Raw genomic sequence first — 72,089 nt, forward strand, 5'->3', positions numbered from 1 at the left:
AATCTGCGTTAGATTTAACTTTAGTATGAGAAAAACTTGCTGGAATTAGCAATTGGAAAATATTAAGAGCATCAACTATAGGAAGTGACCATTATCCTATACCTATTGAAATTGGTTTAGAAGTGGGAAAAAGTGATAATGAAAGCATAGAAAGATGGATATTTGGAAATGTTGATTGGGAAAAATATAAAATATTAAGTGATAAAGAAATGCAAAAGGTTAATTTAAATATGGATATTGATAAGGTAAATTTTTCTATTTGTGAAGCCATTGTAGGTGCTGCACGTGAAACTATACAAAGGAAAAGAGGAAAATATAAGAAGAAAATAGTGCCATGGTGGACAAAGGAATGTGATGTTGCGATTAAATCTAGAAATAAAGCTTTTAGGTTGTTAAAGAGAAATCAGAATTTTCAGAACTTTATCGAATATAAAAGGTTACAAGCTCTTGTTAAAAGAACTGTGAAAAATGCAAAAAAGGTTTATTGGGGAAATTTTTGTAATTCAGTAGGTAGGGAAACAAAAATTTCCAAAGTTTGGGGAATGATAAAGCGAATGAATGGAATTAGACATGAATATGGATATCCAGTTCTGAAAGATGGAAATATCATTGCTGTGACTGAGGAGGAGAAGGCAAATATGTTGGTTAAAATTTTTTTTAAAGTTCATAGTTGTAATAATTTAAGTACAGAAGAGAAACGTAGAAGAGTTTGTACAATTAATGAGAATGTTAATTTATTAGAAGAAAATATAAGATATAATGATTTATTAAATGGCCCTTTTTCTTTATTTGAATTAAATAATGCTTTAAGGAAATCAAAAAAATCATCTCCAGGGAAAGATAATATTACTTATATTATAATTAGTAAGCTTAGTGAAGAATCTAAAAAGGTGTTGTTGGAATTTTATAATAAGATATGGGAAGTGGGCTTTTTACCTAAGGTATGGAAAGAAGCAATTGTAGTTCCAGTCTTAAAGCCAGGTAAAGAAAGATCAAATCCAGCTAGTTACAGACCTATTGCTTTAACTTCACATATATGTAAAATAATGGAGAGAATGATAAATGAAAGATTGAGTTATTTCATTGAGAAGAGGGGATACTTATCAACATTTCAAAGTGGATTTAGAAAAGGTAGAAGTGCTATGGATCCTATTCTATGTTTAGAACATGAAATCAGAAAAGGGCAAGTTAATAAGGAGAGTGTGGTGGCTGTTTTCTTTGATATAAAGAAAGGCTATGACATGATGTGGAAAGAGGGTTTTTTAATTAAATTGAAAAAAATGGGAATTAGTGGATCAATGTTTTATTGGATAAAAGATTTTTTACAAAATAAATCAATACAAGTAAGAATAGGACAACATTTGTCAGAAAAGTTTTTTGTTGAAAATGGTACACCGCAGGGAAGTATAGTGAGTCCATTGTTTTTTTCTATTATGATCAATGATATGTTTGACAATTTGGAGAGTGGAATGGGGTTTTCTTTATTTGCTGATGATGGAGCAATTTTGGAAGAGGGGAAAAAAAATTAAATTTCATTGTTTAAAAGATACAAGAAGCAATTAATAATATAGAAGATTGGTCTTTTAAATGGGGATTTAAAATTTCTATAGATAAAACAAAGACTTTATTTTTTACGAGGAAGAAAGTATCTGAAAATTAAAAATTACAAATATATAATTATGAATTAGAGAGAGTTAAGGAATTTAAGTTTTTGGGTTTATGGTTAGATGAAAAGCTTAGTTGGAAAATTCATATTCAAAAAGTAGTGGATAAGTGTAAGAGAGTTTTAAATGTAATGAGGTGTTTGGTGGGGAGTGAGTGGGGTGCTGAGAGAAAAGCATTGAAAGCAATATATACTGGTTTAATAAGGTCAGTATTTGATTATGGATGTATAGCTTTTGGATCTGCATCAGAAACACTACTCAAAAAATTAGATAATATTCAGTATCAAGCCTTGAGGTTATGTCATGATTTTAGGTTCTTTTGGATTTGGATTATGGAATAGTTTGGGTTTGATTTTGGTCTTTGTTTTATATTATTCTGTCAGGGTTCTGCAAGCTTTCAGTTTAGTTCTGTCCTGTTCCCTGCCACTATTCCTGTCAGTCTTTCAGCCACTCCTTCTTCTGATTACTTCCACCTGGTCCCTTTAATTGGCTCTCCCTCTCTCCTTTGTTCTCCTGCCTTTTTAAGTCTGTCTCTTTTGCTGCTTCCCTGCCAGAACATCACATCTCTTGTCCCCATTTCTCATGCCGCACATGTTTACTCACCCGTTCTCCAGCCACTGGGTAAGAGCTCTTCAGCATTCTGTATTTTTGTATCTGACCTGTTTGCTTTTTTGACTCTGCCCAGTTCTTGTTAGTTTTTTGCTTGGATGTTCTGCTCTGTACCCAGCCTGGATTGTTTTTTGCCTGCCAGATCCACCCCGTCATCACTTTGAATAAATCCTGTTAATCTCTACCTAATTGTCTGGCTGAATACTGGGTCCTTAGTCTAAATCATTACAGGTTATGTACAGGAGCTATAAGAACAACTCCAACGTCAGCTTTACTGGTAGAAATGGGAGAGTTACCACTTCATCTTAGAAGATTACAGTTAAAGATTTCTTATTGGTGTCATTTAAAGGGTCATAGGGAAAATCATCCATGTCAAGATACTTTAAAACCTAGTTGGGAAAAGGGAAAAAAGAATATAAAATCTTTTGGTTGGGATATAGAAAATATTATAAAAGAATTTGATTTAGATTATGTAAATATTAGCCAAACAGTCCCTCTTTCACCAGTTCATCCGTCTTTATTTTCTAATAGTGTTGTTGATTTAACTTTGTTGGAGAAAAGGAAAAAAGGAAACTATTTAGATTCTAATTCAGTACAATCATATTTAGACCATAACTATTATGGATATATTAATGTTTTTACAAATGCTTCAAAAAACTCAAATGGCAATAATGGGGTGTCATTTATTGTTCCAGAATTCAATATCAAGAAAGGTAAAAGAATTTCTGATGGAGTGTCAGTTTATACAGGAGAAATGATGGGAATCATTTTAGCCTTAGAATGGATTGAGAAGGTTCGTCCTCTGAGAAGTATAATTTGTTCTGATTCAAGTTCATCATTATATTCATTAAAATATAATCACTAGTAGATTAGACCTTTTATTAGAGATTCAGTTATTAAGGTATAGAATTCAGGCAATGGATTTATTAGTTATTTTTACATGGATACCATCTCATATAGGAGTAAAGGGAAATGAGTTAGCAGATAAATATGCAAAACAAGCTATAAAAAATATTATTATTGATATAGTGGTACCATTCAGTAAGGAAGAAATTAAATCTATTATTAAACAAAAGGTTAAGGGAAGATGGCAGAAGCTGTGGGAAGAGTATAGAACTGGAAGGTGGCTTTATAGTATTCAAAGGAAAGTTGGTGAATTGAGGAGAACAGGAAGGAATAGAAAAGAGGAAACAATTATATCCAGATTACGTTTCGGACACACAGGGCTAAATGGAAATCTATTTAAAATGAGAAAACATCCCACAGGAGGTTGTGATTTTTGTTATCAAGAGGAGACGGTGGAGCATGTTTTGTTGGTTTGTTATAGATATTCTATGGAGAGAAGGTAATTATTACGTCAATTACAAGAAAATAAATTACAGTTGAATTTACAAGATATTTTGGGAAAAATTTCTACTTCTGAGTATGTTTGTTGTTTGATAAGATACCTTAAGAAAACGAAATTGATAGAAAGGATATAAGTTTATTTATGTAATTATTACTATTGTAACCGAGCGTTCTGGGTTTGTGAATACGGTGCGGCTAGCTGTATGTATTTATAGATATATCTGGATCATGTAAACAACAGACGGAATAGTGTGTTCAGCGGTAACCCCGCTTCTCCTCACTTTATTCTTGTCTCCAGCAAAACAAAACAACAACACTCACGTGCTCCCCCTGTCGTACAACCCAGCGAACTCTCGCTCTCCGGCAACTGGAAGGGACACACCTTCTTTTCCATTCAAACATATAACAGTCTGTTACACACGTCCCCCCCTCAACAACAGATGTCCCCATCTCACCTAAAAAAAAAACAAAACAAAAAAAAACAGGGACCCAGCAAACTACATCCCCAAAACACAGGGGAAGAGAAAAAAAAAAAAAAAAAAAAAACAATTCAAATATACACATTCATATAAACATCACCCGGAATCCAACCCTTCCAGACAGTGGTAACACAAAATTCTAACCTTACCAAACATTCAGATAACACCTTTGAAATCACAAAAATGAGAAAAACAGCCTGAAACAGACTTTTTTTTTTTTTTTAACAAAAACTAGACCTTCAAAACCTGACAAAGTCCTGCAAATAGGACGGAGGTCGCACCACTCGCCCTCTGCGAGACTGCCCTACCTGGAACTCTGGTAAGTTCCCCCACGGTCCATTGTCCATCTCACCAGTCTGAGGATGATCCCCGTGCTGGGGAAGCGAAGACTCGACCCCAAGAGGAGACATCACAGCAGCCGGAGTCGGAACGGTCTGTGCTGGCAATGGCAGAGTGTACGGCTTCAGTCTATCATGATGACCACCTGGGCTCGCTCCATCGGGTCTAGGGCATTGACGATGCGATACGTTAGTGCAGACTCTCCACCAGAAACCAGCACTTGCACGACCCGATATGGACCCTTCCAGTGCGGTGCCAGCTTCATACGGCTTTCTGGGGGGTTGTTAATCCACACCAGCGCCCCTACCATATAGGGACGATGGCAGCTACCCTGATCATAGTACAGCTTCTGTCTTTCATGAGCTTCAGCAGAGTTAAGCCTGGCTGTGCTGAATGCTGACTCCAGCCGCTCTGCAATGATGGAGGCATAATCCATCAGCAATCCAGTGCCCCAGGAGTCAGGAGCACTAGCAGGCACTAGCACATCTGCAGGAACTCGAGCCTCACGTACATGCATGAGGTAAAATGGGGTAAACCGGGTGCTGGCATGCATAGAGGTGTTATATGCAAAAGCAACATGCTTCACATAGGTGTCCCACTCACCGCCATGAGAAAGCAACAGCTTGGCCAGCTGATCAATCAAAGTCCGGTTATGGCGCTCCACCATGCCATCCGATTTGGGGTTATAGGCAGTGGTACAGGTTTTCTTAATCCCCAGCCGCTGGCAGAGCATCTGGATCACTTCTGCATCGAACTGATGGCCCTGATCACTATGCAGGATTTCGGGGACCCCATGCACCAATACATAATCCTCAAAAAGGCATTGTGCAACAGAATGGGCTGTCTGGTTAGGCAAAGCATACAGGGAAACAAACTTAGTGAAATAGTCCTCTACCACTAAAATATACCTGTTCCCTCGAGATGTCATGGGCAGCTCCAGGATATCTGCGGCCACTCGCTGCAGAGGACGGCATACTTGGGCCCCTCCCATAGGAGCCTTTGGCCCAGGGACTGGGCTCCTGCGAGTCTGACAGGCCCTACATTGTTCACACCAATGCCTTATGTCCCTCAACATGAAGGGCCAGTAGCAGGACTGTCTGGCCTTTTCCCACACACGTTCTGCAGAAAAGTGTGCAGCAGCTGGCCCCCCATGCAACTGTTGAAGGAGCTCCGGCACCATAGATGCAGGGACAACAGTCTGAATTCGCTTCTGTCCCGTGGTGTCAGTGACCGCTGTGCGGCACAACGGCCCCTCAATAACAAACAGACGATGAAACTCAGTCCACAACTTCCTCAAGCCAGCAGAGGAATCCCGGGGGAGTTTACGAGGCCGTCGCACCCTGCCCTGCTCCAACCATGTTAACACAGTACTAATGTCTGGGTCCTCACGCTGCAGTGACTGCAATTCAGCTCTACTATCACAAAGTGAATAGACCAGAACTGACTCTGTTTCCACATCTGCAGCTGGAGAGTGTTCAGAGGCCACAGTAACAGATCCCGTTACAGGAGCATTTGACCCAACAGGGTCAGGAGACACGGGCCGACGGGACAGAGCATCCGCGTTCTTGTGACGTGCTCCGTCCCTGTGTACCATGACCCAATCAAATGGATCCAACTCCAGCACCCACCTACTCCTGCGTCCAGTAGGGTCACTATCAATCGCCATGCGCCTAAGGCCCAGCAGAGGGCGGTGGTTCGTGATGATGGAGAACGCAGACGCCCCCACATAGTGTTTGAACTCACGCACAGCCCACACCACGGCCCATAACTCTCTATCGAAGGTGGACCATCTTTTCTGTGTGTGTGTGAGAGCCTGGCTGGCATAGGCTATCACCTTCTCACAACCCTCTTCGTCCTGCGCCAGCACTGCCCCAACAGAGTCTTTAGAGGCGTCTGTGTACACCTTGAAAGGGAGTGCAAAGTTGGGCAGCGTCACCACCGGAGAGGATGTGAGCACCTGTTTGAGGTAGGTGAACACAGCCTCACACTCAGCCGACCACTCAAAGGGCACATTCTTCCCAGCCAGCCGATTCAGTGGTGCCGCGTGTTGGGAGAAATTACACACAAATCTCCTGTAATACGAGCATAGGCCCACAAAGGCCCTGACCTCTGAAGGGGTGCGTGGAGTTGGCCATGTCTTCACCTTGTCAGTGTTCCGTGGATCAGGTCGGAGACCATCCCTGGAAACTACGTGGCCCAGGAAAACGACATGGTCCCTGGCAAAGTAGCACTTTTTGGGATTCAGCCTCAGACCCGCTCGCTGGATCCTGGACAGGACTTCATCTAAATGAATGAGATGTTCAGTGAATGTACGGCTGTAAATCAGTATATCATCTAAATACACCATACAAATGTGCCATGGCAGGCCCCTGAGGATAAGCTCCATCATGCGTTGGAACGTGGCTGGCGAATTGGTCAGACCCATAGGCATAGCCCGCCACTGATACAGGCCCCGTCCGGTCGTGAAAGCTGTCTTCTCACGATCCTCTTCAGCCACTTCCACCTGCCAGTAGCCATTTGAAAAGTCAAGTGTGCTGAACCAGGCCGAGCCAGCTAGAGCGTCCAGGCTATCATCCACTCGTGGGAGGGGGTGTGAGTCTTTGATCGTCACTGCATTCAAGCGACGATAATCGATGCAGAACCTCCACTGCCCCCCTTTCTTTCTCACCAGCACCAATGGAGAAGCCCAGGGGCTACAACTCTCCTCCACAACGCCGTCCGCCAGTAGTTCAGCCACTTGGCGTTTGATTTCCGTCCGTTTCTCGGGTGATGCACGATAAGCACGCTGCTTCACCGGAGGCGAGTCCCCAGTCCGAATATGGTGTTTGATCAGCGTGCACTTGCCCGTGTTCCGGCCATCCAAGTTGAACACATCAGCGAACCTCCGGAGCAGTTCAGCCAGCCTGGCCCTTTGCTCAGCCGTAACAGGAGACTCCTCCAGGGAGACAGGGCTCACTGCGGCTGGCGGCACAGTTGGATGGTCGTCCGCAACATGAGGTGGCACAAAGATGTCTTCCTCTTTGACGGGATAAAACTCCCCCAAGTGTAGTCCCCGTTTGAGTTCGACTGCCTCCCCTGTAGGATTGAGGATGCGGGCTGAGGTCACACCGTTTGTCACACTGTTCACTGTACGAGTGACCACAAGTCCTGTCGTATCCGGAATGTTAGGCTCCAGGTATCCCTCGAAGTCTGCAGCAGGCCGACCGGTTCCAGCAGGAGTGAGAATATTCACCGGTACCAGGGTCTCACTCAATGGGGGAATGGTCCAGACATCAGCAAGGGACACGTTACAACAACTAGGGATTAACTCACCACCTTGAAGCAGGGGCACTGAAACATCCCATAATGGTAACACACCTCGCCCCAAGTCCAACAATGCACAGTTCGGAGCCAGGAAGTCCAGTCCTAGCAGGACACACTGGGTGGATTCCCTTAGTACATGGAAGGTGTGCTTCCAGTAGGTCGGACCCAGGCGAAAGGTGATCTCACAGGTACCGAGTGTATCCAACATTTGTCCATTGATTGCCTGAGAGTCAATATAGTTCCTTTTCAGGGGCCTGTTTCGCAAGGCAGGGACTGACATACGGAAGTCCGCACTGATCAGTGACACCGACGCCCCTGAGTCCACTAATATGGGAACCTCTGTGGCTTCGACCACACCCCTGACGAAGGAAGTTGGGTGGCCGGTACAGTCCAAATGAGCCATTACATCTAAGAAGTCATTGTTCAAGGGGCCCCTTATAGAACTGGCTGGCATTTGGGCCTCAATGCCAGCTATTGGCCGTTTCCCTGACGGTTGTTAACCGCGTCCCGCTGTCGAGGCAGGAAGTGCACACTACGCCGTCTGGGCTCATCTTCCTGTCGAGCACGCCAGCTCGGGCTAGGACTCCTGCCCCCCGGCGGCCTAGAGGGGGAGGACACCCCAGAGCCACGAGGCTGAAAACCCCTTTGGCGTGGGAACTGCCCAGATTCAGGGGAGTGACCACGTTGCTCCTCCCGAGAGCTCCTGGACCGGCAACCCCACTCACCACAGGTACAGTGACAGCGTTCTCCTGAGGGCGAGCGAACGCTTTGCCCCCTCATGTCTCTATTCCAAGCCCTCAGCCTCTGATTGTCCTCATAAAGTTCTCTCATTTCCACTCTCATGGAGTACATGTCCTCCGTTAGCTTCTCAACAGCCTTCTGGAGACCCCCCGGAACCGACACGGACTGGACAGATGTGCTCTCACCACCGTAGGCAGCAGTACTCACATAGTCTCTCTGTAGGGCAGCTCTGGCATTCTCACAGTGCTCAGCCACGTGTAACGCCTCCTCCAGGTCCGTGGCACCCATCTCCAAACACTTGGCCTTCAACGCTGGATCCAAACCAGCCAGAAACCGTCGAAACTTCTCTTCTCTCTGTGCAACATCACCATAATCCGGAAAGGCCTCAGCGACCAGCCGGCTCACGTCAGCAGCGTACACCTCCAGGCTTTCACCTGGAGCACGCGCCTGGGCTGTCAGGCTGGCTCTGAAGCGGTCCATCAACTGCCTCTGTCCAAAAGCCACCCCAAGTCTCTCCTTCACCATAGTATAATCCAACTTGGTCGCCCCAGGGAGGCTGTCCCACAGCAGGAACGCGGACTTGCCGAGACGAGTAGGCAGAATCCTCACTAACTCCTCCTCACAGTTGCCGCCGCTCCTGGCTGTGGCGCCGACGGCCACCTCTAGTTGTCTCGCCCAACTGAGGAAACTCTGGCTCCCGTCCCCGGTGAAAGGAGGGGGGAGATCAATCTTAACATCACCGCCCGGTGAGTTTCTGCCAAGCATGCTCGAACTGGGTTTAAAAGGGTCCTCGTCTGCAAACCACATGTCCACTTAGCGCTGTCTTCCCAGCACTGCACGAGATTAGCCAGCAAGCTATATCGGAGATGCTAAGCTATCCAACTGGCACGTAGCCGTCACGGACAAAAAAACAACAACGGGGATTCAGGAAACTCCCACCACCGCTGCCACCAATGTAACCGAGCGTTCTGGGTTCGTGAATACGGTGCGGCTAGCTGTATGTATTTATAGATATATCTGGATCATGTAAACAACAGACGGAATAGTGTGTTCAGCGATAACCCCGCTTCTCCTCACTTCATTCTTCTCTTCAGCAAAACAAAACAACAACACTCACGTGCTCCCCCTGCCGTACAACCCAGCGAACTCTCGCTCTCCGGCAACTGGAAGGGACACACCTTCTTTTCCATTCAAACATATAACAGTCTGTTACACTATTATCATTGTTATTATTTATTTATATTTATTTTTTGGTGGTAGAATATCTACATAGCATCCTGATCCACACTCCACTCTAGTTGATGGCGGTAATGCACATCATTAAGTTGCTTGCCAACAGCCATAAAACAAGAAGAAGAAGAAGGCTCTGGGATGTTGTGATTTTTGTGGGCAAGAAGAGACGGTAAAACATGTTTTGTTGTTCTGTACAAAATATTCTATTGAGAGAAGGAAATTAGTTAGTCGGTTACAAGAAAATAAATTACAGTTAAATATACAAGAAATTCTACTTCTAAAGATATAAGTTATTTAATTAATTATCTCAAGAAAACAAAATTGATAGAAAAGATATAAGTTGTTTTTTGTTTTGCTTTGAGGGGGGTGTTTAAAGTTAGCGTCCCGATCCACACTCCATTCCAGTAGATGGCGGAAATGCACATCTAAAAGTTGCTTGCCAACCACCATAAAAAAGAAGAAGAAGAAGAAGAAGAAGAAGGCGAAGAAGCATAGATATCCATAATAAAGGCTAGATGTCTTACGGCGGAGTCTCAAATGTCATCACCCGCGGCCATCTTGCCTCAGGCAAGCTTTCTGGCGTGCTCTGTGGTACCTAATGTAAGGTGAGTGATCAGCACGAACACAAATACTCTTATCTCATTGAATTCTTGACGGATTTACAAACAGTTTGGTTTCTTACAAACGTTATGAACGTGGCTATAATTCTTGATGCTTGAACATGTCAAAATTGCAGATTTTCTTGTCGAAAAATGACTTAATCATGCAGCATAGTTGTGCATCACAGCTACTTGCGCAAGTTATCAAGGCTGAGACCACTGATCAATTATATGATTTTACTGACACTAATAACGATTTTATGACAATTAATCTTTGGTGTAAATTTGAGGGAAATCAATCTCACAATGGTCCAAAAAGATAAATGTTCCCCTAATTTCCCCATGGTTATTATAAATTATTTTAATAAACCAACTCTTATTTCAGGATTTGTTGAGCGACAGGCTCTGAAAAAGCTGTCCTGTGATGTCTGCCGTGCCAGCTTGGTAACAGATGCTGCATCTGCCATCAAGGACCAGAGCTACCACCTGCTGAAGTTAAAAAACACCGGAGGTCTGGTGATTCCATCAGAAGGCACAGTGATGGTAGTCAGGGCAGCAGAGTGGGTCATTCGTCAGACCTCACGTACCAGACGATCACAGCCCATCAAAGTGCTAGAGGTCGTGTACATTGTACGGAAGAGGATGGGGTCAGAGGATGTGTTTGTGCTCAGAGAGCACATCGGAGAAACACAGTATGGCATAGACAGCCACCACCATACGCTGTTAACGTTGGTTGTGTCCTTGTTTTTTAAGTTAAGGCTGCACCACATTGCCAAAATAACTAACCTTAGCTTACAGAGCAACAACATGCGACAGAAGTTCAATAAAACCATCCTTTTCAAAGGGCATTAGCCAAGCTATGTTTTTTGGGTCATTTTTTAAATCTCTGTCTTCCATGTGTATACCATCACAGTAGTGTAGGTGGGGATTTCAACATGCTACATCTATATATACTTGTGAAGGGGACTATTGTACCAATTTTAATAGCAAATAAATGTCACTTTTATAATGGTTTAAAAATAGGAACTTTTGTGTAATTACTCCTGATATAGTCAGAATAGTCTACATGAAACTTCAAAGTGTTACCTTTAATTTGAAACCTGGATTATGCTTCTACACCAAGAGGTTGCCACACAATAAGCCTTTTTTTGTCAGTATTTCATATATTATTATAACAGTAATATTCATATTATAAAAGTATGTATGTAAATATAAATAAATTAGGACTGTGAAATAATTAGGACTGTGAAATAATAATCGCACCCAAATAAAAAAAAAAAAAAAAAATATATATATATATATATATATATATATATATATATATATATATATATATATATGTGTGTGTGTGTGTATATATATATGTATATGTATGTGTGTATATATATATATATATATATATATATATATATATGTGTGTGTATATGTGTGTGTCTATGTGTATATATATATATATATATATATATATATATATGTATATGTGTGTGTATATATATATATATATATATATATATATATATATAATATCATGTTGCCATTCTGTACACTGAGTTTTAATAGCATATATTTATTTAAAATAAATACCCTGTGCATGTGTATATTTATTGCACCTGTATGTTCTATTCAATGTTCTTTTCATATGAAATTCCATGGTTATAATTATTCATAAGTGTGCAGTGTCATAACTACATGTCTGACTTTTGTTTAACAAACCAAACAGTTTGAGAATCGTTAGACAATTGAGGAAGTTATGGTTATTTAAGTACGTGCGCCATTGAAACACAATGTTACGAATGAGCGAGCTGCCTGTGGCAAGATGGCCGCCACGTGCGGACGTCGACCCCCATTGGCCAGCAGCGCGGACGAGACATCTAGCCTTTATTATGGATATCTATGCGAAGAAGGCTCTGTTGCCATCTCCAACATGGCGGCCTATTGGCGTACGGGAGCTTGCCCTGTCAGCGCACAGAGATGACGCATTGTTCGTCTGCCACTTCCTGCTTCCTGACAGCAGACATTCAGCAGCAGTTGTCCTGATTTTCTGCCCGTTGCTGGACTTTTGGTCTCCGGCTTCACCTGTCCAGGTCCATGCGCGCTCCCGTGTGCGCGGCGCTGCTGCTGTGGGCGCTGAGCGACGCGGCGGCTCGGCAGTTCTCAGAGGAGCAGATGGCGGCTGTCAGGTAAGCAGGACAGGTGTTGGCCCAGGTGAGGCTGTCTGACGGCGGCTTGGTCCACAGCAGGAGGCTCCGGACCGGGTCAGAGAAGAACCGGAACAACCAGAGTGTTTTCCTCCTGCTGCCTGTCAGCAGCCAAGGTCGTGGGTTCGACTCCGAGCCCCTTCCCGTCTGCATTGGTTCTGTCGGGGTACCCCGGCTTCCTGTCAGTCCAGAAACCAGCAGTTGGGTGAACTGGGTTTCTATTCACCCTGAGGGGTCTTTCCCCCTGCGTGGGTTTGTCCCCCCTGGACTGACCAGTCCATCCAGAACCCTGAGCAGAAGACGGAGGGTAGAAGAAATGTAACAGCTGTGGAGCTCCAATAGCTTTATGCTGAATCTACATGTTATAAAAAGGGGATGATTCTTAGCCACTGAGCTAGATGGTAAACATGTTGTTCATTTAAAAAAGTTTTTATTGATTTATTTATTAACTGGAATAATTTCTGTTGGTTTTAAAGCAGGGATGTTTTTTTACATGTCACTCCATTTAAAGACCCAACACAGTTTGGTCCACAGCATGAAGCTTTGGAGCAAAAGCTGGATCTCCCACTCATCCTTAAATACTTTGGATCAGAACCATATAAAACGCACATGGTGCAGAACCTTTCTTGGGAAATCTACCTAATTACGTAGTGAATAGCTTGTCACATCTTACTGGTCTTTATGACCCAGAATCCAGATGTTGTTCCCAGAGTGAAAACAGAATCTGGAAAAAAAACTGATGTTTTCTCCTTTTTTTTTTTTTTTTTTTGCTTGGAGAAGACAGAGCAGAGACACAGAAAGCACAGAAGCTCACATTGACCCAGGAGTACTTTCTATGTTAGCTGGTAATAGAGGATGATCTGCCTCCCCTGATGATGTCACAGCTAACAGAACGCCAGACCAGGTGTACCTTCTATGAAGAGAAAAATGACAGAATAAAAAGTTAAAAGCTGAAATAACAACAAACAATGCAGATTGGAGAGCAGTAGGAGAACTCAGCAGAGAGAGAGAAATAGACCCTGATGTCCTCCAGCAGCCTAAGCCTATAGCAGCATAACTATAGAGGTAGCTCAGGGTAACATGAGCCACTCTAACTAGAAGCTTTGTCACAAAGGAAAGTTTTAAGATTAGTCTTAAAAGTAGACGGGGTGTCTGCCTCACGGACCAAAACTGGGAGATGGTTCCACAGGAGAGGAGCCTGATAGCTAAAGGATCTGCCTCCCATTCTACTTTTAGAGACTCTAGGAACCACCAGCAGACCTGCAGTCTGAGAGCGAAGTGCTCTGTTAGGAACTTACGGGGTAATCAGAGCTCTGATATATGATGGAGCTTGATTAATTAAGTGCTTTATACTATTTAAGCTTATAGTTAGAGTGGCTCATGTTACCCTGAGCTACCTTTTTAGTTATGCTGCTATAGGCTTAGGCTGCTGGAGGACATCAGGGCCTATTTTTCTCACTCTGCTGATTTCTACTGTTCTACAGTATTGCATTGCATTGCATTGAAATGACTGTTGTCATTTCAGCTTTTAACTTTTTGTACTCTCTTTTTTTTCTTCATAGTAGGTACACCTGGTCTGGCGTTCTGTTACCTGTGGCATCATCCAGGAAAGACAGATCACCCGCTATTACCATCTAATGTAGAACAGATTACTGGATCAATGTGTGCTTCTGTGCTTTTTTGTCTCTCTTGTTGTGTCTCTGCTCTGTCTTCTGTAACCCCCAGTGGGTCGAGGCAGATGACCGTTCATACTGAGACCGGTTCTGGTTCTGCCGGAGGTTTTCCTTCCCGTTAATGGGGAGTTTTTCTTTCCACTGTCGCTTCATGCTTGATCAGTTTGAGGGATTGCTGCAAAGCCATCAACAATGCAGACGACTCTCCCTGTGGCTCTACGGTTCCCCAGGAGTGAATGCTGCTTGTCGGGACTTTGATGCAATCAACTGGTTCTCTTATATAGGACATTTTTGACCAATCTGTATAATATGACTGATTTTGATTTTGTAAAGTGCCTTGAGATGACATGTTTCATGAATTGGCGCCATATAAAAAAAATTGAATTGAAAAAAATTTAATACGTTTGAAGGAGAATTTAAAATTCTATTCTTGATTTAGCAGGAACAGGTTTTATGTGAAACTGTCCTCATTTTGGGTCTGGCCACCATCTTGGCCAGGGTGCATATGCGACCGCCCTGCTGAGTTGTGATGCTAGATATAAACCTGCGTGTCTATTTGCAGCACAACCATTAACACATCATTAGTGTAAACTGTTTGTTGTAGGCGCCGTCTGTGTACATTCAGCCAGTTTGATGCGCGCAGCTTCTAGCAGCTGTAGATCTGAAGCACTGACCGTGGTTCTGAAACTGACCCACAAGTCTGATATCCAGTCTCACTGCAGCGGCTGTCTTGTTCTGAATCTCGCCCGCAGACAGCGCATCAGGTCCATGTTCTACCACGCCTACAACAGCTACCTCAACAACGCCTTCCCGTACGATGAGCTCCGCCCACTCACCTGTGACGGGCAGGACACCTGGGGCAGGTGTGGCCACGCCCAGATAGTGGCGGTTCTGATGTAAAGAACCGCGTGATCCAGGCTGGTTTAGATGTTTTAGTTATTTAATTTTCATGTTTGCTCATAACAGGGCGTCTGTATTGAGTTTTAGAGCCAATCTAAGGATTTATTTTAATTAAACTTGTTTTTTCTGTCATCTCTAGCTTCTCTCTGACTCTGATCGACGCCCTCGACACGCTGCTGGTGAGAACAATGTTTTATTTAAATTAGAAAGATTAAATATTTTCTGATGTGAGCGTCGGCAGCGGTCGGGCACGATTAGAGATAAGCAGCTGGAGACCTCTGACAGTTTTCCTCCACCAAGGTTCTGGGAAACCAGACGGAGTTCCAGCGCGTTGCGTTGCTCCTCCAGGACACCGTAGACTTCGACATCGACGTCAACGCGTCGGTCTTTGAGACCAACATCAGAGGTGATCCGTGAGGCCGGGTTCCTGGTTCTGATGGGACGAGGATGTGTTAACCTGATGGAGATTCTGTGTCTTGGTCAGTGGTGGGCGGTCTGCTGTCGGCTCACCTGCTGGCGGGCCGGGCCGGGATGGAGCTGGAGCCCGGCTGGCCCTGTTCCGGACCGCTGCTGAGGATGGCTGAGGACGCGGCCCGGAAGCTGCTGCCAGGTACAGAAACCCACACAGATGGGTCCAGACGGGCCTCGGTTGTTCTCTAGGCTCCAAGTTTACTGTAAAAAATGTTCAGAAGGTCAGAAAGTTGGAGCGGGCTGGGCCGGTTCTGCTCTGTGTAAAAATAAAATTGAAGAAACAAATTATTGTCCCAAACTGGGTCGATCTCTGCAGAACAAGAAGTTCTGGAAGGTTTGGCTGTAAATAAGAAAACTTCCCAGCATGGAACCAGGCTGAGCCCGTTTGGCCATTGGTTCCCTGTCCAGACCTGGTTGCCATACATCAGCACCCCTGGTTCAATTCCATTAAATTTTATTTATATCGCCAATTCATAAAAAATGTCATCTCCAGGCACTTTACAAAATCAAATTTAATAAAATAATACAGATTGGGTCAGATTTTACAGATTGGTAAAAAATTTCCTATATAAGGGATGTCATCAAGACATGACTGCAGTTGAAGTAATTGATTGGATTCATCAGGATTTATGGATAAATATATCTGAGTGTCATCAGCATAACAGTGAAAATTAATCCTATGCTGTCTGATAATTTAGCCAATTAGAAGCATATTTACATAGTAAAGAGAATTGGTCCAAGGACTGAACCCTGTGGTACTCCACTGGTGACCCTAGAGTTTGAAGAAGATTTATTATTAACATGGACAAACTGGAATCTGTCCGACAGATAAGATTTAAACCAGCCTAATGCTTTCCCCTTAATCCCTACAGTATGTTCAAGTCTTTGTAGGAGAATATTGTGATCAACTGTATCAAACGCAGCACTGAGATCTAACAGGACAAGTATAGACACAAGTCCATTATCTCAGGCCATTAGAATATCATTAGTGACCTTCACCAGAGCTGTTTCAGTGCTATGATGAGCTCTGAAGCCTGACTGAAACTCCTCAAGTAGGTCATTACTTTGTAAATGTTCACAAAGTTGATTAGCAACTACATTCTCAAGAATTTTAGATAAGTAAAGGTTTAATAACAGCTATTTTAAAAGCCTGTGGTACATATCCATTTACTAAGGATAGATTAATCATGTCTAAAATAGTGCCACTGATCAAAGGGAATACTTCCTTAAACAACTTGGTTGGGATTGGGTCTAAGGTTTGGATGAAGCTAAATTTTTAATAGCTCAGAAAGCTCTACTGCTTCTAAACAGTTCAGAGACTGCGCAGGTTCTAAAGATTCCTCCAACGCTGCCTCACTTACTGAGGACGAGGTAATCATGTTTGGGAGGATGCCAATTATTTTATTTTTAATGGAATCAATTTTATTTATGAAGAATCCCATAAAATCATTACTGCTAAGAGCTAAGGGAATGGATGGATCAACAGAGCTATGACTCTGTGCAAGTTTGGCAACTGTACTGAAGAGAAATCTAGGATTATTTTTATTCTCCTCAATTAATGATGAAAAATATGCTGCTCTAACTCTGCGAAGAGTCTTTCTATACAACAATAGTCTGTCCCTCCAGATTAGGTAGGATTCCTCTTGATGTGTAGAGCGCCATTTTCTCTCCAATTTCCTAACACTGTGCTTCAAGGATCGCAGCTCTAAATTAAACCAGGGAGCCAGCTTCCTGTGAATAATCACCTTCTTTTTCAAGGGAGCTACATTGTCTAATGCAGAACGCAATGAGGAAGTCACGGCGTTAACAAAGATGTCTATTTGTGACTGGGAAGGGTATTTCTGCAATACTGAGGGTATTAAAAGGGGGGAGAGACTCTTTAAAGTTTGATGCAGCATTATCTAATACAGATCTACTATAATGGAACCCTCTTTTGGGGATGGAGAACTCAGTTAGATTAAACTCAAAGGTTATTAAAAAATTATCAGATAGGACAGGGTTGTGAGGAAATACTGTTAATTCTTCACAATCAATGCCATCTGTCAGCACAAGGTCTAAAGTATGGAGCCAAGAGTGTGTCGGTTTATGCACATTTTGAGCAAAACCAATTCAATCTAGGATAGTTTTAAAGGCTACACTAAGGTTATAACATTCTGTGTCAACATGAATGTTGAAATCCCCCACTATAATAACCTTGTCAGTGTTTATCACCAAATCAGATAAGAAATCTGACAACTCATCCAAAAACTGAGAGTAAGGGCCTGGTGGACGATACAAAACAACAAACAGAAGAGGTTTATTGGAGGGAGTTGAATCATTTATACTAACATAGTCCTCCTGTAGCCAGGTTTCTGTGAGACAAAATAAATCAATCTGATTATCAGAAATCAATTAATTAACTAACAAAGTCTTTGGAGGGAGAGACCTTATATTTAATAGACCACATTTAATTGTTTTATTTTTTGAATCAAGGCGAGCCGCATTAATTTTTATTAGATTTTTATGATTTGTTCCATTTAGACCAGTTTTTGATCTATTAAGTTTTGGCCGTGGGAAAGACACCGTCTCAATAGGGTAATGGATGGGTAACAGTACAGAAGCTGCAGAGAGGTGTGTTAAACTACGGCTCTGCTTCCTGGTCTGGACCCTGGGTTGTCAGCATTTAGGAGAACTAATAAATCCGGCCAGATTTCTAGAAAGAAGAGCAGCACCATCCAAAGTAGGATGGATGCCGTCTCTCCGGATCAGACCAGGTTTTCCCCAGAAAGTTCGCCAGTTATCAATGTAGCCCACGTTGTTTTCTGGACACCACCTAGACAACCAGCAGTTGAATGATGACATGCGGCTAAACATGTCATCACTGGTCAGATCAGGCAGGGGACCAGAGAAAATTACAGAGTCCGACATTGTTTTAGCAAACTCACACACCGAAGCAACACCAACTTTAGTGACCTCTGATCGGCGTGACCGGGTGTCATTACCACCAGCGTGAATAACAATCTTACTGTATTTACGCTTATCCTTAGCCAGCAGTTTCTGGTAAGATTCTATGTCGCCCGTTCTGGCCCCTGGCAGGCATTTAACTATGGTCCCTGGTGTCTCTAGTGCCACATTTCTGTTTATTGAGCTACTAATAATCAGGGTCGGCTTCTCAGCGGGTGTGTCGCTGAGTGGGGAAAATTTGTTAGAAACGCAGACGGGTTGGTGGTGACCTGGGGGCTGAAATCTAGAGCTATGCTTCCTACGAACTGTCACCCAGCTGGCCTGGTTACCCGGCTGCTCGGGTGCTGCTTCTGGAGGACCGCTACATAAAGTAACTCTATGTGGCTCCGCGCTAGCAACAGCTGGTTTTTCAACAGCACAGAGCTGGGTCTCAATTCTGACACCCTCGCCTCCAAAGCTACAAAAACACTACATTTATTACATGTACCATTATCACTAAAGGAGGCAGAGGAATAACTGAACATCTGACACAGAGAGCAGGCAATAGGGGGAGACGGAGAAGCGGATGGAAGAGTAAGGGAAGAAGCCATTGTGAGGCTAAAGCTAGGCTAGCCCCCTCTTACCACGCAGAGAAAAGCAAACCGTGTGAGACACGAGGAGTTCCCAAGCGTGATGTGCAGCAACAGAGAATGTTTCAAAAAGTGCTTATGTGTTAGAAATAGATGTTACAGCAAAGAGGTTAAAGATAAAAGCGAGAGAGTCTGGAGCAACAGACCGCAATTCACACCGTGACAACAGGAAGTGACACAATATGCCTTACCACAAACAGGAAGTCAGGAAGGTTCTGGAGGGTTCTACGCTGAGCTGCTCAGAGTTGGGACTCAGTGGGTCGTCTATCTGCAGCCTTCAACTCCAGCAGGGGAGGTTCTGCTTGTGGTACCAAAATCAGAACAAGTTACTCACAGGAGTCTCAGGATGGTGTCCAGGAATGGGCCCGTCTGGGGATTCTGCTTGGTTCTGGACGGGTCTGGGTTTTTATTTCTTAACCCTTTTTGCCTCTGCCTGTTTCCAGCATTCCAGACGCCCAGCGGGATGCCGTACGGTACCGTCAACCTGATGCACGGCGTCAGCCCCACCGAGACGCCGGTCACCTGCACGGCCGGCGTCGGAACCTTCATCCTGGAGTTCGCCGCGCTGAGCCGGCTGACCGGAGACCCGACGTTTGAGGACGCGGCCCGCCGGGCCCTGAGCGCTCTGTGGAAGACCAGATCTGACATCGGACTGGTAACTCACCCAGGCGGTTCTGACCCACACTCTGTTCCGTTTCCTTCCTAGCTGCCAGTTTAAACTGGATCAGCAGTTCTCCAGGATTTCTGCAGATTTCGGTTCTTCTTAAGGTTTATCCTGAAGTCCAAAAGAACAGAATCAGAAATACTTTAATAATCCCAGAGGGAAATTACTGTTTCAGTACAACCCCCATCACAAACATTTCAGGGGGAGACGATTGACTGAGGCCTTGCTGCCAAGGACACCGCCTACACGGTGCCCACATGGCGCTGCCCTTAATCTGTTGAAAGATAGGCGCCACAATAGGGGGGAGGAAACACATATTTCAAACTTTATCCTATAACAGCATACCGTTTGAGATATCAAAAACTCAAACGTTTTTTCTGCGTTTCACTTCCAGATTTTATCCCATTTCCCCTTGAGTTCAACCACCGAAGCCAGTCTGCGTACCAGCACATCCAGCTTTTCGGTTTTGCTCCTACAACATCCGGGTCTGTTCGTTCACCGCCTTAGTGAGCGCGTCATTCAGCCGGCAGCCTGATCAAGGCCAAATGGCTACCGACACCCGCTGTATTTGCTGATACTTCAAAAATCCACCAAATACAATAAGTAGAAATCCAATTATCATGAATCCAAACATGTATACGTTTCAACGTCCAGGAATGACAAAGTCGAAAGACTTTTTCAAAGACCGTTTTCCATCCAATAATATAGGGTGTATCCCACGAGCTGAGTCAAATTGGGACACATGATGGGTCCCCTTTATGCTGCCTACCCGTCGAAAAAATTTGATCAATAGCTTTGAGAGACCAGCTTACCAGATCCATGGTTTTCAGAGTTCGGCCATTATGAAGAAAGTGCTCAAAAAGACAGAGACATGGCAAGTAGAAGCAGGAGAGGGGAAGGGGGGTGAAGAGCTGGAGAGGAGAGAAAAAACACGACCGACCTTTAAGAGAGACAGAACAGAAATAAGAACCTCCAGAATCCTGGAGAACCGGCGCTGTCGACCTCGTTAGGAGATTAGAAGAAGCAAAATGCTGAAGGCAGGGCTGAATCGGACCGAACCGTTTCTGTACCCGCTCAGGTGGGGAACCACATCGACATCGTGACCCAGAAGTGGGTGGCCCAGGACGCCGGGATCGGCGCCGGCGTGGACTCGTACTTTGAGTATCTGGTGAAAGGAGCCGTCATGCTGCAGGACCAGGAGCTTCTCAGCATGTTCCGCGGTAAGGTTCTGGGTCCGACACCAGGTCCAGACAGAACCCTCCCCAGATGTCGGCCGCTTCATGGTGTCGTGATGTTTCCTCAGCGTACGACGGAGCCATTCAGAACTACACCCGCTTCGACGACTGGTACCTGTGGGTCCAGATGCACAAAGGAACCGTCACCATGCCCGTCTTCCAGAGCCTGGAGGCGTTCTGGCCCGGTCTGCAGGTACGTGTCCCTGAACTCTGAGGCCCGACCCGTGGAGCCGAGCTCATCGGCCGCCTCTCTTTCAGTCTCTGCTGGGGGACCTGGACAGCGCCGTCAGAACCTTCCAGAACTACTACTCTGTGTGGCGCCAGTTTGGAGGGCTGCCGGAGTTCTACAGCATCACTCAGGGCTACACTGTGGACAAGAGGGAGGGATACCCGCTGAGACCAGGTGAGACCAGAACCAGCACGTCTGCTTCTGGACCCGCGAGTCCAACTGCAAACCACCGTATGCTCCCTGGTTCTGAGAAAGACCCGACTTCCCCGAACCTCACAGAACCCTTCTCATTTACAGAATCAGCCCTTTAATCTGTTTTATTTGGCTTTTAACTCAATTATTCAGTCGATTCTTGATTAATCTCACATATAAAAATGTTTTTAAGATTTTCAGTTTATGTTTTTCATGTTTCTCTGATTGAATTTTAAAATTTAACAATTTAAAGTCCTTTTTCTTGCCTTTAATTTTCCCTTGTTGCAGATTTCTTGACTGCTAAATTGTTCTGAATGCTGTTTTTGTCACAGTTTGCACTGCAAAAAACGGGACTAAAAATAAGTAAATATTCTGGAAATTAGTAAATTTATCCTAGATTTGAGCAGATAAATAAGATGATCTGCCACAACTCATCTCCATCATCTTATTTCAAGTGCAGTATAACTAATTATCTTATTTTAGGGGTCAAAACATTTATTCCATTGGACGATCATCTTATTTACCTCCTCAAATCAAGAATATTATTTTTAGCTCCGTGTTGACAGTGTTTCTGCACTTCCACCATCAGCTTCAGCCTTTCTGTGGAGGAGGAAGCAGGCGGACTGACTCTGCTGTCCGCTGCCTTTGACTAAAGCTATAAGCTCAGCTTCTGCAGAATAAACTTTATCTTTAGAGATGTGGCGTCGGGGATCAGAAGCAGTTCTGCTTTAAATCTGCAGCCAACGCCTGAAAACAACGTTAAACTCCCATCATGCCGTGCGCTGTGACCCGTTAGAAGCTGGACGCGTTTGGTTTGCTGCTGCGTGTCAGAAATCCATTTCCAGCGTCTTCGTCTGTTTGTTTCAGAGCTGATAGAGAGCGCCATGTACCTGTTCAGAGCCACAGGTGACCACACCTACCTGCAGTTTGGCCTCGACGCGGTGGAGTCCATCGAGCGGATCGCCAAGACGCCCTGCGGATACGCCAGCGTGAGTCAGGGGGCCCTGGGGTCCCTGGGGTCCAGAAATAATGGCGTCTTGAGGCGGATGTCCACAAAACGTCTTTTAAGACAGAAAGTTAAACCTGGGGTGCAGGAGCAGAAAAACGCAGCCCACGTATGGAGGCGTCCGTCTGTGGTTCCTTCTTCACCTGTTTCCTGTCTAGCAGCTGTTAAATACACTAGAGCCACAAAATAAATCTAATTTTAAGTTAAGCCTGCAACAGGACAGGTGTAACGTTTTATTCACATCAGTCCTGAAGCAGTCGGCTTAAAGAGTTCATGGTTAAAGCGTCATCACTGAACCGCGTCCTGCAGGGATCTCTGCTGCCTCCTGCTGGAGAAACGGTGCAGGTCCTCAGCAGAAAACTCTGGGCAACGTTAAAGTATTTCAAATACTCAGATGAACAGTGTTAGACATTAAATGTTCAGATTGTTTCCAGTTTGGGGGGGGGGAAAGTCCTCAGGTTTATGATGAATGTTCTCCGTTAACGCTGCTGATGCTGCAGATCTACTGTCTATAAAGACTGAAGGCTCAATGTCTTTTTTTCATTGATTAATAATAATAATAATAATCATTATAATAAGTATTATAATTATTAGTAGTATTAGTAGTTGTTGATGATGATGATTATGATGATTATTATTATTATTATTATTATTATTATTAGTTGTAGTAGTAGTAGTAGAAGATTATTATTAATCTGCTGCTGTGTGACTGAGAAGGTCTTTCTGCTCCAACATTTCCTCCTCTTCCTCCTCTTCCTCCTGCAGGTCAAAGATCTCAGGGATCATCAGCTGGACAACCGGATGGAGTCCTTCTTCCTCGCTGAGACCGTCAAATACCTGTACCTGCTCTTTGACCCCGCCCACTTCCTGCACGGCGGGGGGACGGAGGGCAGCGGGTCCTGGGAGGAGGGCGGGGACGTTGGCCAGTGTGTTTTAGGGGCGGGGGGCTTCATCTTCAACACCGAGGCTCATCCTTTGGACCCGGCGGCGCTCCACTGCTGCAGCCGCAGCGCCCAGGAGCGCCAGGAGATCCGGGACATCCTGCTGAGCCTGTCGCAGCCCGCCAGCCAATCAGGGCGGCCGGCCAGTCAGGAAGAGGACCTTCCAGAGAGCCAATCGGAGAGCATCGCTCTGAAGCCGGGGGAGAAGAAGACTCGGCCTCCGCTGTCGTGCCCCGTTCAGCCGTTCAGCGCTCGGCTGTCAGTCCTGGGTCAGGTTTTCTCTGACAACACCTGAGCCCAGAGCAGGACAGGTGACGTGACACCTGGCTGCCGACCTCATGAATGACCCCTGCACCAACCTTAAAGGTGCTCAGGAACTCAGGCGCCCTGCTGACTGCTGTATCTTCCTCTTAAAGTTATTTTTATTTATTAAAACTGTGGCATTTTCTGTTTGTCTAACCTTATTACCGTCACCAACGTCATAACTGAGCCTTTTCTGTCCTTCAGAAGAGATGAAGGGGATGATTCAGATCTGCTGCAGATTTAAATCAGAATGTTTGGATTTGACACTTAGATGCTCAGATTAACGCATTTAAATCAAATTATAAACACGTTTCTGCACTTTGTGTCAAAGTGAAGCTGCAGCTGAACAATCCTGACAGCAACCGGCAGAGGGTTGACTGGGATCAGTTTTAGTTTGGAGCTGCAGTACCAGGACATGGCCACCAGAGGGAGGCATCGGAACCGACGGCTTTTAGGTCCAGTTTACACCCGGGGTGGGAAAGGGCAACCCAGGGGCCATCTGTGGCCCTCAGAGTGATTCAGTGTGGCCTGAGTTGAGCAAAAGCTTTAAAAAACACAAGCTTTAAATATTTAGACTCATAACAAACATCGGGATGGACCTCCTCCTCCTCAGGGAAGGAGATCCGTTGTTTGTGCTTCACCTCCATCTCCTCCATCCTTCCTTCTCCGTCTCTTTCCATCCTTTCCTGCTGTTTTCCGCCCGCCGGTCCTCCCAGGGTGTGTTTCTGGATCTGTCTGGACCGATGACGGACTGCTCAGCTCACTTCAGTGAATCACTTTCTCCATCTGCTTGGCTGCGCTCGGTTACAGCTGATGGCTTCAGTTCAGTGTTTCTTAGAGAACTAGAAGGAGAAACGATAATTCTCCTGTTTTTGCTTCTCTGGTGGCTCCTAGAGCCTCTAAAAGTAGAATGGATTAAGACTAAGCTTAAAACGTTCCTTTTTGACAAAGCTTCTAGTTAAACTGGACCAGGTTATCTTTCCATCAGTGTCGTCTCTTTGTATTTCCACAGAAGGTACTCCTGACCCAGTGTGTCTGTGTTTAACACGGTTTTATTCCTGGATGAAACCGTTAAAGGAAAGCGTGTTTCCACTCGTTAACATAGAAAGTACCCCTGGCTCGGTGCTTCCGTGTTGTTTTTCACTATTTGGTCTCTCAGCCATTGCAGCAGATGGCTGTTCACACCGAGCCTGGTTCTGGTTCTGCTGGAGTATTCTTCCTGTTAAAGGGGGGTGTTTCCTCTCCACTGTCGCCACCTGCTTGCTCGGGAGGAGGGATTGCTGCGAGGTCAATGACTCGATGCAACCAGCCGGACTTTCTTAGACAAATATGTCTTCATCAGCGTTATGTGACCATCTGTGTCGGTTATCATGGGAGAACCGGACCAGAAAAAGAATCTATGATTAGACTAGGCTGATTTTAAGTCATTTGGAGAGGATTCACTTTTACTCCTGAAACCAGATGTTTACCTAAACTGTCTGAAATTATTCCTTTTTCTCGCTGTTTTATGTTAGATCAGAATAAACTTCCCTGTTTGAGCTTATTTAGGATCAACACGATGATTTGTATGTGAAGCTAATATGTTGATGTGGGTTCTGGGTCTGAGCCACGCCTCAACCTCCAATCACCCTGCAGTCTTTTTTTTTTTTTTTTCACCCTGCAGTCTACGATTTAAACCCAGTTCTCCCATCCTCCAACGCCGTCACTTCCTTTCAACCCCATTTATCCCTTCATCCCTCCTCATCCTCCTCATCCATACTTTCTGTTTCAGATTAAGGCCGGTCTGGCTGGTGGTCTGCGGAGATCATCGTCCTCCAGAAGGACACATCTCTGTCCAAGCTTTAAATTCCTGGCTGAGATGGTGCCCATCTATGTAGGTGGATCTACCAGTGCCTCCTGCAGCACACCATCCCCGTACTTCACTGCTTCCTCCAGATGCAACGATGGTCATGATGTCCAAACACCGTTTTGGTCCCATCAGACCAGAGGACATCTCTCCAGAACTGAAGCTCTTTGTCTCTGAGCAGACACGACTCTGTCTCTGATGTTCCTCTTAGACTAACGTCTCTGAGGGCCTTTCAGTCCACGGACTCGTTTCTCTGTGGATCATGACTTTCTGACCGGCTTCTTCACAAACTCTTTAGCTCTGGTTCTGGTGTTGATTCACACATTTATCACCAGAACCTGTTCATGTCGGGTTCTATAGAGCTGAACGGATGGACCTGGAGACTGGACCCAAGGATGATCCAGGCTGGTGGAGGTCCACGGTTCTGTTCCCGATATCTGGGCTGATTTCTTTAGATTCTTCGATGATGTCACACAAGAAGCAGAGTGTCTGAGGCGTTGCCTTAAATACGTCTACACATGTTTCTCTATTTCACGCAGATGTTGTGAACCAATCAGCAGCTATTAAAGCTATGACATCATCACCTGGGCTTTCCTTCGTTTTTTAAAGACACAATGAATCTTATTCTTTAAGAGTTGCTTTAGAATATCCCTAAAAAAAAAAGCAAATAGAAACATAACGGACCTAAAACATGAAAAGTTTGGTATGACTTAATGTCACAGAAAATATTCTTTTTAAATAGTTTCTCTAAATGTCTGGTTCCTACTGTGAGCATTTCACCAGGATATTAATAAAAATAGATTTCTTTTCTTAAAAACCACCCTGAGGAATAAAGCTGCACAAACAGAATAATTTAGCTTTTTTAAAGGTTTGGAGCCAAATTATGTAAATGACCCTGTGGAACCAACCAGAGAGGACATACAAAAACGCTGCACTGGGGACTTGGAACCAGAACCAGAACCAGAACCATGCAATCATTGCTGTCCATCAGTCAGGGACACCAACTGGACCAGAACCTGGAGCCAAAGCTGCCAAAGTCCAAAGACAAACTCTGGAAGACCTTCAGTAAGTCTGCAGAACAGCTGATCAGTTTGGATCAACGGAGGGAAAATAAATCATGACTTTTTCAGGAGTTTTTTAGATCTGTGATCCAGATTCAAGTTTTCATTTTTAACTCCATGAAATTGATGCGCAGACAGAAAACAAAACATCATCTGCTGCTTCAGTGAGTTTTACATCAGAATAATTTAGGATTAAGTTCAGAAACGGTTGCCTTTCAGGTCTTAGACGGATGTAAACATCTCTAGGTTCCGGTCCAGTATCTCCTCCTTTCTGACCCGGTTATTCATCAGTACCTCCTGCTGCTTCGCTCCACTTCATTCAGCATCTGGCAAACATTAAGCGTACAGGGCGACTGAAACAGATCTGGCTTTGTTTACCGTAACAAACAGCAGAACCAGGTCCAGTCTGCCACAGCTGCTCGGTCAGCCCCAGGGGATTCACAGCAACACGTTGGTTCGGTAAAACCCACTTTAAATCCCTTCAGGTGAACCAGGAACACCTGCTCACAGATGATCTCAGGCCAAATAGCTGAAGGTGTTTCCAAGAACCGACGGCTTGATCTATCGACCCGAACGGATCTGATGATACAGAGAAATCTCAGCCAGAAAGGTTCTGCTCACATGACCAGCTCTAAAAAACACAATATAACACAGCAACAGGGCTTTTTTTTTAAGCTGAAACGTTTGTTTGTGGTTCCAGAACCAGAACAAATCAGCTCCGCCTCCTTTTGTTCATGTTTTCTGTCTAAAAGTTTTGTCTCCAAAGGTTAAAGGTTAAATGCAAACTTTGCAGCTGCAGGTTTTTACTGACAGCTTCCAGCGTTTGCAGGTTATTAACGGTCCGATTAAATCTATAAATCAAATTCACAGAACTTTATTCGCTTATACAGATACTTTGCAGCTAATCCCCAAGTTTAAGGTGGTTGGTGTAGATAGATAGATAGATAGATAGATAGATAGATAGATAGATAGATAGATAGATAGGGGCTTGTTCCAAACACCCAGGGAGAGTTTGGGGAAGATCTGAGGCAGGACCTTCAGAGATCAGAGTGGATCAAAACTCCTCCACATCCATTGTGTGGACGGTTTGGTGCTGAGAAGCTCGTCTGATAAAGCAGCTGTGGGAACATCTGGGGCCTCAACCTTCAGAGAAACGTGACGGGTGGAGCTGATGGTCCCTCTGAAATCAGAGACGCTTCATTGACCAGATGCACCGATTACACCAGACAGGCCAGCGAGCGAAGAGCCGCCAACCAGCGTCCACAGAGGAGACCCTGAGAAAGCGGTCCCAGGGTTCTCTGGTAACTGGGCGGGGCCCAGATGTCAAACCGGGGAGTCTGACACCGTCTCTAAGGAGGGGCCCACTTCCTGTGTCCATGACATCATCAGGGAGCATGTGCAGAGCAGACAGGTCCGTGATGATGATGATGATGATGATGATGATGGTATGCTGCTCATGTATTACATAATGTTGCATGTGTGTGAGAGCTGGCTCCGAGGCCCGCAGTAATCATAAAGCAGTGAGAAGGTCCACGCCCAGCACACACACATCTGCTAGCCATTTGCAGCCAGTCAGTGACAGCAGAACCGCTCGGGCTGGGCTCGTCTCATACTGTTCACATGATGTATGGATGCATGAGCTCCGCTCTGACTGTGGGAGACACATACTTTGGCTTTTAGCATCAGAATCGCAGCTTCAGCCATGAAACTTACACCAACCTGAAATCTTCCTCTGTCCAGACGGTAGAAACGCTGCTGCAGTCCAGTTAGAAGCTAAAATAATGGGATGAATGTTGAGTTTAATCTGGTGTCCAGGATTATTCTGGAGGTCTGGACCCTAATGAGTATGGGGTTCCATTAGTGCCAAAATTATGTTTATGCGTCTTCTGACATGTTCATGTGTCCATGTATGTGTCTATGTAAGGTGTATATGTATCCTGCTTATGTAATGGAAGCTGAATAAATTATGTTTATGCGTCTTCTGACGTGTTCATGTATGTGTCTATGTAAGGTGTATATGTATCGTGCTTATGTAATGGAAGCTGCTTATGTCGTGTCCATATGCTGTGAGCATATGTATTGTGTCTACATGAGGGATCAAGTGCATGGCCTTTCTTCTTCACTTTGTTGTTTGACCTTGTTGTTGAACCTGTAATCACGTGATCTCGGTTTGCTGTAGTTTCCTCTGCTGTTACAACCTGTTGTCTTCACCGTCATCTCCCTGTGCTGTTATTCCTGTCATCTCCTCTGCTGTTACACCTGTCGTTGCTGCCTGTTGTCCCCGTTATCGGGCCGTGTTGTCACCTGACGTCGTCATGCACTGCTTTTACAGTTGGATGGGTTCCTGCTGCCGTCAGCCTGTGCGGTTACCTTTATTTTATTCACATTTACTTTTTAAATCTTTAATGTCACAACAGTAATAACTCCCTCATTGTTCCCAATAAGCTCCGACAAACACCTTGGTTCTCCACTTACTGATCGGTGCGGTCACGATAAAACTACGTACACGCTACTTCCGGTTCAACTGAGATTTCAAAATAAGAGTCCTTGACACCAACGCCTCCTTTAGCTGCAAAGTTGAGTTTCAAAGCTATTAAAATGAGCACCACCATGCGTCTTGTATTTAATTTTAGAACTCAGAGTTTTGCATTTAAAAAGGGATTTTCAACAATCCATACCAATAACTCATCATACTTTGTAAAAATGTTTCACATTCACATATATATAAAAAAATTAAGACAATTTTCAAAAGTTTGCAATGGTTTATTTACTTTGAAATTGACCAACAAAACATTTCAAAGTGATATGAACACAGGAATGATGATACAGCATCTGGTAAGAAAAACACCAAAACTGTATAAATCCTAACTTTTACTGCTCAACTTGTCAATAGCTATATACTCAGATTAAACCAAATATAGGGGACTGCAAGATGCCACACTCCCATGTATCCGACAAAGAGGTTGTATGTAGGGTGAACAGGAAGCCGCAGGATCACCCGTCCTCGCTATGCAAGAATTAAATCATCGGAGAGGTAGAAAAGCCAAGCAGTGGGATGTTGTCCATGCAAGAAATTCAAATTTGTCCCAGTCTCACCGGCCGTGTTCCCTGTGGAAGACATTTGAGAGAAAACTGCACATAAAAGTTGTAAAATTACTGCATTTTGTGGACTTCCTATTAGTAAAGAATTACAATAGTCCAGCCTTGAAGTAACAAATGCATGGACTAGTTTTTCAGCATCACCCCTGGACAGAATGTTTCTAATTTTGGCGATATTCCTGAGGTGAAAAAAGCAAACTCTGGAAACCTGTTTAATATGGGATTTAAATGACATGTCTTGGTCGAAAACAACACCAAGATTTTTAACTTTATTACCAGAGGCCAAGTTAATGCCATCCAGATTAAGTGATTGATTAAGAACTTTATTTTTTGAGGACTCTGATCCAAAGATTACAACTTCTGTCCCTGTGGTAACCCTCAAGTGACCCTAGAGTTTGAAGATTTATTATTAACATGAACAAACTGGAATCTGTCCGACAGATAGGATTTAAACCAGCCAAATGCTTTCCCCTTAATCCCTACAGTATGTTCAAGTCTTTGTAGGAGAATATTGTGAGGAGAATATTGTGATCAATAACAGCTATTTTAAAAGCCTGTGGTACATATCCATTCACCAAGGATAGATTAATGATGTCCAAAATAGGGCCACTGATCAAAGGGAATACCTCCTTAAATAATTTGGTTGGGATTGGGTCTAACATACAGTACAGACCAAAAGTTTGGACCCACCTTCTCATTCAAAGAGTTTACTTTATTTAAATGACTATGAAAATTGTAGATTCACACTGAAGGCATCAAAACTATGAATTAACACATGTGGAATTATATACTTAAAGTGTGAAACAACTGAAATATGTCTTATATTCTAGGTTCTTAAAGTTACCACCCTTTTGCTTTGATTACCGCTTCGCACACTCTTGGCATTCTCTTGATGAGCTTCAAGAGGTAGTCACCTGAAATAGTTTTCACTTCACAGGTGTCCCCTGTCAGGTTTTATAAGTGGGATTTCTTGCCTTATAAATGGGGTTGGGACCATCAGTTGTGTTGTGCAGAAGTCAGGTGGACACAGCTGATAGTCCTACTGAATAGACTGTTAGAATTTGTATTATGGCAAGAAAAAAGCAGCTAAGTAAAGAAAAACGAGTGGCCATCATTACTTTAAGAAATGAAGGTCAGTCAGTCCGAAAAATTGGGAAAACTTTGAAAGTGTCCCCAAGTGCAGTCGCAAAAACCATCAAGCGCTACAAAGAAACTGGCTCACATGAGGAGCGCCCCAGGAAAGGAAGACCAAGAGTCACCTCTGCTGTGGAGGATAAGTTCATCTGAGTCACCAGCCTCAGAAATCGCAGGTTAACAGCATCTTAGATTAGAGACCAGGGGTCTTAAGTTCTTCGTACGTTGCTTAAAACATCCAAGATCAAATGACACATCCAAGATGATTTCATCCGGCTAATCATGATCCAGCTAATTGGGTTCTTCGAACACACCTGTTTATGATTAGTATAGCTGGATTGAGTTATCTGAGATAAACCTTTCAAAGTAAACTAAACTTCATAATAATATGGCCTGAACAAATCTTCTTACTGAATAAGATAAAAATAAAAAGCATATTTTCTGTTGTTTCACACTTTTTTGTTAAGTATATATTTCTACATGTGTTAATTCGTAGTTTTGATGCCTTTAATGAATCTTCAATTTCCAGTCATGAAAATAAAGACAACTCTTTGAATGAGAAGGTGTGTCCAAACTTTTGGTCTGCACTGTACAGGTAGGTTTAAATGAAGCTAAAATTCTAAACAGTTCAAACACAGCGCAGGTTCTAAAGATTCCTCAAACCTCTCACTTACTGAGGACGAGGTAATCATGTTTGGGAGGATGCCAATTATTTTATTTTTAATGGAATCAATTTTATTTATGAAGAATCCCATAAAGTGATTACTGCTAAGAGCTAAGGGAAAGGATGGATCAACAGAGCTATGACTCTGTAAATTTGGCAACTTTAATGAAGAGAAATCTAGGATTATTTTTAATCTCTTCAATTAATGATTAAAAATATGCTGCTCTAACTCAGTGAAGGGTCTTTTTATACAACAGTAGACTGTTTTTCTAGATCAGGTAGGATTCCTCATGGTGTGTAGAGCGCTATTTTCTCTTCAATTTCCTAACATTTTTTTTTTTTTTTTTTTACAAAAAGAACGCAGCTCTAAATTAAACCAGGGAGCCAGCTTCCTGTGAATAATCGCCTTCTTTTTCAAGGGAGATACACTGTAATGCAAAACGCAACGTATATAACTATTAGTAAGACATTTACAGTTAAATAAATAAATCATTCTCATTTGTCATCCGGGATGGAAGTAACATTCCTTATAAACGATCGGTCCTCTCCATCAACATCTTAGTAAATTTTTTCTCTTTTCAAACCTAGAGGTACGATCCAGAACTACTTTGGTTCAGACTGTTGCTTGTACTTACTTCCAGGTTGCTAAGCCAATCATTTGAAAATTCCCAAAACGGTGCGCAGCATTTGGTATTTTATTTTGGCGAAAGAGCAGCAGCCTGCAAACATGGAAACCAGCAAAAGAAGCAGACCAGATTTAGAACAGAATAAAACATCTTATACCTGTATTGTGGAAGTAAAAATTCAGTGCAGTTTTACAGCACCAGTCAACTGTTGAGTTAATGGCTAGTCTCCGTGAAAGGCATAGTGTATGTGTTGTTTGGGTTTTAACCATTAAGTTACTTAAAGCTCCTTTAAGTCTTTCATACAGTAGTTATGACATACCATCCGCCTCCATCAGCCAGTCATTCCAGAAGATCATCATCATCTGGGTTTCCACCCTCCTCTTGTTACTCCCTGGCAGAGAAAGTTGCACACAAATAAGATTTAGCATGACTTAAAAAGAGACAAAACTGACTGGTTTTACTTACAAGGCAGTATCTTAGCCTGAAATGTTTAATATAAGCAATTCTGGAATGATTACATAGTTGAACTAATTAGGTTCACTATTTGGCAAGAAACAGTTTTTCTTGCCCACTCTTAATTCATAAACACTTATGAATGAGTTATAAGTTGTTTACTGCTTAACCAAAGCATGGTGTTGATATCATCACGATCATGAAGCAGGCCTGCTTTATGAAAGATGTGCAAAGCCTGATTGAGATCTATCCAAAATATTATGGGCTCTTTGGAAGTCAGTAGGGAAGGTTGATTCAAATTTGCAAGAATAAATTTGATTCCAATTCTCAGGATTTAGAATAGATTATTTTCAATTTGATCTCAAATTAAATCTCTGGTATTAAAAACATTTTTTTAGCTGTTAGTTATGCATTATATTGATACTAGTATCATTGTATTAACAATTAACTGCAAATTGATAAAGTAAAAGGAGTTAATGGCGGCCTTAAGGACCAAAGCCTCTCCCTGAATGTTGAGACATTTGTTTTCACAAACATGCTGTGGAGCAGAAAACCCAAACAGATCCAGGGTTGAAAATATAGACACCTGAGAATATCTACAGCTGCTATTTCTGTTTAATTCACTAATACTTTACTAAACCAAAATGAAAATAAATGTGAACACTAACCTAGCGTAATGTTAAAATTATGACATTAAAAATTTACCCCCTGGGCTGGAGTGTGAAGGCTCCAGTGAAGTATAGTGCGTCAATGCCTCCGACCACTAGGTGGAGATTGGCGCTTTGTTTTGTTTTTGCCCTGCTGAGGTCTCAGCGCAGAAGAAGTAGTAATAGCCTAACGCCGTTGTTAGGCTAAAGTCGGTTCTCTGTGTGCTCTACTGATAAAAAAAACACAAAGTTACAGCTCCCACATAATTGGGCGTGCTGTGCGCAGACTGTGAGCTCTCTGGGGACAATAGAATTCTGTAGGAAATGATGGGAATACTTTCTGGTCCTTTTCAAACTAATAAAGCACATTCAACGGCGACCTGGAAGTTATTCTGTTTGCGCATGCGCAAAGAAGCCGATGGTACATATCAGGTAGAGAGCGCGAGCGTGTCGCAGTGATTGGCATGTGAGAAATTGATAAGACAACCACTCCAGCCACAGTACCTCGAAGCCGATAAAGATTGTACTATGCCATTGAATTTTAGAAATAGTGACTAAGCCCGGAAAAGCAGCACAAGTCTTAATATGCCACCCGATACATCCTGCTCTAGCCAGTTAGCAACACCCCTTCAAAAAATGTCTGTACAACGCCATACTACTGCAAACCACACTCCTATCGTACTTTCAGTAAGCAAAAAAAAAAAAAAAAAAAACATAAAATAAAAAAGTTATAATTTTAGCCACAACTTTTTAAATACATTTATGTATCCTTGTTTTTTGTAACTGCCTTAGCTAACTGGTAATTCGGCTTTTTTATACGACGTGAATTAAAACACAAATATTTACATCACCTTTAATCATCAAATAAAATGGAAAGTTTTTCATACCCAACTTTTGGTCTGACCTTCCTCTGCTGCGAAGATGAAGTCTGTTGAACAGCTGGTCTCCGCGAAATAGCGAGCACTGCTTTTTCACCACCATGTGCCGTTGTGTAGGGCTTCTTCTTCTTCTTCTTCTTCTTCTTCTTCTTCTTCCTCTTCTTCTTCTCTTTTTTTAATGGCGGTTGGCAAACAACTTATAGGTGCATTACCGCCACCTTCCAGAATGGAGTATGGATCAGACAATCTATTAGATTCTCTCTAAACACCCGTTCTTCTTAGAAAACTAAAAATACTCCCAAAAGCTACATCCCCAGATGACCTCTCAAACAATTCCCTTGTTTCTAATTTATTTTTATTCCTGCCTAATTCTCTACACAACATCTCTCTTTCTTGAGTATATTTATTACATTCTAAATAATTCTAAAATATGTTATGGGTCCTCTTCTTCGTTGTCTTGACGTTTTCATGGCGGTTGCAAATGAACAGCTTGGTACATTACCGCCACCAACCGGAAATTAGTGTGAATTAGGATGCGCAAGTTCATTCCAAAAACAACTACATTTATAGCAAACACAGATCTCAACAAATACCTCGAGCCAATGTCAGATGTGATTGTATTTAATCTTTTAAATAAAACTTGTTTCTGTGGTGCTCATTTCCTGCAGAGCTACTCACCTATTACCTCTTCTATGGGTTAATCATATAATAAGCTGTTATGTAGGAGTTTTCTGAATGTATTTATTGGAAATACTGGAGGTTTCTTTAGGTTGTGTTTTCTTCCGGAAAGTAAGGGTAGCGTTTTACTAAGTATGGTGGAGTCTAAGCATGGGTTGTTCAAACTCTCTATTTTTTTTTTCAGCGATAAAATATCCATCCATTTTCTGACCCGCTTAATCTCTCATGGGGTCGTGGGGGTTGCTGATGCCTATCTCCAGTGTTCACTGGGCGAGTGGCGGGGTAAACCCTGGACAGGTCGCCAGTCTGTCATAGGGCAGCACATAGACAGACAGGACAAACAACCATTCATGCACACACTCACAGAACAATTTAGAGAGACCAATTAACCTAACAGTCATGTTTTTTGGACTGTGGGAGGAAGCCGGAGTACCCGGAGAGAACCCACGCATGCACAGGGAGAACATGCAAACTCCATGCATAAAGACCCAGGGTTGGGCGATAAAATATATGCAATTTAAAATTAAATACATTAAAGCATGGTTTGGGAGCATCAGTGCCTCAAGAGGTTGGACTTCATCCTGTAACCAGTGGGTTGCTGGTTTTATATCTCTCTTCGTGCCCCCTAAGTGCCCCACCTAAAGACAATTACAAGGTCGGCTTTCTATCACCTGAGGAACATTTCCAGGATTAAAGGACTAATGTCTCAGAAGGATCTGGAAAAACTAATTCATGAGTTTATGTTTAGTAGAATTGATTACTGCAACGGTGTTTTCACAGGTTTGCCTAAAAAGTGGATCAGACAGCTGCAGCTGATCCAGAATGCTGCTGCCCGTGTCCTCACTAAGACTAAGAAAGACTTCAAAATCCTTCTGTTAGTCTATAAATCCCTGAATGGCTTAGCACCTAAATAAATCACAGACTTGTTATCAGTGTATCAACCCTCCAGACCACTAAGGTCTTCTGGCTCCAGCCTATACCTAGAACCAGAACTAAACACGGAGAAGCAGCATTTAGTTCCTATGCTCTACTTATCTTGGGGTATCTTGGGGTCTTGTTCACGAATGAGGGGAAGATGGAGCGGGAGATCAACAGGCGGATTGGTGCAGCGTCTGCTGTGAAGCGGGCGCTGTACCGATCCGTTGTGGTGAAGAGAGAGCTGAGCCAAAAGGCAAAGCTCTTGATTCACCAGTCGATCTACGTTCCTACCCTCATCTATGGTCACGAGCTTTGGGTCGTGACCGAAAGAACGAGATCCCGGATACAAGCGGCTGAAATGAGTTTTCTCCGTAGTGTGTCTGGGCTCTCCCTTAGAGATAGGGTGAGGAGCTCAGTCATCCGGGGAGGAATCAGAGTAGAGCCGCTGCTCCTCCACGTCGAGAGGAGCCAGTTGAGGTGGCTCGGGCATCTGGTCAGGATGCCTCCTGGACACCTCCCTGGTGAAGTGTTCCGGGCACGTCCCACCGGGAGGAGACCCAGAGGAAGACCCAGGACACGCTGGAGGGACTATGTCTCCCTGCTGGGAACGCCTTGGGATTCCTCCTGAGGAGCTGGCCCAAGTGGCTGGGGAGAGGGACGTCTGGGCCTCCCTACTGAAGCTGCTACCCCCGCGACCCGACCCCGGATAAGCGGAAGAAGACGGACGGACGGACGGCTCTACTTATCTGGAACAAACTTCCAGAAAACTGTAAAAGTGCTGAAAGCCTGAGTTCTTTTAAATCAAGATTAAAAACACATTTGTTTAAAATTGCCTTTGACTGTTCTAGTTAAACTGTTCTACTGTTTTTAATGTTCTTCTTTGTTTCTACATCCCTACTTGCTTTTATTTTATTTTCTATCTACATTTTATTCCTACTTGCTTTTATTTTGCTATATTTTAATCATGTAAAGCACTTTGCATTGTCTTTGTACTGAATTGTGCTATATAAATAAATTTGCCTTGCCTTGCCTAAGTGGATACGTGCGCAACCTACTGCTCCCTTTAAAGGGGGTGGGTTAAAATCCAGAGAATTTTTTCACCCAGAGGGACAATATTTCTTATAATGATATTTTCTGTCCACTGTATATTTAAGCATCATCACAGGTTGGAATTGTAAATATGAAAAGATGAGAAATTTAGAAATTACAAATTTGGTTGCGCTCATTTTAATAGCATTGAAGCTCAACTTTGAAGCAAAAGGAGGCGTTTGTGTCAAAGACTCTTATTTTGAAATTTCAGTTGAACCGGAAGTGGTGTGTACGTAGGTTTATCGTGACCGCACCGATCAGTAAGTGAAGAACCAAGGTGTTTGCCGGAGCTTATTGGGAACAATCAGGGAGTTATTACTGTTGTGACATTAAAGATTAAAAATAAAGAGGAATAAAATAAAGGTAACCGCACAGGCAAACGGCAGCAGGAACCCACCCAACAGTGTAAAAGCAGTGCATGGCGACGTCAGGTGACAACACGGCCCGATAACGGGGAGGACAGGTTGTAACGACAGGTTGTAACAGCAGAGGAGACGACAGGTATAACAGCACAGGGAGAGACGGGGAAAACGACGGCAAACCGAGATCACGTGATTACAGGTTCAACAACAAGGTCAAACAACATAAAGTGAAGAAATGCCATGCACTTGATCCCTTATGTAGACACAATACATATGCTCACAGCACATAGACACGACATAAGCAGCTTCCATTACATAAACACAATACATACACACCTTACATAGACACATACATGGACACATGAACACGTCAGAAGACGCATAAACATAATTTATGCAGCTTCCATTACATAAGCAGGATACATATACACCTTACATAGACACATACATGGACACATGAACACGTCAGAAGACGCATAAACATAATTTATGCAGCTTCCATTACATAAGCAGGATACATATACACCTTACATAGACACATACATGGACACATAAACACGTCAGAAGACGCATAAACATAATTCTGGCACAAATGGAACCCCATAAATGAGGGCCCAATGTTTTGGTTCTGTGTGAGGGAGCCCCCCTCACACAGAGCCCCCCCCCCCCCCCCCCCCCCCCCCATGAGGCCTTGTTGTTCTGGGGGCTCTCAAGTTTAAATCACCTGATAATACATAAAATGTATAAACCAAACTAGATTGTGTAGGAATAAAGTCTCCAGCAGAACCACAGTGAAATCTGAGGTTGTGTTATTTTTATGCTTTTTGTTTTCATCTTTTCACTGAGGTTTTCTTCTCCGGATGAATCAAGCCCACAATGCAGTTTAGTTTAAACACAAAACCAAGATTATCCCATCCATTCCCACTCAGGTCTCTGCTCTAGCTGTGTTTTCACATGTGGCAAGAGTCTTAGTAATGAAAATGATAAAGAAATCTTACAGGGTGATGACAGGAGGAACAGATGGAGTTACAAAAGGATCCAGAAATGGACAATTAAAAACCAGGAGCGTAAATATTAAGGCAGGGGGAAAGATGGCAGAGGAACCAAATGAGCTAATCAGACGTGGAGGAACTGAGGCAGGATGAAAGCAGGGAAGCTGAGGGATGGAGACTAATTAACACCAAGACAGCTGAACTCAGAAATTAATCAAAATGCACAACGAACAGAGCAGAATTAACTAAGAACCTAGGAATGTCACTCCCAAATTAGCAAAGTAACAACTGCATATGGCAATACCTTTAGAACATAATAAGTAGAAAGTGATGAGCACACCAACCAACCTGGGCAATGTGACAGAATGAACCTCAGAGGTTTTTATGCCTTTTGAACGCATCCAAGAAATGAAACGAAATGTTCCATGACAGTTTTGAAATATCTAATTATTCTCCATTTTAAACCTGACATGTGTGTGTGTGTGGGGGGGGGGGGGGGGGGGGCATCATTCCACCTGATTATAACTGCCAGCAGAGAACAGGACGACGTCACTGGCTGTTTAAAGGCGGGCAGAGAGACTGCAGGGAGGAGAGCCAGGAGGCGGGCAGCTGAAAGGTGACATGGAGGATGTGGGCGTGAAAAGATTCTGACCACCTGTGGGCCTCAGCAGTGTCAGAGTGACGTTGGGATGAATACGGCAATAATGTGGTGTGGGAGGAGTGAACTCTACGCGCCATTTTAAACAGAATTACACACGTTGATGCTGTGTTGATAGGATCAGGTAGAAGCCCACGTTTCGTTTGAGGCCAAGTCCAAGTCCAAGGCCCCCCCCCCCCCCCATGTTTTGAGTTTAGAGGTCTGTGTCAAGTTCAACAGCCTGGAATGGGATCAATAAAGTGTCTTGAAGATATCTGAAAAGGTGGAGTGGTGGTGGATTGTATTTCTTGTTCAATTGATGCTAAGTTAGTCCACTCCTGTGTTCCTTGTGGTGGAACAAATAATTATGTAAATTACGACTGAAACTGTTTAAGGAGTTTGCAGTAAGTCAGACACCGGGTGTGAAACTGCTTCGCTCAGCAGAGCTCACCCAGGAAACAGATACAGCAGATGGTGACAAGAAATGGCTTCTGGTGATGCAGGAAGTCTGTCCTCCACAGTTTCACTATGACAGACACAAAACTAAAAACTGTCTGGAAACTCAGAGAGACTCAAGATCAGGAACCGTGTTGTCAGCACAGAGGTTATGAAAACTTTCCTCTGGTTTTACAAGCAAAACACATTCAAAGCTTAATTTTTCCTATTCATACATTCCTCAAAGCTACAACTTAAAAATGTCTTAAATCTGTTCTTTGTGCATCTGACCTGTTTCTCCAGATTGAGTGTTAAACCTTTTTCTGCCTTGGCTTGTAGTTTTCTGTGATTAGTTCAGCTCCTTTGGTGTTAATTAGTCTCCACCCCACAGCTTCTCTGCTTTCATCCTTCCTCAGCCGGTCCACATCACCTCTGAATGTCTCATCTTATTCCTACGTTATATTCCACCTGTGCCTCAGTATTTAAGATCCTGGTTTTTCTTTGTTCATTACTGGATTCTTCTGTTACTCTGCTTGTTCTCCATACACCGTTTCTTCTTGTGCATCTTCTCTAAGTTTTCTGTTTTGCCATCAAACCTTAATTATGCTCATTTTAAGTTCCTGTCTGCAGTTTGGTCCGTTTCACCTCCAGCAAATCGTGACAGAAAGTAAAGAATAAAAGCAGAGCCGGTATGAATATATTATTGTTGCTCTGTACATGTAAGAGCCACCCAGTCAGAGTTTTATGCTGGGCATGAAACACAACTCCTAATTGTTTAGCCTTATAACTGACATCATTCCTGGAGCTTAAACCTATTTTGATTTTTCCAAAACTTCAGCCTCAGTCTTATTGTGAATGAGCTCATAATTATCCTGTCCACAGCTTAATATTGACCTAAAAGAGATATAACTTTGTCTTCAGGAGACACAGAAGAGCCCTAGACATTTTTAAAGATAAAGAATAAAAAGCGTTAAACCTAAACTTGAACCTTGAAAACCTTCAAAGTTCTCACATTTACATGCTTCAGAAAAAATAACAGAAGAGAACATGTTAAATAAAAGTAGCTTTTAAAATGATTTACAAGTTTTATGTGTGCTTTAATGATGGATGAATGAGCTGAGAAGCATCTGTCAGCTCTGGGGGCTTTGCCATCAGTCTCACTGAGGGGAAATCTTCCTCTCTGCACGTTTACCTTCATCTGGTAGCTTCATCTTCTGCACAGGAAAAAGCTACATGTAAGTGTTTTTATTCCTTTTGTTGCATCTAAGAGATCTTTATAGTAAAACGACTAAATGTTTCTGGTTTAAAACTCTTAAAATGTAAAATCTAAATTACAGAAAAACTTCTGTTATGAATAAAAATAGAGATGGCGGTCAGTGTTGATGGAGCTGGCCATTAAATATTAAATGTTACGTCTCCTTGTGGACATTAATAAAACACACTTTGGTCATTTGGATGTTGAGCCTGATTATTTCAGGGGGTTTTCTGCGGAAATGTTGCAGGACGTGCAGCAACACATGTTTCAGAAAGGGAGAACATCACTTTTCCTGCATCATTCTCCTGCAGGAGTCATCTCCATCTGTCATTGTGATGTTTCTTTTTCCATTTGGTAAAACATGTCCCACAGAGCATCTGTGGAGACGTGGTCCTCTCAGAGCGAGCTGGGAGGTGGGCACATGTGGGTCATTTTTCATCCTAAAATGCTTTCCTCCCCAAATATGTTAACCCAGATTGTGTTTGTTGGTCTGGAAATTGTTAAAGAATGGAACCAGAGGCAGGCCCACAATCAGAAAGCACCACATCACACAGAGGGAGGGGGCACATCTGTCACATCTGTCAGCGACAGGTTCAAACTGAGGCAGGCCTCAGGGACCATGAGACGGCCTGGGAATGCCTCGACACCCTGATTATGTGCTGCGGATCATTGTTCGCCTGAGAATCATCTATGTGTTCATTCAGGATCAAGACGTGACGTTTGGTGAGGAAACCCGATAAAAACACGTCTTCTGGAGATGAGAGGGGTTGAAGCAGAGCCTTGATGGAGTGAAGGAAACAGACAGATCCGGGTCGAGGCTGATCCGTGGCACACTGTGTTTTTATCCACACACCCAGCCGTACCCACAGGGCTCACGTTGCACCGTCCAGCTCCACACATTCCTCAGAGAGAGAAACTGGACCCTACCGGCTCTGCAGCGGCACATGTGTGCGCTGACCTGCTTCTGCTCACAGGTTAGAGTCTGATAACCGTCGGAGAAGAGCTCTGCAGCCTCTGTGCAGCGGCTTAGAACGGCAGAGGAAAGCTTTACTGGGTTGGAAGGTTTGGTGCTAATGTGCAGAAAATGTTTTACAGTGAACAGGAGGCGAGGTGGGCTTTGGGAGAGTTGGAGGAGGAGGATGGAGAAGGTCAGACAGAGGTGTGTTGCATATCGGTGCCGTGACAGTCGGCTATAAGTGGGGAATCTGCTCCGAGCTGTTTGCAGCTGATCACCAGAGAGAGCAGGGAGCAGATGGAGGAGCCTGCAGGGGTGGAGGTATGCTTTGGAGACATAAAAAACAGAAAACACAGAACAAGAGGTCCACGAGTACGTCTTATGTAGAAAATGAATGGTTGCAACGGTTCAGGTTGTCCAGGTAGGAGACGCATAATCTGAGCTACAGGTGCTGCTGGATGGGATTGAACCAAATGTGTGCCGGGTAATTAGGAGAAGACGGACCCAAATCCAAAGCAGATGGCTGTTCTGCTTTGGATGTAAACTATAATTTTACAAGAACCTGCAAAAAAAACAAGGAAGCAACACGAAGGAACCTGGAGAACATCAGACAGGAGACAACAAAGCAAAGGAATAAACTGTATGGAAAACCATCAATGGCAATAATCAACAAGACAGATCACCCTCTATTACCATCTAACATAGAAAGTACTCCTGGGTCAATGTGAGCTTCTGTGCTTTTTTGTCTCTGCTCTGTCTTCTCTAACATAGAAAGTACTCCTGGGTCAATGTGAGCTTCTGTGCTTTCTGTGTCTCTGCTCTGTCTTCTCTAAGCCCCAGTGGGTGGAGGCAGATGAGCGTTCACACTGAGCCTGGTTCTGGTTCTGCTGGAGGTTCTCCTCCCTGTTAAAGGGGAGTTTTCCTCTCCACTGCATGCTCAGTATGAGGGATTGCTGCAAAGCCATCAACAATGCAGACGACTCTCCCTGTAGCTCTACGCTTCCCCAGGAGTGAATGCTGCTTGTCGGGACTTTGAAGCAATCAACTGGTTCCCTTATATAGGACATTTTTGACCAATCTGTATAATATGATTGATTTTGACTTTGTAAAGTGCCTCGAGACATGACATGTTTCATGAATTGGTGCTATATAAATAAAATTGAATTGAATTGAACAACCCAAAAACAAACCCAGTAAGACCCCTAGATTGAGAAAAAAGAGAAGACATTTCCTATTAAGCCCAGATATAATGGTCACCTTCATAATTCAGACATTTCCACCCGCTAAAACATTATTCACCATTATTTAGATAATGCTGAGGATTTTAACCTTCAGATGATCACTGACTGGGCAAACTGGGGCTTTCCTGCTTTATTTTCACATTAACCATTTTAACCTTCCCGGTTTAACACATGGACATATAAATAATGACATTATTCATTCACTTAAAGAGATAAGAAGGCCCATGTTTACTTTTAAAAGGTTTAATGACTCTTTTGGTACAAACTTGATTAATCAGGCAAATTAAACTGATACATGATATTCTCTTTATATTCAATAAACATTTGCAGAAACAATTCAACAGGCAGGAAACGTCTTTTGCAATCAATCCGGGCCTGATGCCCAATTAAAAGGTTTTAAAGAACATTAGAGAGAAGAAATGTGAGTTTTGGTGAATCAGATCCTGTAAAGCTTCCAGACATGAGAGCTGCAGGGTGGAGTCCAAGCGTCCGTTTATTCTGCAGATTGTTCCAGATGGAGGATGGAGGGCAGCCAGAAACAAGCCCGGTCCTGCTCGCTCTGATCTGAAGAGTCGTTGGAGCAGAACGACTGGAATCAGACAGCAGAGACAGAAACATCCAATTAAATCTGACGGAGGTTTATCCCTAAACGGAGCCGTTCTGTTGGACTGATGATAAACACGTGTTCACATGACGATCCGGACAGTTCTGGTGGAGCTCAGACCACCGAGGAACCCTCAGAGAGAGGGGACACGTTCATGTTCACACTAAACTGCTGAGAGACAAGCAAAGGACGAGAAACTCACGCAGGGAAAGAAGATAAGATAAGATAAGATAAGATAAGATAAGATAAGATAGGCTTTATTGATCTCACATTGGAGAAAGAACTCGGTGCGGGTCGTGATCCAGCAGCTCCTAGAACCACCAGGTCCATGGGCTGCCCCTCCTGATGATGATGATGATGATGATGATGATGATGATGATGATGATGATGATCGGACCATCCACAGAACAGGACCGGTCCAAACTGCTACAGCGAATCAGCTCTGCAGAGACTGGCTGTCTCTCTGAGGGACACCGATCGGTCGGTACCAGGCTTATCGGCACCGATCTGACCGTGTCTTCCTCTTTTGTTCAAATGTTCATGTTTACAAGAAAGAGGTTTAAATTGACCTTTTTTGTACCTAAAATGTCTTCATTGACAGTAAAAGTGGAACTCCTTGTTGTATGGGGCGGTGACTGAAGCTGGTTCTGGTTCTGATTCTGATTAAAAGGGCCGATGCTCCCTTCATACTAATGTCTCTGTTTCACATGAAAACCCGACGGCCGGACGGAGCAGAAGATTCATTCTTCAGAACCAGAACTGGATTTTACAGTCCCACAAGTTTCACACATCCTGCTGAAATCTGGGAACAAGAACTACAAGTTTAAGTTTATAAAGTAAGACTTTACAGTGATTACGTTGATAAAAAGTCTCCTTTAGAAGATTAAGGCGTGAAAATAAAGCAGGAAAGCCCCAGTTTGCCCAGTCAGTGATCATCTGACGGTCCGTCGCTGGTTTAAACAAACCAGGGTTGATCCAGACGAGCAGGTTTGTTGTTTCATATTTTCAGCTAAACATGGTCTCAGAACCAGAGCCTACAGATTCTGGACCTTCCTAAATCAAGCTGTGACTCTCTGCCAGACACCAAATGATCCTTCTCGTTCCGGTTCGGCAAAGATTAGCGGCACATGTGAAAGATTTGAGGCGTCTCAGACTGTGGAGCATGAGCAGCAGTAACGAGATATCCCAGCGCAGGTGCGGTTCTGGACAGTCGGACCCAGTCAGCGATCGATGAGGCCCCTACAGGGACGGACAGTTCTGGTTCTGGTTCTGGATAGCGACAGATATTTCCCACCATGCTTTTAGAGGTTAAAATATCTGAGCAGCAAACACAGATGTGTAAAGGCTTGTTGTGTTAATTATGATCTACCTGTCCAGGCCGGACAGGTTGTCAGTCCTGCACAGAGACAAGGTGCATTGTTTGGACTGCTTAATACTGAATTTCACTCATTTTAATAGTTCCAGGTAGTCGTTTTAAACATATACATATATTAACATCTGTATGTATGGATGTATATCAGATGCATTGTTTTTCATAATTTATGGAATGTGTGTTTATGTTATCTTCCATGCAATGTGCATTGGGCATTTTAATGGAAAATGTGCAATTTAAATGGATAATAATACCATTTATCAGTGTGTCAACGTTAGGCTGAAATCATGGAAGTGGTTGGATAAAACATTTAGCTCTGCAGCTACCAGGAGGACTGGCGTGATATGACACGTGTTGACTGAAGTAACCTTCAGCCTTTAACACGGTAAGCAGTCGCACAGCGTCACAGAGTGAAAGGAAGAACAGCCATGAACAAAAAGCCACATAAAAACATAAAAATGAGTGAATGAGTAAAAGCTGTGATAGGGACACAGATGAACCCAGGTATGCACACCTAAGCAAGAACACATGCGTGTAATTAACAAAATAACACAGAGCTGCAGGGGACATCACCTGGGGACTTACCTGGAGAGGTGTGACATGTAGGAACCGCCTTCCTGCTCTGAACATGACCTGTGAGTTACTGCTGGACGCTTCGTACCAGCCTGCCTTAGATTCTGGTTCCACACAGACTTATTTTCATTTACTGACTGTTTGCTACCTTAACATAACATCTTGGTACTTCTATTAAACATCAGAATAAACTAAATCAATCACTGAGTCCAGTAAGATTCAAAGCGCCTCAGTTGTGTGATCAAACCATGAAGATGAAGACCACTCTGTCTAAGATCTCTTCTTCATTGTTTTAGTCCCATCAGCTTAAATCTCTGTAATAAAATCATTTATTGCTTTAACTGTAACTCTTTTAGAGAAGGAAATACAGAAATAACGTTTCACTTTTAGCAAGAAGTTCTTTAACTGGTGCTTTAACCGTGTGCTTGAGCTTCTTTCTTTTAGTCATGAGACCTTTTAGTTTTATAAATGTAATTTATATATGTAAAGTGTCTTTGATGTCTTTGGTAAATGGAGCTCAGGACAAAGTCATGGTCTGGACGACACCAGCAGCAGTGAAGGTCCTCCAGCTGAAGGAGGTTGCAGGGGTTTTCTTTACAATCAGAAGAGTCAACGGAGGTTTTTGGATGGATGGCTTGTTGTGGAGGATATTCAGACACAGATGGATGGATTAACTAATTAAAACTAACTAAGTAACTAAAAGCAGCAATGAAATTTTAGGCAAATTCAAAACATGCATCTTTATGATTTTTAATCAGTTTAGTAATGTGATTTAAAACTCCAGCAGAAGTTATACATTTTAAAACTAAGCCTTTTATTTATTAGTTCACAGCAACATCTAAGCTGCCGTTTCAAACATTAGAGATTCAGTTTTGAACTCCTGATCCAGTCCTCGTTTCTCTCTAGATTCCAGACTTGATGTGAACACAGAGGATGCAACACAAACACAACAGACCTGAAGCATGACTCAGCAAAAAACAAAGCTGAAGAAAGCAGAAAAAAACTAAAAGAAGACGACAGAAAAAAGAAGGAAAGGAGAAATAAACACTGGAAACCCGAAATGAGGAAAACAGTTTGAGTCACAGCAAAAACCGCGACTGCTTGAAGTCAGAAGGTCTGAAACTCACAAAGAAAACGAAATCAAGGAGAGTTTGTTTCAAACATCTGAAATCCACAGACAATAACAGGCAAAGGGGGGGGGGGGTAACCCGGACCTCTGGGCCCTCCTGTAGAACCAGAATCTCTTCATGGACCTTGTTTGAAAACATGGTGAGGTTAAGAAAAAATGACGGAGGAAGTTTATTTGGACTAAAGCAAACAGAGCTGCTGTGGGTCTGAGTCTGAGACGGGCAGAAATCCCCGACCCGTTCTGGTTCTGTACCGAAGTTCTCTGATGTTCATGGTGCTGAAAATAAAACATGAAGCTGAATTAAAACTGACAATACGGCCACGACAAGAAGGTGGAGAAACTGAAATGAAGACGGACGGTTTGGCGGGTCATTAGTCCTGTCTCTGTTTACAGAACCAGATCAACGGTTCTGATGGTCCTGGTGGACCTGGTGGACCTGGTGGTCCTGATGGTCCTGGTGGACCTGGTGGTCCCGGGTCAGTCCGTGGACCCCAGCATAGACGGGGACTCGAGTCATGGGGCTTAAGAACGACACATTTATGACTTGATTAAACCACAAAACGCCTCAGTGAGATTTTAAATGCAGACAGAAGCAGGTTCTTCTGGACCGATCCTTGACAGCTGGGGACAGCGGTGGACGAGCTGCTTATGGTGACGGACCTTCAGTACGGGACGCCAGGGACGCCATGACGGTTTGGACCGGTGTAAGATAGAGCAGACACCCATACGTCTTCCCTGGACTTAAAGAAATGTTTTAACTTAATGATATTAAGAATAACGTCGGTCTGCGAGACGGATCCATTGGTAGCGCTGTTGCCCTGAAGGTTGTGGGTTCAAATCCCGGTCTGGGATATTTCTGTTTGGCATTTTTTATTTTTTGGTATTTAAAGGAAAAATAGGTAATAATGACACCTAGTGTTTCAAATCGGAACAACAGCCTCCCATCGTCAACATCCATTACCTCAACGGTCTGTTGTTGCTGTGAAACTCCACTGATTTGTTTTTTGACTCCACAGGACAGGTACATTACGTTCTATTCTGTTCTACTTCTGGTTCCGCTTCTCTGGCTTCCATATTTCCAGGCTGCTGCTCTTTTACCAAAATAAAATACCAAATGCTGCGCTCTGTTTTGGGAACCCTGGGAACTTTCACATGATTGGATCAGGAACCAGGAAGTAAACACGGGCTGCACTCTGAACCGATGTGGCTCTGGAGCGTCCCTCTGGGTTAGAAAGGAGAAAAACTTGACTAAGACATCATTGATGGGAGAGCGATTGTTTAACGGGAAAGTTACTTCCATCCTGGGAGAGAAATGAGAGTGATTAAGGTTGAATTTGCAGTAAATATGTTACTTACTGCTCCTTTAAGCTTGATTTATGCGCATTATCTCACTGAGATCCAAAAACTCATTCTGATTAAACAAAAAACATGAATCAAGACACAGAACTCAGGTTAAATAAGGGAATAAAATATGATTTTAAAACAGGAACAAGTTCCATAGGAAGATTTCTCTATTTTTCTTTAAACAAGTTAAGATTGAAGCTTTTTTCCTCAACTTTTGGGAAAATCCAAGCATGTTCAGGGTCAGTGAGGGGGTCAGGAACCATCCTGAAAACAGCCGCCTGTTGGAGCAGAGTAGGACCAGGAGACACAGAAAGAAATCCTGCCAATAAAAATGAAACAACAACAAGAGGACAAAAGGCTGAGGAGAGACGGCGGGTGGGGCTGGGGTTGTTTTCTGGTACCAGGCAGAGCGATATGCATGAAATGTGAGTCGGCCTGGGGGCTCCCAACTGATGACTGGATCTCCTGACTCTGAAAGAGACTCTCCCCGCACCATTCAGGGGGTTCGCTCTGCAGCAGGTTTAACTTAGGCTGGCTCATGTGCTTTCTGCAGGCGGGGGGGGGGGGGGGGGCGGACAGATAGAGGGAGGATCCTGGCTCGCCTGAACCCGGCCCATACACAAAAAGACCTGCAGAGCCAAGAGAGGGAGGCACTGAGGAGGACAAGACTCTCCTGACTGTCAGAGACAGCAGCCCATTGTCCACACGCTCACATCCACTCTGGACCGACCGCTTCAGGATACATCCCTCTGGACGGCGTTACCCATCATGCATCACAGGAGCCTGTCTGAGCTGCAGGGGGCCTCGACCCCACGGACTGCCCAGGATGGAGCGTCTTCATGGAGGTCCAGGACCGGGATGGGATCCGGCCTCTGCAGCCTGCAGAGGGGAGCTTGTTTCTGGGTGTGTCTGCTGCTGGGGGCCCTGCTGGTTCCTGGAGCCCGGAGCCTCCTGAGCCAAGACGAGGAACTGCTGGTGGAGCTGCACAACTACTACAGAGGACAGGTTTCACCCAGCGCCTCAGCCATGCTGCCCCTGGTAAGAACCTCAGATCTTCCCAAAGTTACTGAAACAGCCTGAGAGGAGAGAGGTAAAGCCGCGTGGTTTCATCTGCACAGCTGCAGAGCAAAAGGACCGAGATTTTCTTTTCTTTAAGGTTAATAATGTGTTTCACACCTTCTCATCAATCAGCTGTTCCCTCATTTCTTTCACAATTCTTCTAAAGTTCTTCCTGCAACAAACTGTCAGGAAACGTTTCTCATCCAGATTCAGCTTCAGGGAAGATTTAAAGAAGATTTAAAGTCTAAAAACTGAAACATTTGTGTGTTTTTTAAGTCTCAGGGACTCATTTCAATGTTTGCTTCATCAAAAGGTCCGATTGCAGGTCCGGCTGTCAGAACATTTCCATAAAGTTCTTTCAGAAGACTTTCCTCCAGAACCAGTTTGTAGGAAGTTTAAACCAAACAAGCTGCTGATTTCTACAGAAATGTTCTCTGAGACGTTCATGTAGAACCTCTCCACTGGTACCGGGTCAGAACCGCTTTCCCCTCAGAACTGTCTTAATTCTTGGTGGCACAGAACCAACAGGCGTCTGAAACCTCCTTCAGAGATGTTGGTCCATGTTGACGTGATGGCATCCCACAGCTGCAGCAGATTAATGGGCTGAGCATCTGTGATGAGGTTCTGAAGTCAGCCGGACCCAGACCTGGTGACTGTGGAGGCCTCTGGTATCAAATGGTCTCACTGGCACTCAAGAACCATCAGAACACGGGTCCACTGGGGTCAAAAAGGGACGGAGATGGTCAGCAACCATAGTCTGGAAGGCTGTGGTTAAAAGACACTCAGCTGGTTCTGAAGGGTCCAAAGTGGGCCAGGAAACTCTCCCCCACACCAAGGTACCACCACCAGCCTGAACCTCTGATCCAAGGCAGGATGGATCCAAGTTTTTATGCTGGTTCCTCTTAATTCTGACCCAAACATTTGAATCTTGGAGCTGAAACTGAGAATTATCGGACCAGGCGATGTTTTCCCCGCCTGCTGTTCTCTGGTTCTGAGCCTGGATTTCCTGATCTTAGCAAACAGAACCTGGTGAGGTCTTCCACTGCTACAGGACATCCAAACAGATCAGCAGGTTCTGATACACTTGGACCCGGCCGTGTGGTACCAACAGGCAGGCCACGTTTAACGTCTCATTTCTTGGTTATTTTGATGCTCAGTTTGATCCTCGGCAGGTCGCCTGCTGTTCTGTGATTGGCTGATGAAAGGTGGTGGGTGTGGCTGACGATGATCGCAGAATTATCTCAGTTTTACGTTTAAATTAAGGAAGAGTTAGAAATAATTACAGCAGCTGGAAGCTTCAAGCAGCACTTTGGACCTTTCAGACCAGAGCTGCAGGTCTCTGCGTGGTTCTTCATGCTCCTGAAGAAATACTGACGCAGACGGACTGAAACACCGGTGGGGGGGGGGGGGGGGGGGTGTCCCTATAGGACCAGGTGGTCCTGGTTCTGCTTCTTGTTCTGGACGGTGGTAACTAACCCGTCTGGAATTGTTTGGGATGTCTGAGACAGGAAATAGGGAGATTTCATTTTGTTGTTGGATTTGAAACAGGAAAGTTTGGGTCTCTCATCTTCATTGGAATTTTTATTTGAAATACCGACAGTTGAAGCGAACGTGTTTTTGCCGGCGACGTCACCACTTTTGCCTGACATATGGAAGGCAGTTCGCACAGCAGACAAGTCAGAAATACAACAGTACAATGGCGCCCTCTAGTGACGCTTTCACCTCCCTGCTACTCCAGCCTCCTCAGTCCTTGCTTCTCCAGGTTTGGTCCTTTCTATTTGTCCCGGTAGTAATAAATGGCTGAGTCAGAAACTCGCTTTGCGTCATCTCGTTTTCCGTCACATCGCTCCTGTGTTGCACCTGTACAGGTGAATATCACGTAAAACAGTCGCTCCAGTCACGTGTGAACACGCCATCAGTCATAAATGAACGAGTTTCTGAAGGTTTATTTGATTATGTGTAAAACCAGATCTTTTGCACATGAATCCCGTATAAATCCCGACTGTCAGCTGATTGTGATCCAGAGTTCTGATTAACCAGAAGAGCAATCGGGTCACTGCTGAGAGGAACCATCCTGCTGGTTTATCTTCCAAACCCAGTTTCCATCAGCAGGATGAGGTTCAGCAGAGGTTGGCTGAAGCTTTCTGACCCGAGCCGATCTGTGTTAGATCACCAGTCAGGAACAGGATCGGGTTCTTTGCGTGAGACGTCCTGTAGGACAGCCAGCTGGACCTCAGGACACACCAGGATGGACCCAACGAGGTCTGCTAACATTCATCAGGTCAGGATCAGTAGAAATCTTCATCAGACCTCCTTTAGTTTTGGTTCTGCTTCACAAAGTTCTGTGAAATCTGACCTCAGACTGCTCTGCCAATAAATATGACGTTTAATTTGTTGTAATTCATAACTTTTTTCTTTTTTAACAAGCAAACTGAGTTCAGGCCGATGTCAGAGAGAAATGAGGTGATCTGCGGCATTTCAGATAAACCAGGAGGACAGAAGGGAGAGGCTGATACTGAAGTAATCATTATTATGTAGAAATGTCAAAGTGAGGAAATGAACACCACTAAATAAATCTGTTCATACAGAACACAAGTAAAAAGGCCAAAAACAAGAGAAACAGAAACAAAAGGATTCCAGCAGGAAGCAGAAGGCCTATAATAACCGGTTCATCAGTGGAGAAACCAAACATGTCATTAAAGGTGCCATGACATCACTGGAGCGACGGCGGCGCAGGAGTTAGCGAGTTCGTCCTGTACCTGGTGGAGAAGACACTTCAGCCGCACCACCTGCTGACGGAGGTCAGAGGTCCGGTGGCGCCGCTGTATGCAGGCGTAGGGACATCGTGAAGCGCTTCAGGGTCGTCTGACTTTATAAAGTACAGCCCATTTTACCATTTATCCCTGTTTAAACCATTTCAGTTAGCTGATTATCCTGCATATGTAAGTTCTCCAAAGAACTTCATTTAAAGAACTTCCTTTAAAGAACTTCATCAGCTTGTTGTTTTGTCAGGCCAAATGTCCGTCCTCATTGAAAGGGTCGGGTGCTATAATGAGACGCAGCTCTGATTGGTTACAAAGATTTGTGGAAAACTGGTCAAACGCGTCCACCCAGAGTCTCTCAGAGGTCCAAACTTAGCCTAGAACTTCCTGCCAGGAGTCTGAGCTTCAGCGTTATGCAGATCGTTGCTGACAGCGACTCTCAGGGATTACACGGCAGAAATCCAGTGGTAGTAAAGAGGTGTGGTTGACTCTGTTGCTGGGTGTGATGCTGTCTTTTAACAGATGTGATTAGTTGTGCGTCATGATGATGAAACTTAGCAAAATTAAATAATTGTCACACAACATCCTCATCACCATTCTGAGTCGCTTGTCATGTCTCCGCTCCATTCTGCTCATTTTACTCCATCTACCTGCTATTAACGCCTCTCACCTGTCAGCATTTAGCCAGAGGAGCACCATGAGACGTAGAAAGCAGAGCAGCTGCTGCGTCCTCTCAGCTCTGGGAGGAGAACAGAGAGCTGAAGGTAAAGTGCTCCCTGGATCCTGGAGCCCAGAGGGACTCAGAGGCTGGTTGCTGCAGACCAACGAGTCTTTTTCTGCTTCTAAGCTCCAGCCTGGAAAGTGAGAAGCTCTCCGTGCAGCAATCAGGAGCCAGAGAGGAGCCGGCGTCGCACCAGCAACCTTTCAGACCAGCGTTTTAGGCTCTGATGCTGACATCAGCAAGAACTATACAGAAAATACTTTCCGTCCTCCTTTATATGTTCCCTCTAAGTATATAGATTGTATTTTATTGTACTATATCTTCTCTAGAGTGTATTTTTGTATGTTTTTCAGCAACATTTTCTAATCGTGTTGAGGTGGTGGATCAGCGCTCCACTCCGCGCCATTCGGCCATTCTTGTAGTCTGCTGGGGGACGGTGTGATGAGTTGTGTGGGTTAACACCCAACAACAGAACATTTTCTCTTATCCACTTGTAGCTTTGGCTCGGACAACAAAATCCCAGCAAAAAATAATAATGGCGGTGTCACGATCCTGGACCAGACCTCTGCAGCACAGACTGTGACTGTTGTTCAAAAAGACATGATAGAGAACAGAAACAAAAGCGAACGGCTCGGAAAATGTGACCCAGCCAGAATCTAAAGACGTCTCTGCAGCTCCTGGACGGACGACATCCAGCCTTTACACGTCAAACCGCATTTAAGGGCTAAAAAAGTGAAGAAATGTCAGCAAAAAGTTTGGTTGAGCTCATCTCAGGTGAGTCGGTGCTGGAAGTGAGCCAGAGGTAACCCAGACGAGGCGGGGCCAGATGAGGCGGGGCCCAGAGGGGGCGGGGCTAAGAGGAGGCGGGGCTAAGAGGAGGCGGGGCCCAGAGGGGGCGGGGCTAAGAGGAGGCGGGGTTAAGATGAGGCGGGGCCCAGAGGGCTGAGCTGCCTCTGGAGGTCCGGCAGGCTCCATCTCTTTCTCTTTTTAAAACCCGTTAAAAGAGACTTTTTCCCCAGAGTGAGTTGGTTTCTGTTCCATTTTAATTCTGCTGTGGCTCCCATGTATTAATTCATCGTTGCTTTATTGTCTGATTCCTGCTGTCGGCCCTTTGCTCAGCTGTCCTGTTGTGCTTTAGAAATAAAGTGGCATGGCGCGGTTTGGAGATGCTCTGTGCAGGAAGAGCCGTGTCTGTCTTTGGATCAGCTGCTAATCAGCAGGATTCCTTCGCTCTTCATCGTTTTGGGTGAAAACCTCTTTTGCTTCCTTGCCTTCAGTGTCTCCTGCAGGGAGATGTTCCTCTCAGGATACAGGAACCAACACCGGTGGCTTCAGGAGAGCGTTGAATAAACGCAAAGATCTCCTCAGGCTCAGTCAGTCTGAGCCAGAAACTCTCCAGGTTCTGATTCTGACTCTTGATTATTGACTTTTATAGTTGATGCACATCTGGATAGAAAGGAATTGGAGCAGTTTGGGCCCAGGCCGTGTTTGTTCAGATGTTGCTGGACGTGTTTCTGTGGCCAACCAGCAGCTTTGAACCCTGAATGTCACCTGAATATTACTGAAAGGCTCCTGCATGCACAGTCAGAACGTAATGGACTGGTTCTGGGTTCAGAGGAGGAGGAAAAGTCAGACTCTGGTCTGGTGCATCACTTTCAGTCCAAGAGAACCGAGTGAAGACCTGGACTCATCAGAGCTGAGAATCTCTTCCACGCATCAAACTCGTGTTTCCTCCTCTGACTGTTGGGCTTCTTGTCGGTAAAACTGCTGCAGCAGCGCATTCCTGAGCGCATGTGGTTTTCCATCAGCTGGTCAGAAGATAATTAGAGCCACTGCGGTTAACCGGCACCGCTCTGACCAGGGTGTTAATGTGCAGAACCACAGGGCTGTGGCCAAGGACTCATCAGCAACACATTCAATTAGTCCCGTATAATTACATGGAGGGAGGACGCGGCGCTGGAATGTGCTTCACGCGCCGCCATCAGGCGGTGAAATCATTTTTACCTCACTGGGCTCAGAGGAGTCAAATAAACCGTTTATTCTTAATGAAGTGCAGAAATGATTCAGTTTCTTTTACAGATTTGATCATCAGAGAATTTCTGCAGCTCACAGCAAAAAGTATTCACTCTCCAGAAGTTTTTTTTTTCCTCATTTTGTCATCAGCCACTAACTGCTGGTTGTTTGTTGGGATTTTTTTTTTATGAAACGTTAAATAGTTGTGAAGTAAAAGGAAAATACAAATAGTTTCTCTTCAGTTTTAGCTCCAGTTAAATGTGGTTTAGGAGTTTGTCATTTTTGTCCCTTCTTTGTAAAACTGCTAAAGCTCAGTCACATTGAATTTCCAAGTCTTTAGTTCTGGACTTTGACTAGGCCATTCACACGCATGAATCTGCTCTGATCTGAACCATCCCAGCATCTCTGGCTGCAGCTTCAGGGAGGTTCTGCTGCAGGAAGGAGAACCTCCACCCCAGTCTCAGGACTCTGTTTTAAACCGGACCAGAACTTTCCTCTCCATGATGCTGGTTGTTCTCTGATGTTCTCTGAAGAACCTCTGAGGCCAGAGGCAGAACATCTGCAGATGACCCAATATTATACTGACCCAATCTGTATAATATGATTGAATTTGACTTTATAAAGTGCCTTGAGATGACATGTTTCATGATTTGGCGCTATATAAATAAGATTGAATTGAATTGAATTGAATTGAACATCAGGGGTTCAGTTGCATGCAGCTGGACGACCCTGCAGTTACTGATGAGGAAGCTGGATTTTATTTCCTTTTATCAGTGAAGGACTGAATCGTAATGCATGGCACACGTTTTAATTTGCATTTGGAAAAATGTTCCTGAAAATGTGTTCCTGAAATGTAACAATTATAAATCATTATTTCTAAGAACTCGGTATTCTGAAGGTGGAGGTGGGATTATGTCAGGAATCATTACTCAGCTCTTTACAGCTGTGATGGGAAGGTTGACCCTGAAGGTCCGTGAGTCGTTTCTGTGGTTTATGATGTTCGCTGTAATGTGTGAGAAAAGTAGAAAGCTGGGGGAGAACATCCTGGAGAGGCAGATATGTTGGTCTGGAGAGAAGAGAAGTGGAACAAGAGAAATGCAAAGAGCAGAGATGTTGAAGGCGGATGAGTTTAAGAACCCTGAGATCAAATTCCCCAAAAAATGGGCCGAGCACAGGAAGAAGTTGAGGATCTGCAGCTTGTTGCTTTCTGGGTTGGATTAATGAAACCTAAGAGGGAAAACATTACATTTGTCCAGCCTTAGCGTGTTAGCAGCGTCCCTGATGGGAACATGAGGACTCTGATGTTTTCCTGTAGTCCTGCTGTTTCTGCTGCTGTTTCTGCTGCCTCCCTGCATGCAGCACAAAACTGTCCATCAGTGACTTTTACAATAAAAAAGACCCTAAATCTTCTGCTAAAGATGTGTGCAAGTGAAAATATTTTTTATGAAGCTTTGCTTTTTCTGTTGGAATCCACAATCTGCCACAGTTAAGGGCTCATTATGTTTTATTGCTGTTATTTGGAGCCGTATTTATTGCCTATTATTTGCGTACAGCTGCAGCTTTCAGACCAGGAGAATTTAAGAGTAATACTAGAGCACAATAGTTGGAGCTGGTCCAGTTCAATAAGCCTCAACCACAACGTTAATCCAGTCAGCTCTCAGGTTGGCACCAAAGTGAAGTTCGGAGCTGATTTCCGGGGAATACTGGGAGTTTCCCCCTGCGGACCACTTCCAATTATTAACAAGAGGAGGAACGCTGTTGGGAAACCATCGCGGAGTCAGAGATCTGTGTTGAGCAACCGGAGGAGTGCCGGGGAAGTCAGCCAGCTCACTGTTTAGATAAGGAGAAATGAAAATTAGCTGCAGAATGAAGAGCTGCTCAGAGGAATGTGTGTGTTTGTCTCCAATCAGTGTTTGGATTTATAGAAATGGGCGGCGTTGAACCTGAAAAGGTTTTTAGACTCTCTCTGAAAGTATGGAGGCCGCACTGGGACAAAAAAAGGTGTTTTCAGAGCAAACAGCTGTGGCGTTCTCTGAGGGGTAGAAAGGTTGTGGAGAATATTAAGGAATAATGATTTTTATGGAGTTTTTTGTTTTCTTTACTTGCAGAAAGTTTCCAGTAAGGTGACGTAGCGGCCGACCAGCAGGAGGCTTTAGAGTCATAAATCGTCTCAATGAACTCTTCAACTTATAATAATTGAACTTTATTGATCTCACAATGGAGAAATTCACTTCTGCATCTTAACCCATTGGAGAGCAGTGGGCTGCCACTGGGGAGCAATCTGGGGTTAAGGGTCTTGCTCAGTGACCCAGAATGGCAGCTTGTGGGAGTTGAACTCAGAACCTCTGGGACTGAAGCTCTGTGCTCTAACCACTAGGCCACCACTCCTCCACTTTCCTCCATTCCTCTGTTTTCTTTAGGTTTTTAATCTGCAATGTTGAGATATTTTGAAAACTCAGCAACTTTTTTCAGGTCTTTCACTTGTTCCCCAAAGACTATGAAGAATATCTGGTTCTGCGTTCGGCTCTCAGGCGTTAAACTGAATTTATTTGTGTTTAAAGCTCACCAGGCGCTCTGATCCAAAGGTCACAGATCATTTTTATTAAAAGACGTGTAGATCTTCACATCACGCTGCAGTCTGTCCTCATGTTGCTCTTTGTAACCCGGCCTTAGCCAGATTATTAACATCTGTTTACATGCGGTTTGTCACAAAGTGAAGAGAATCTGAGATTTTGATAGAAAACGCAGACGTTGTGCTTTTAATGGTCGCCGCACTCAAAGCACAAAAAGTCGGTGTTTGAGGTCCTTAGACTCTTTAAACTCATCAGTTGTAAACCAGAGAGCGATACTTCGCTCAGAACATAGAACAGAATGCACTTAGCTGTGGCTTCATCCAGCTTTCCTGTTCCTGCACCCCCCCCCCCCCGCCCCCCGCCCCCCCAGCTTCCCCATCCCACAAAGTACCAACAGAACCACAACATGGCTCAACCTTTGATGGTGAGGACTCAAGTCTTCTATTAAAGATAGGAGAGAGCTATACATCATCAATAACCTGTCCCTATTGTCATGGTCTATGGAGTCGTTGCTGGAGCAAAGGTCAGACAGGCAGGTACTGCACTAAATATTATGCACTAAATATTATGCACTAAACATCGTTCCTTTAAGCCAGGCCGATAACGACCCTAACGACTCCTCGTTACAGAGGAGTGGACCAGTTTCTGTCCAATCTGCTGCTTAATGACTTTAACGACCGCCCATTACTAAGGGGTGGACCTGTTTCTGCTGAATCTGCATGTTATCTAAGCCATTACAGGCCTTTGTTAGGCAGTAGTATAAAGCTTGTTACTCCACATTACTCCAGACTTTTTGAATTGAGAAAGCTTCCTGGAGAGGAAGCGAAACGTCTTCAAACTACTGAAACAAGTCCAGTTGCTTTGTTTTTTACCTTTTTTTTGTAATGACCATGACCTGATGACTGAGAATCTTCACCAGCATACTGCACTAAATAGACATGTTTGATGAGGGATAAGCAAAAGAAACAAAAATAGACCCCAACAGAGCAGAACCAGAGTTCAGGAGGTTGGCGGCACAGGAACCTGATGGAGGAGCTCTAAAAACTGCTTCACTGCTGGAGTCCATGCAGAAGCTCTGGAGGTCCAGAGAAGGCTGGAGCTCAGCTGACTGGAGCAGAAGATGCAGGAACCCTCAGAGCTCTGGAGGACGGTCTATGTGGACGTCTGCATCAGAGGGGCAGAAACATGCTCTGTTCACAACATCCTCACAGTTTACAACGTCCTCGTTCCAGATCTCTCCTCCACCTCCTCTAGTCTTCTCTCATTACCTCAGGGAAGTTCAGGCTCACCCAGTTTACTCAGAAAGCCACCAGAGTTCCCCCTGCGGTTCACTAGACCAGGGTTCCCAAACGTTCCTGCCTGCGACCCTGAAATCACAGACCGCCTTTCAGGCATTAGTTTAGTCCAACTACTAAATCTTTTCAGCACATTAGCATCAAATCATTATTAGTATCAGGATTTTTAAACAACTTTATTATCTTGATATTTGCACTTTATTTTGGCAATTAGTACAACTTTATTTTTGTAATGTTATTCATTCTTGTCCACCTAATTTCATGACTTTATTCACACATTTTCCACACAAAAATGTGTATTAGGGCCATCATGGATTTAAGAATATTGGCCATGGAGCAGTAGATTTACACAAAAAAACTCAAATACTTGAAGCTCAATTTCGCCCATTTGTGAGAAAAAAACTTGGATTGTTCTCTGATGTCATAAATATTAAAGAAAAACAAAACCATATCATTCTCCACATTTAAAGGCAGACATTTGCTGAATAAAACTAGGATATTCTCTGACATCTCATCTCGTGACCCACCTGGGGGTCCTGACTTTGGCAGCGCCTGCACTAGAGCAGAGGTCTTCAGAACCACATTAGCTTTCAGTCGGACCGGTGGTGCTGAGCAGCGTTAATGAAAGACAGAAGTGGAAAAAAAGAAGAAAAATAATCTACAAACTAAGTGGAACAATTCCCTAAAAGCAACAGAAAAGCTTTAACGTCTAAGAAGATAAGTTTGGGCGGATCCGATTACAGAGAGGACCGAGAGAAGAAATGACCAAGTTCTGGTTTTAGTTTGTGTTGGAGAGAGAAAGAACATCTGTAAAGTATCGCCAGAGTGATTCCAGTTCAGAAAGATGTTCATAAAACTGAAGCCGGTTTGTCAGGATAACAGACAGAAGCAGCTGGAAAACATCATGAGGTCCATTTTAACCAGAGATCAGCAGAGAACCTCATTAGACCCAAACAACAACAACAGGGTAAAACCGATAGGAACCAGGGGTTCTTTCCATTTTTATACTTTATATTTTCCTATCTGAACATTTTACATTTTAAGACAGCAGGAAAAGAAATAAAGGAAAAAGCATTAAAATCATGAACAGTTAACTAGAAGATCCAGAAAACAGTGAATGTGACCAGGTGACTGAAAACATCAACCTTTTCTTCCTAAAGTCTTAATTAAAGGTCAGTTGCTCCAACCCCTGATTATCATTGAAGGTGCATAGAGCAAGTTTTTATGAGTTAAATATTAAATTTTTTTCCCCATACTACATGCCTCTTCTCCCATTTACAACACTGGTGTCATTTGAACTTGTCACCAGACGTCTGCAAAAAGTCTGGAAATGGCGCTTCGCACATTAAACAATATTCTTCCACGGGTTGATGGTTGGAGGGTCCCCGCTTAGATGCTGTCAACATTATTTTTGAAATGTATCCTTCAGATTTTGATATTCTTAAAACTATAAAACCCGAATAAAAAGATAAGCAGCTAAATTCAATATCACAGCACAAAACCTCATAAAATGGTTTAAGGAAAGGACAAAGTTAGGATAGTTTTAAATTCGTTACATCCTACATTATCTAGTAGGAGACGTTATAAAGTAATCCCTTTCCCATCGTACGTAACTCCGGCCCAGTGGAGCTGGGTCATAATCAGAGTCATATACCCGCTACATTAAAGGAGCAATAAGCGAAATTTAATTATTTTAGAAAGAAAGAACAAAAAATAGTGATGTGAAGAACTAAAGGTGTCTTTTTAGACTCTGTAAAGTTTTATTCAGCAGTGTATCCCACCACCAGACTTGGGTAGCTGGCAGGATTTGAATCTTATTCCAGGGGCTTTATCCAAATTAAGCGATAAACAGCTTTATACCACTCTCTAAACTGACTCTTGGGGATTTAAATTGGTAAAGACTGAAATAAGGAGAGTAATCTGGACAAGTTGCAGGAGGAAAAATCCTCTTTTATACATGCATTGCTAAGTAGTTAGTTTTCGCCACACAGCCCTGATAAGACCTTTGTTAGTACTATCCCTAGATATTTATTAAAGACCTGCCTCTTAGTGAAGATTCAGCGTTGGGTGGACCTTCAGTGTTGAAGGTGCAGCCTGAAAATCCTCCTTATGTCTGCAGCAACTCCATCATCTCTGATTTCTGGATCGCTCAAACCAACCAACACGTCATCAGCATAGAGGCGTATTTTATACTCTGAGCCTCGTACTGTACGTTTGAATCTGGCCCTATAGTTTGAGCAAGTGGTTCAATAAACAGATTAACTAACCCCGTCCTAAATGTTTGGTCTCCTGTTGGTTTCTATTCCTGAAATAGGGCATAATGCGTATAATGTTATAATGAAGTTTCTATGGAAGCCATTACTTTATACAGAAAGTCACAGAATTAAAGGCTTTCTCTGCACTCATACTTAGCATGATCACTGTTGCATTTTCCTTTTTATATGGACCATTATATGGAGGGTCCTCTTTATATTGAGCCTGCCTGGGAAACACGCTTTATTCTGTTTATTCTGCTCAGCAGATCCAATCACAGAGCAGAACCGGACCAGGAATAAAATCGCCTCTGCCGGATAGCTGAGGGGAAAAGGTCTCCCGGCAGGATCTGGACTCTGCTGTGAGTTCTGCTTGCAGCTGGAGAGAAGATTATCATAAAATCCTGTTGCTTCATGCAGGTCGCTGAAACGAATCTGCCTCGGGTCAAACACAACAATAAAAGCTGCTGGAGGAGTTTATGCTCAGATATCTGGTTCTGCCTCCCGCTCACTGAGTTTAACAAAGGCTGTTAGGTCCAAACTTCCCTGGTTCACACTGAGAGGACTTCTCACACATCGCACAGTGACGTTAAGCTGGGATCCTTTAACAGGCCGTAAATAGAAACAGGTGTAATTCTTTTTGGCCTAAAGAGAAATATGTTGTAAAAAAGAGCTGTGATTTTGCCACAAAGACAGAAAAATGTGTGCAGAGGCAAAGCTGGATTCTCCTGTGCTCGCTAATTGTTGCGTCGTTTGAATCTTGTTTCTAGATTAGACTAAACAGGTGAGGACCCAGATGGGAGGAGCTTATCTGGCCGTAGTGGGCTCCACATGCAGACCAGGCATGAGGATGAAAGTTAATACCGGGGCATCAGGGGGGGCACCAGGCGAGGGGCAGTGATGCTATCAGGCAGTAACTGCAGCGTCTGGCAGACAGATATGAGGGGATCTCCACCGACTCAGAGGGGTCCAGCGGACTCATCAGATGGTGCTACACCTGGAGAAGGTAGATGGACGTAACATTGGGCTCAAGCGTCCTGCATGAGGGGAGAAGGGATTCTGGAAGACACCGTGGGGCAAAAGCACCAACAAACATCTGATTCCTGCAGGTTTTAGCACAGAGCAGATGAGAAACAAGATGGAGTCTTTTCCAAACTGCACCAAACAACACGCAGACATCTGTTTTAAGCCGCATCGCAGCGCTGAGGTCAGAGCTTTTACCTTTGAAGCAGAAACGCAGTCAGCTGTGTGCTCTGATGATTCAGCAGGGAGGAGCCACATGCATTCATGACGACCTGAGAGCCGTAACTCAGAGCGGATGTTAAGGGAGGAATGTGGAGCACAACGCTGACTCCTACCTCCTGACAAACAACCCCCCCCCCCCCCACACACACACATAGCCATGTCTCACATACCAACAGAGGACCTTGCAATGGCGTGCATTAATTTTAAACCCCCTCTGAAAGTAACCCCAATCTAAATTAAATTCACACCTCAGTCCTGGACCTAGCCCCAAAAAAGTGAGGACCAGCTGAACATCCTCACTTTCCAAAAATGTCCTCGTTTCGCTGATAAAATACGAGAAACGGTCCTCACTCAGCAACAAGTACACACACACACACACACACACACACACACACACACAGACTGTTGTCCATTCATTGTTTTTTTTGGCAGCACTGATTGAAACCACGAGGCGTGGCGCTGGATGACTGACATCAATGTGTGTGTGTGTGTGGGGGGGGGGGGGCTGTTCTGTTGAGAAGTTAGAAGCAGTAAATATCTTACCTGTAACAGAAGAAATCTTTCTTTATTTTCTTTATTTGGACTTTTTTATTTAAACCTTTGTTTTACCAAGGAGGTCCCGATAAGGTTGAAGATCTCATTTTCAAGGGAGTCCTGTCTAAGATAGCCAGCAGCACTATAATTAACATAGTTATACACACAAAATAACACATAATAGTCGTATGAAATACGTTTAAAAGACAAAACTAAGAACAACATGCATATAATGTGATTAAGTTTGTCTACTCAGGATTAATTTAAACCCTGTCAGAGTTTTAGAGTCTCTTATCAACAATCTGCAACATATTCCACACAAAACAAAAAAAATCCTTTTAACACATTTCTGCAGCAGATAGAGCTGAAAGCAGCAGGAAGTCACATGATCAGAAAGAGAAGGAACTCTTCTCCTATTCGATTAAAACACATTTCATTATTGAGTGCTCTTTAATAGACAGACATATATTAGAAATTGATGTATAAACATGTTATTTCATAGTGAAATACTTTGTTTTATGCTCTTAAACAAATACCAAGTGGTTTACAAATCAATACATGTATAAATTAATACAGTTTAAATTTTAGTAAAGAAACAAGTTGGTTTATTCATTTAAATTAATTTCACTCTCTCACACATGTACCTGAGGCTTCTCTACACATCAACAATAATGTCATCATATTTCTGCGTACTGTGCATGCACACATGGATTCACACAGTTTTTAAAGGCCTCAAAAAATATTCTTTAATATTTCCAGGTCCTTCCAGTGTGACACCGTTACACTACCCTGCTTTGCAACTAGGGCTGGAGCTTCCTGCATGTGATGGCACCCTGTAACTCTGATATTTCATTTGGCAACAAGATTCAGCCTTAATTAGTGAAATTCTGCAGTAACAAATTAATAAGCATGAAATTATGGTCCATCTGTTGGGTTTCTGCTTTGTTCTCACCAAATAAAAACTCATCTTCAGAACCGATCTCAGCCCAAAATGCTGATCTGTACCACGTGATCTACTTTCATCAGTTATCCCTGGTTACTGCAACCATAAGTTGCAGAAAATATGTGTAAAGTTGCTCCCTCTGCATTTACTCCCATTGGCAGCATTCAGTAGAAGAGACCCATCCAATATGGCGCCGCAGCAGCATGATTCGCTCCAGCACGTAATGAGGTTTCTACATACATAATATCTATGCTTAGAGTGACGCTCAAACTGATCCTGGCTATAAAAAGAAATGCCAGAGCATTTATGTCAGCAGGTTATTTACTGCTGCACAGTTTTATGCTATATATGCTATCTGGCAGATTAATTTATCTATCTATCTATCTATCTATCTATCTATCTATCTATCTATCTATCTATCTATCTATCTATTAGTCAATTTTATAAATCAATTTATTTTTTGGGTGTAATGCAACCATAAAATTTTGTCATCATCAACAAATGTAGCGGGACGCGACATAAAGACGATACAACACTTTTAAACTATTAACATTGTATCTAACTTGCAATACAATGAATGTTAAAATGTCTAAAAATCCCTAATATATATATATATATATATATATATATATATATATATATATATATATATATATATATATTTTTTTTTTTTTTTTTTTTTTTAAGTATCTAAGAATAACATTATCCAATAAAGGGTATATATGTGTGTTATATGACGTCCCGGCAGATTCAGCCTGAGGTCAGAGCCTGAACTCTCCACCTCAGAAACCCAGCGGCTCTTATCCGGGCCCCTCAGAGTCGCTGGGTGGACCATGAGCTCGTCTGTAGCCCAAAGCACCCATACTGAGCCGTGCTGAATCAACTTGCTGTGAAGCTGCAGGGACTGAAGCAACGTTGGCAGGAAGAGTGGAGCAGAACTTAGTGTCCTCCTGCTGCTGCAGACGTTTCTCTTAGTTTTTACACAAGCAGGGTGTCGTTTGTACTGCAGATGACTGAAACATCTCTGCTGACCGCATCAGATCCATCCGAACTGGAGAGGAAACCTGATGAGGCTGCACGCTGTGGTCAGGGTCAGAGGTCCGGCCGGGGTTGGTGAGGTGACAGCGTGCAGCCTCTGGTTTTATCTGCATGTAAAGGAAACAGGTGAGAAGGCCTGAGAAACTGGATACGGATGGATAAGTTGTCGTGGCATTCAGAAGTCCTGACTCAGCAGAAAATGTCCAAAACAATCTGCTGTTTAGACACCAAACCTGCTTTTAGTCATTTCCTCACCAACTATTAACTCACAGCAGAAAAGAACAGAGTCAAAGAGCTGTGTTAGAATCACAGTGGAAAAGAAGTTCCAGCATCAGCTCCCACATGAACACAAAATCACAGCCAACCAAAGCAAAATGAATTCAAAACACGCAGAATGCAGAGGATCCTGCTGATGAGTAACGGACCCACGGCACAGAACCCAACAGGAAATGTTTCCGGAGCAACACGTTCAAACCACGAAGTGTAGAAATAAATCTGGAGTTCCTCCTCTAAGGCTCCTCTTCATGACATCTGCATGCCGGCCACATGTCGCTATGCGTCTGTCCGATATCAGCCGCGCTCAAACTTCCTGAAGGAACGGATTCATCTCTCAGGTCACGACTCGGTTTCCGGACCCAAACGCTGCCGAGGCGGTCCGCTGAATCCAGCCTAGAGTCGGTGGGGGTCATGAAATGGGCTCTGATTGGGCCCTCAAACCATCAGGGGACTCCTTTTAAAGCTTCAGCACAGACCATGGATCTAAAAGAAACTCAGATTTAAAAGAATCGCCACATTTATTTAGTATATAGAGATGAATAATATTCCATTGTTTATCCTGCACTTGCTGCTATTGCACTTCTGCTTAGACCTAAACTGCATTTCGTTGCCTTGTACCTGTACCTAGGTAATGACAATAAAGTTGAATCTAATCTAATCTAATCTAAAAGTGTAAAATGTTAACCCCAGTTTCTCCAGGGAATTAGGCATCAACTTAATGCACCACATTAGAATAACATAAAAATTACAATATGTTGAATAGGGCTGGACAATATAGAAATAAAGCATATCTGTAAAATGGAAATCATATTGGATCGATATTGATAATTATCTTGTGCAGCCCTGGACATTTATGCTGCTGGTTAATGAACTGTTTTTCAATAACGAACACTGAATTCAAACTCAAACCTTTATTCTTTTTTACCAAAACTGTAAGTTTTTAAAAATGAAAAAGAACGTGTGATCTCTGAACTCTGTGAAGGGGGCGGAGCTTGGTTCCTGGGTCTGCGTTGTGATTGGTTTGGAGGATGTAATGATGTAATATTAACCTACATGGCTAAAATGCAGAAGGAAGGAAAACTGTTATTCTATTGACCTTATTTTTTATCATCGATTTACGTCTATTGATCGATTGATATATTTTTATTGAATCATCATTCAGCTCTAGTGTTGAATATTGAGCTGATGATGATGACTGTAAAGGACCCCCCCACTTCACATGACTGAACTGTAACATCTGGGTTACTAAGCTCTATATCAGGTATCTTAGATCCATCGATCCAGATGTGTTTTCAGACAGCGGGCTTTGAGTGACTGATGTCTGGAACGTCGGCTCATCAGGAGGGTGGAGGACATCCTAGATGGGACGCCCTGGATGGGACACCCTGGATGGGACACCCTGGATGGGACACCCTGGATGGGACACCCTGGTGTTAACAGAGACCCAAACAACCCTTAATGAGCCCAGATGGGTTAAAAGATCTTGGATCTACTGGGTTCTTCTCCCTGCTGATGGTGTAAAACTTTATCTGTGCAGAAATGGGACCCGAACCTGAAGGTGCTTGCGGAGAACTACGCGGCTAAATGCATCTGGAATCACAACCCAGAACTGGAGGACATCGGAGAGAATCTGTTTGCCGGCACCGGGCCTCTGGACCTCAGCAAGGCTCTGGAGAAATGGTTCCTGGGTGAGTCATCTCTCTACACACCCTTATTTTCTGTTGTTTTCCTCAGAACCAGGCAACAGAGTTAGTGAAAACGGCTTTTTCTGTTGTTGTCACTGAGATTTTAGACGACTTTTCTCTGTGCAGAACGCTTGGATTTTGATTACCAGAACAACAGCTGTGAAGAAGACATGATGTGTGGACACTACACCCAGGTCAACACACACACACACACACACACACACTTATTTAAAGTATATAGTGAGGACTGTACCTTGTCTTCCATAGACTTCCATTCATCTTGAAGCCTTTCTATGGCCTAACCCTAACCTTTATGGATTTAGATTTCACCCTAACCTAAACCTGATCGACCCCATGATGCTAAAACTGAGCTAGCCCAGGATAAAAAGTGTAAAAGTCCTCACTTTATAAAAACTGTTTGAAAAAAATGTTTTTGCTGAGCTGCAAGTACAAGAACAAACACACGCTGGTGTATATATTGTTGTGAGGACATTACATTGACTTCCATTCTTTTTCTATTGCTTCGTATTCCCTAACCCTCACGGCTACGTACCTGACACTAAACTTAAACTGAACCGGTGTTGGCACCAGATCGGCTCTGGGCCCGGCGCCTTCTGATGACGTCACTATACATGATTGGTTTAACGTTTGCACAATTGCGCAAAACATTGTGATTGGTCTGGACAACTTATTAAAGTAATTATAGCGGGGTGTAGGTTTTATTCGAGAGCGGGATTGCGGTTTGTAAACGGACAATTTTACGAAGAAATTCTCCGTGGTCCCTGCGCCTCCTGATGACGTCACATTATGGCAACACCACTCAAACAAACTACATAGAGCCCGCGGTCTGCATTTGTAACTAATCAATTTTATTTAGTTAATTTAGCGGTTTCTTTTTTCTCAAAAGCTTCAGGCTTAAAGATGAACAAAGAAAAATGTGAAATCTTAGCAATTGAAAATAATCAACCCACTTTAATTGATAAAAATTAGGTAAATATTTTGGTACAATGATTAACAAGGACCACACTAGAAATGATAGAACACATAGTAATATCAGTAGAGAAAGGAGGAATAAACGTTATTGATTTTAAAGTGATGAATGCCATGATAAAATTAAAATGGCTGCAGATTTTTATTAAAAATTAAAAGAGTTTATGGTTTAGTTTCCCTTCACAACTTTTTTTTTTTAATTGGAGGAAGGAAATTTCTCTTAAGATGTAACTTTGATTAAATCGTCAGACTACCACAGAAGTATTCCAAAATGACGTTAAAAGTTTTCATGCCTCGATTATTTTACTGGAAAATAACCGTAAATTAACAAAATAAAATGTATTTGTAACACATGGAGACCGCAGGTGTAATGTAGTTTGTTAGAGTGGAGTTGCCATATGATGACATCATCGGGAAGCGCAGGCCCTCCAGGCTGATCTGGTACCGACACCAGAGCCCATTTGCTTTGTGTGGACCTTGCAAAATGTCGTCAAATTTCCACACAACATTGGCCTACTGTCACGTCTTGGTCCTCATAATGATAGCTATACATGCCCACACACACATCTTTATTTAAAGTATGTAGCGAGGACTGTGGCATGTTCTGTATGCCTAACCTTTATGGATTAATATCTCCCCCTAACCCTTAGCCCAGAATAACGTGAGGACCAACAAAGACACAGAGTGGGTTAACTCAGACGTGTCTGATTGAACTGTGTGTGTTACAGATGGTCTGGGCCGACACTCACCGGGTCGGCTGTGCTTTCCACCCCTGCCACACCATGTTGGGACTGCAGTGGGAGAACGTCTCCTTCCTCGTCTGCAACTACTTTCCAGCGTCAGTTCTGACACGGCGACACGTCCACCAAACCACACAGAGCCCACACAGGGAAACACGCACTCCTCAGGTTTTACAGGCACCACAGGCGGCTGTACGGGTCAGCGCCCAGCTCTGAGCACTAATCACCGGCTCACGGATCGCTATAATTCAATTCAATTTTATTTATATAGCGCCAAATCATGAAACATGTCATCTCAAGGCACTTTACAAAGTCAAGTTCAATCATATTATACAGATTGGTCAAAAATGTCCTATATAAGGAAACCAGTTGATTGCATCAAAGTCCCGACAAGCAGCATTCACTCCTGGGGAAGCGTAGAGCCACAGGAAGAGTCATCTGCATTGTACATGGCTTTGCTGCAATCCCTCATACTGAGCAAGCATGAAGCGACAGTGGGAAGAAAAACCACCCATTAACGGGAAGGAAAACCTCCGGCAGAACCGGGCTCAGTATGAACGGTCATCTGCCTCGACCGACTGGGGTTACAGAAGACAGAGCAGAGACACAAGAGAGACAAAAAAGCACAGAAGCACACATTGATCTAGTAATCTGTTCTACATTAGATGGTAGTAGCAGGTGAGCCGTCTTCTCTGGATGATGTCACAGTTTACAGAACGCCAGACCAGGTGTACCTACTATGAAGATAAAAGAGAGAGAACAGAAAGTTAAAGCAGAAATGACAACACATAATGCATAATTGAAGAACAGTAGAACTCAATAGAGTGAGAAAATTAGATCCTGATATACTCCAGTAACCTAAGCCTATAGCAGTAAAACTATAAAGGTAGCTGAGAGTAACATGAGTCACTAGTTATAATTTTTGTCAAAAAGAAAAGTTTTAAGCCTAGTCTTAAAAGTAGACGGGGTGTTTGCCTCACGGACCAAAACTGGGAGTTGGTTCCACAGGAGAGGAGCCTGATAGCTAAAGGATCTGCCTCCCATTCTACTTTTAGAGACTCTAGGAACCACCAGCAGACCTGCAGTCTGAGAGCAAAGTGCTCTGTTAGGAACATACGGGGTAATCAGAGCTCTGATATATGATGGAGCTTGATTATTAAGGGCTTTATACGTTAGAAGGAGAATTTTAAATTCTATTCTTGATTTAACAGGAAGCCAATGAAGGGAAGCTAAAATTGGAGAAATTTTATACTTTTATACTCTCCTGTCTCGTTCAGTTCTGTATGAAAGCATGGGGAGAAATAAGTGAGTCGATCTGCTGCTCCTACAGGGTCCTCCCGGTGCTGCTGTGTTGATTTACTGATCATTAGAGCAGGAGTTTGGTCAGCTTGTTGCTCTGCAGCTTACTGACGGTGGTTTGCACAATGCCAGGGTGGAAAGACATCAGCAGCAACCTCAGAGGAGCATCTTTTTCCATCCCGTTAATCCAGGAACTCTCATGAAAGCCATCCCCAAACGATCTGACGTCCATTGCTCTACAGACAGAGCGATTACTTCCAAGAGAAAAACATCTGAGACGGATGACAATCTTCCAGGGAGTGGAGGTCCCAGCAGATTCAGCCCAAACCTAGACTAGTTAGGTGGTAAAGACCATGGCAGCAGGACTTAGGTGAAGGACAACATGGCTGCTTATAGAGACACCCAGACACCCAATATCAGCATAAACTGTCAGGCACAGTGGTGGAGGGATGATGATGCGGGCTTGTCTTGATGTCACAGGATCTGAACACCTTGCAGTCCCTTAGTGGACCATCAAGTCCTCCATATTCTGGGGTCAAATGTGTGTCCATGTGTCCAACAGCAGAAGCTCGGCCCAAACTGGGTCATCAACAGATCAATTGTCCCGAACAGCAGGTCTATAACTCAATGGCTGATTAATGGCCTAGTCAAAGTCCAGACCTCGGTCTGACTGAAATGCTGCTGAGCAGAAACCTCAGTGATCTGGAGTGACTTAGAAGGAGATAAAAACACAACGAGAAGGTCAGTCAGAACACGGCTTTGTTCTGGGTTTCCTAGCTCTACCATGCCCGGCAAACGTATTCACCCCCTTGAGTTTTTGCCTCTTTTTGCACATTCCAACCTGTAATTTAAATGTTTTTTGTCTTGTTTTATGTGATTGATCTGCTCAAAATAGTCTAAGTGTGTGAAGTTAAACGACAAAAAAGAAATATAGAATAAAAAAATCAACAAAAGCTGCTGTAAAGCTCCCCAAAGATTCGGGTTCAGCCATTTAATTTCAATAGTCCACCTGTGTGGCGGGTCACATGACCTGTCAGCATAAACACACCTTTCCTGAAAGGTCCCAGCAGTGCAGCTAAGAAGACCCAGGAGCTCCAGACAAGATCTCCAGAGCACCATCTGATCCATCATCTTCTAATGCACTGAGCCTGGTTCTGGTTCTGCTGGAGGTTCTCCTCCCTGTTAAAGGGGAGTTTTCCTCTCCACTGTTGCTTCATGCATGCTCAGTATGAGGGATTGCTGCAAAGCCATCAACAATGCAGACGACTGTCCACTGTGGCTCTACGCTCTTTCAGGAGGAGTGACTGCTGCTTGGAGAGACTTGATGCAACCTGCTGGGTTTCCTTAGAGAGGAAACTTTCTCACCAACCTGGAGGATCTGATGGAAGCTGACTTTGGAAAGAACCTTGATGATGAGATGATGTGATGTTAATTGGAGCTATATAAATAAAACTGAATTGAATTGAATTAATAGAAAGCAGCTAGTGCCACCAAGAGAGGGCTGCCCACCAGAACTCCCAGACCGGGCCAGGAGGGCATTAATCAGAGAGGTTGTGTCCAGAGGACCAGAATCAGAGCTGGGTTATAGAACAGTCGTTGAAAGCTGAGCTGTAAAACTTCTACCGGTGCTCCTGCTACAGCGGCGCTCCGCCTAGTGGACGCCGCTGATTCTGGTCCAGATGGGTTTTGACTGAGCGGGGGATGCGATCAGCAGTAACCAGAATGGTTGTGGATCTCCATCACAGCGTCTCTGTCTGTGTTTCTGTGCTCAGAGGGAACTATGAGGACCAGCGGCCGTACGTGGAGGGGGACTGGTGCTCCAGCTGCCCGGAGAACCTGCAGAAATGTGAAGACAACCTCTGTGGTATGAGATGCTCTCATGATGTCTCTGTCTCTGAGTCTATTCACCACACCAAGTTATATGACAGAAGAAAATACCATGAATTTCTCTAATTTCTCTGCCTTTTCCCCTTAAACGGATTCTAAAATGTGTCTCAGCCCAGGTTGCATGTCTGCAGTCTGAGTGAAAGCCGTTTTAATAGAGATGACAGAAACTGTAGTTCTGATCCAGGTTCTGGTTCCTGTTCGGTTTGGTCCGTGATCCTAAACCAGTCCAAACTTTTCAGTACATGGGCAAAAATTGTCAAGTCAAAGGAACTTGGGGGTTAAAAGATGAAAACCATTTTTTTTACCTGCTCTACAAAATATAATTTTAAATACATAAATTAGTCATAATTCAGCAGGAAATGAATTGTAGATCCAAAGGTCGAACAAGGGGTTTTCCACAATTGTCATTGTCCAGTTTGAAAATTATTTTTGAATAATTTAATTTCTCTTTAATAATAATAAACTGAACTCTTTTTGGTTTAGCAATATAAGAACAGAATTTGGGTCCATTGTTCTCTGAACACACTTGCTGTTCTTAACCAGTTTTAATAATTGAATTCAAAGCAGATTTTAATGCACCAAAGTCTGCATTTGAGTAATTAAATGTTATTGGATAGATGTTACTATGAAATTAAAGAGAATGTCAAAAGTGTGTTTAATAAAAGATGAATATTTTGTGTTGTACTTAACATTTTAAATTGTAGGATTTCAACTTTTCTGTCACAATTTGGCCTAATTAAAAACTAAAAGCTTCCATCTGCATCAGCCACCTGTGTTAGTGGACGGGGGGCTACAAACGGCCCCCAGCCCTAAAACTTCTTCTGGACTCAGACAACCAGCATTTAGACACAGGAATCATCTTTGGAGGCCATCAGATATTTATATCATCTCTCTTCGGCTTTTTAGCTGTAATCCTTATTTTTTAATGCATTCTCTCTTCATTAAATACCAAATAGCTTAGCTATTTTTCTATTTTTGTTTTACCTCCATCGTTCATTCTAAATAAAATGTACTTTAGCATTTAACTGTCATAAAACCTGATTTCTCCTTCTCCATTTCCTCGTTAAGGAGTCTTTACTCTCTGTGG

At 43.6% G+C, this 72,089-nt stretch overlaps 2 protein-coding genes and 1 long non-coding RNA gene across 3 annotated transcripts in view; 2 read left to right on the forward strand and 1 right to left on the reverse strand.

Annotated features, from left to right (window-relative positions):
• Positions 1-12,340: 12,340 nt before the first annotated feature.
• Positions 12,341-23,843, forward strand: LOC118556492 (ER degradation-enhancing alpha-mannosidase-like protein 2). The gene is made up of 11 exons (XM_036143320.1): positions 12,341-12,494; positions 14,938-15,048; positions 15,225-15,264; positions 15,386-15,491; positions 15,570-15,695; positions 19,572-19,783; positions 20,871-21,012; positions 21,096-21,220; positions 21,286-21,430; positions 22,316-22,437; positions 23,220-23,843. The coding sequence occupies exons 1-11, from the start codon at positions 12,403-12,405 to the stop codon at positions 23,688-23,690; spliced, it is 1,692 nt and encodes a 563-aa protein (XP_035999213.1). The 5' UTR covers positions 12,341-12,402; the 3' UTR covers positions 23,691-23,843.
• Positions 23,844-29,378: 5,535 nt separating this feature from the next.
• On the reverse strand, positions 29,379-34,233 carry LOC118564586. The gene is made up of 4 exons (XR_004931953.1): positions 34,116-34,233; positions 32,448-32,519; positions 32,138-32,221; positions 29,379-29,713 (listed from the first exon to the last, which is right to left on the reverse strand). It is a non-coding gene; the product is annotated as an uncharacterized LOC118564586 (long non-coding RNA).
• Positions 34,234-48,299: 14,066 nt separating this feature from the next.
• Positions 48,300-72,089, forward strand: part of LOC110366857 (peptidase inhibitor 16) — a 24,342-nt gene continuing 552 nt past the window's right edge. The window contains exons 1-5 of the mRNA XM_036143333.1: positions 48,300-48,728; positions 65,939-66,089; positions 66,213-66,280; positions 67,805-67,914; positions 70,888-70,979. Coding sequence (XP_035999226.1) covers positions 48,459-48,728; positions 65,939-66,089; positions 66,213-66,280; positions 67,805-67,914; positions 70,888-70,979 — 691 coding nt within the window. The 5' untranslated portion in view covers positions 48,300-48,458. The remainder of the gene's footprint in view (positions 48,729-65,938; positions 66,090-66,212; positions 66,281-67,804; positions 67,915-70,887; positions 70,980-72,089) is intronic.

Source organism: Fundulus heteroclitus, chromosome 1, assembly GCF_011125445.2.
Source record: "Fundulus heteroclitus isolate FHET01 chromosome 1, MU-UCD_Fhet_4.1, whole genome shotgun sequence".
NCBI lineage: Eukaryota > Metazoa > Chordata > Actinopteri > Cyprinodontiformes > Fundulidae > Fundulus > Fundulus heteroclitus.

Excerpts from the sequence above, each read along its gene's own strand:
- LOC118556492 (XM_036143320.1), top strand. The coding sequence starts at position 12,403 with ATGCGCGCTCCCGTGTGCGCGGCGCTGCTGCTGTGGGCGCTGAGCGAC. Across the intron at positions 15,049-15,224 it reads GGGCAGGACACCTGGGGCAG|CTTCTCTCTGACTCTGATCG; the intron begins GTGTGGCCACGC and ends TGTCATCTCTAG. Across the intron at positions 15,265-15,385 it reads ACGCCCTCGACACGCTGCTG|GTTCTGGGAAACCAGACGGA; the intron begins GTGAGAACAATG and ends TCCTCCACCAAG.